The 72,089-nt window shown below is 41.1% G+C and overlaps 2 protein-coding genes across 4 annotated transcripts; one reads left to right on the top strand and one right to left on the bottom strand.

Annotated features, from left to right (window-relative positions):
* Nucleotides 1-12,285: 12,285 nt before the first annotated feature.
* LOC129703994 (zinc finger protein Pegasus-like) lies at nt 12,286-28,816 on the bottom strand. Of its 2 annotated transcripts, none has more exons than XM_055646778.1 (4): nt 28,576-28,816; nt 21,152-21,315; nt 15,354-15,536; nt 12,286-13,248 (listed from the first exon to the last, which is right to left on the bottom strand). In XM_055646778.1, exons 2-4 carry the CDS (start codon nt 21,282-21,284, stop codon nt 12,320-12,322), a joined length of 1,245 nt encoding a protein of 414 aa, XP_055502753.1. In that variant the 5' UTR covers nt 21,285-21,315; nt 28,576-28,816; the 3' UTR covers nt 12,286-12,319. The 2 variants fall into 2 exon arrangements, with proteins under 2 accessions (XP_055502753.1, XP_055502754.1); XM_055646779.1 differs by lacking the exon at nt 28,576-28,816 and adding an exon at nt 17,364-17,433.
* Nucleotides 28,817-28,870: 54 nt separating this feature from the next.
* acadsb (acyl-CoA dehydrogenase short/branched chain) lies at nt 28,871-59,010 on the top strand. 2 transcript variants are annotated; one of them, XM_055646777.1, is made up of 12 exons: nt 28,871-29,503; nt 38,347-38,515; nt 44,657-44,757; nt 47,118-47,324; nt 48,338-48,508; nt 50,242-50,367; nt 52,870-52,962; nt 53,784-53,873; nt 55,541-55,678; nt 56,092-56,191; nt 57,289-57,365; nt 57,651-59,010. In XM_055646777.1, exons 1-11 carry the CDS (start codon nt 29,480-29,482, stop codon nt 57,357-57,359), a joined length of 1,290 nt encoding a protein of 429 aa, XP_055502752.1. In that variant the 5' UTR covers nt 28,871-29,479; the 3' UTR covers nt 57,360-57,365; nt 57,651-59,010. The 2 variants fall into 2 exon arrangements, with proteins under 2 accessions (XP_055502752.1, XP_055502751.1); XM_055646776.1 differs by having other exon boundaries at nt 57,289-59,010.
* Nucleotides 59,011-72,089: the final 13,079 nt, after the last annotated feature.

Below are 72,089 nucleotides of genomic sequence, written 5' to 3'. Positions count from 1 at the left end.
CCAACACACATACCCCAACAAAAAATAACAAAAACTACATAAAAACATAGACAAAAAATAATAAAAACGCAGACGGGCTGCAGAGGCCGCTGCTGACGAGAGTCGCGCCGCCTACTGCCTATACGAAAGAGTGGGGAGTGAGAGTGGAAGGGGGAGGGGTAGGGACAGTCCATCTGTTCCCCATTCCCTATCACCCCCAATCCTCTTTCTCAAGTCCCACACACGGGATGACGCGCTTCGACACACGCTGCAGGGGTGGGGGGGAGGGGCTGGGGCTGCTGCAAAGGCATATGTAAATGGATCCATTCCGATTGGACATCTGTGAGCATTGGGCATTGTGACATCACACGATTGAACGTTCACCAACATGTTATGGGTGAGAGCCGTTTTATTTTGAAATTTTTGGGGGGGGGGGGGGGGGCAGAAAGAAGGATTTTATTAAAAATGTGTACATAAACACGACAAAATTTAATCAGGAGTGGATATTTGGAATGAAAAGTGAAATCTCTACCGAAATTTCTGCATGTGATGATGGCGTAGCAATGAATCAAAGGCTGGCAACCACAAGTCAGGCAGAAACACACACGAAACGCGCGCACACAGAGTTTTAGATAGATAGATAGATCTATCTATCTATCTATCTATCTATCTCAATCAATCTATCTATCAATCTACCAATCTATCTATAAAAGAGAAGTTTGAGTTCTGGACTTTGCTTTGAGGATGAATTCGTGGGACTCATTTAATAATATTCAAGATTGTGCCAGGATAGATGGATGGAAGGATTATGGGTATGTCTACCGATTTTTAGATTTGAACTATTACATTTTAACTTGAAGCAATTAAAAACTAGCTTACATGATATATAATTTACAAATGTTTAAATATCCTTAATTTCAGTCAGCATTATTTAATACATGTTTTGAACAGTTTTCTGCTCCCACTTTAATTTCAAGGCTCACTTCCAACATTTTATTTTCATCAAAGACACCACTGAAAAAGTTAATGGTCCTTGACAAAAAGCAATTCTGCTTTTGAAAGCATCAAGATCAGAATTTATGGTACAAGTGAGAGCTGACGACGATTTTCTGAGTGACAAATTTTCAAGACCAATCATTACAATCTTACAATCTTCATACATTTACCCACAATTTCATTGCTACCATCAAGTCACGATTCCTTTACTAACTATAGGCAAGTTATCCTGCAAAGGAATACTTGGATTTTACTTTAAAATAGGTACCCTGCCAGGGCTCTCACTTAACTTTTTTTCCCTGTTGCCAGCCAGGCAACCTAGGCAGATTTTTAGGCAAATGACAGTTTAGGTGGTCATTTAAGACGGCTTGCATGACGCGTGCAATAATGTGCTCGGACGAAGTGCATAGTTACCAGTCGGAATTATGCTCAATGAAGCATTCACATATTATTTCTGCTTCAAATAAAGTCACAAACTAAACATATTCACCAATCAAGACATGATATATACCACAATGACATGCAGCAAAATTACAATACAGTATCTCAACTCTTTTTACACGTTGCAATGAATGCAATTTCTATTATTTCTTTCCACTTCCAAACAAAAATGTGGTTGGATTATTCAACCCGTGTCAATAAATCCTGGACCATGGTAACATATATGCTTAACTCTGTACACTACAAACTGATGCAAGCATGTTCTCTGTGAAGGACCGAAAATTATCATGACATGGCCATAGCATGGGTCGTTATTGCTATTGGTACAGAAACACTCTTGCTTCCCACATAATGTATCCACAACAAAATATACAGGTTGCAAGGAAATATCAAAACTACGTTTTATGATAATAGCTGTTAAAACGGGGGATGTCAGTGGGGTTGAATGGGGGGGATCAGTACAGGATGAATGGGGTAGACAAAAATGCTGGAGAAACTCAGCAGATGAGGCAGCATCTATGGATCGAAGGAAATAGGCAACGTTTCGGGTCGAGACCCTTCTTCAGACTGATCCCCCCCATTCTTCTTGAATGGGCGGGATCAGTACAGGATATGGGTGGATCACTACAGGATGGATGGGGGATCGGAGGGTCTGCAGGATGAATGGAGGGAGGGTCAGTACCGGATGGATGGATGGGAGCAGGGCAGGATGAATGGGTGGAACAGTGCAGGATAAATGGGGGGTGGCAGGAGAATCAATGTGAGGTGGATAGGGAGATCAATGCAGGATGAATAGATGGATGGGCGGTAGATGGGTAGGGGAGCACAGGGGATGTCAGTGAGGACTGAATAGAGGCGGGAATGCGGATCAGTGTGGGATTGAGAGGAGGGGTCTCAGGATAAAGGGGGAGAGAGAGAGAGATACAGAGAGAGAGACACACACAGACAGAGGGAGACAGAGAGAGAGAGAGCGAGAAAGAGAGAGACAGACAGAGAGAGAGAGAGACAGAATGTTGACCAACATGCACATATGTACGCACACACTAATTGACATTAACACACTAAGAAATTAATGAATTGCTAAACTTGCTTTTATGTTGTACTGCTTACAGCTGCAAGAACGTGTAGCAATCAATGAAGGGCTGTAGGCCTATTGCGAGTTTATATACAGGGACATATCTATCCATGCACTGTATACTTGTATTTATACTTATACATTTTTAATATGTATGTCATGTTTTATACTTTGGCAATATAACAATGTTTTTTTATCATGCCAATAAAGTTTTAAAATTGAATTGAATTGGATTGACAGAGAGACAGCGAGAGAAACAGCGAGAGAGACACGAGAGAAACAGCGAGAGGTACTGGAAGAGAGAAGGTGGGTGACGGTGAGGGAAACATGGTATGCAAAGGTCCCCGGGTGTTGTACCTCTTGTGAACAGGTTCACCCACTTAGAAGCTGTCAGGACAGAAGACGTTATCACACTGAGCGGTGGACTGGCTTGCGAAGCAAAAAGAGCTGTTGAGCCTAAACCAAACAGGCCAACGTCAGGCAACGCCATTGTAGTTGGAGACTCCATTGTGAGAGGTACGGACATGGATTTCTGCAGGAACAGACGGGATTCGAGGATGGTGCGCTGCCTCCCTGGTGCCAGGATCCAGGATGTCACGGACAGAGTGCAGAAAATCCTCAAGGGCGAAGGTGAACAGCCGGAAGTGGTAGTGAATGTCGGCACGAACAATGTCGGAAAGAAGGGGATAAATATTCTGCAGCGTGACTTTAGAGAGCTTGGAAAAATGCTGAAAAGCAGGACCTCCAGGGTTGTAATCTCCGGTTTGCTTCCAGTTCCTCGTGCTGGCAAGAGCAGGAACATGGAGATACTGGACCTGAATGTGTGGCTGCGGAACTGGTGCAGGGGGCAGGGATTTAAATTCTCGGATCACTGGGATCTGTTTTGGAGTAAGGGGGAACTGTACAAAAGGGACAGATTGCATCTTAATAGGTGGGGAACCAGCATTCTGGCAGGCAGGTTTGCCACTGCTACATGGGTGGTTTTAAACTGAATATGGGGGGTGGGGTGTCAAATGGGATAGTCGAGGACGGAGTTAAAGGGAAAGAGAGTAAAGCGATGGTTAATGACCCCAGAATTAATGGGAATAGAAGCTCACAAAGGGATAGGAGAGTATGGCCAAGTGTAATAGGGATCAATGTGAAAGGTGAGAAACGTAAAGGAATTAAAAGTATTGTATATGAATGCGAAGTATAAGAAGTAAAGTAGTTGAGCTTGAGGCTGTTAGAGGTTGGTAGATATGACATTGTGGGGATTACTGAGACGTGGCTGCAGGAGGATCGGACCTGGGAACTTAATATTGAGGGTTATACATCCTATAGAAAGGACAGGCTGGCGGGCAGGTGGGCAGGGGGGGGGGGGGGGGGTAGCTCTGCTGGTGAGGGATGGAATTCAGTCCCTTGCGAGGGAAGACATAGGGACTGACGAGGTAGAGTCACTGTGGATTGAGTTGAGGAATTGTAAAGGCAAGAAGACACTAATTGGTGTTATCTACAGACCCCCAAATAGTAGCCTGGATGTAGGGTGTAAGTTGCAGCAGGAGTTAAAACTGGCATGTAACAAAGGTAATGCCGCTGTGGTGATGGGGGATTTCAATATGCAGGTGGACTTGGAAAATCAGGTTGGTTCAGGACCCCAAGAAATAGAGTTTGTAGAATGCCTCCGAGATGGATTCTTAGAGCAGCTTGTAATGGAGCCGACCAGAGAAAAGGCAATTCTGGATTTAGTGTTGTCCAATGAACCAGATATGATAAGAGAACTCGAGGTAAAGGAACCACTTGGAGGTAGTGATCATAATATGATTAGTTTTAATCTGCAATTTGAGAAGGAGAAGGTTAAATCGGAAGTGTCAGTGATGCAGTTGAACAAAAGGGACTATGAAGGCATGAGAGGGGAGCTGGCCAAGGTAGACTGGAAAGAGATCCTAGCAGGAATGACGGTGGAACAGCAATGGCATGGAATTTCTGGGCATTATCCAGAAGACGCAGTATCGTTTCATTCCAAAAAGGAAGAAAGATTATAAGGGGAGCAGGAGGCAACCGTGGCTAACAAGAGAAGCTAGGGATAGAATAAAACTAAAAGAAAAGATGTATAACACAGCAAAGAGTAACCGGAAGCCAGAGGATTGGGAAACTTTCATAGGACAACAGAAGGAAACAACAGGGGCAATACGGGCTGAAAAGATGAAGTATGAAGGGAAACTGGCCAGGAATATAAAGAAGTACAGTAAAAGCTTCTTTAGATATGTTAAGGGAAAAAGAGTAGCAAAGTCAAATGTGGGTCCCTTGAAGGCAGACACGGGTGAAATTATTATGGGCAACAAGGAAATGGCAGAAGAGTTGAATAGGTACTTCGGAACTGTCTACACTAAGGAAGACACAAACAATCTCCCAGATGTACTGGAGGACAGAGGATCTAAGGGGTAGAGGAACTGAAAGAAATTCTCATTAGGCGAGAAATAGTATTGGGTAGGCTAATGGGACTGAAGAATGATAAATCCCCTGGGCCTGATGGTCTGCATCCCAGGGCCCTCAGGGAGGTGGCTCTAGAAATAGTGGACACATTGGTGATCATTTTCCAATGTTCAATAGATTCAGGAACAGTTCCTGTGGATTGGAGGATAGCTAATGTTATCCCACTTTTCAAGAAAGGAGCGAGAGAGAAAACGGGGAATTACAGACCAGTTATCCTGACCGGTGGTGGGAAAGATGCTGGAGTCAATTATTAAAGAGGTAATAATGAGGCATTTGGATAGCAGTAAAAGGATTAGTCCAAGCCAACATGGATTTATGAAAGGGAAAACCATGCTCGACTAATCTTCTGGAATTTTTTGAGGATATGACATGTTCAAAGTAACATTAGCAAATTTGCAGATGACACAAAGCTGGATGGCAGTGTGAACTGTGAGGAGGATGCTATGAGAATGCAGGGCGACTTGGACAGGTTGGGCGAGTGGGCAGATGCATGGCAGATGAATAATGCAGATAAATGTGAGGTTATCCACTTTGGTATCAAAAACAGGAAGGCAGATTACTATCTAAATGGCGTCAAGTTGGGAAAAGGGGAAGTACAACGGGATCTGGGGGTCCTTGTACATCAGTCTATGAAAGTAAGCATGCAGGTACTGCAGGCAGTGAAGAAAGCGAATGGCATGTTGGCCTTTATAACAAGAGGAATCAAATATAGGAGCAAAGAGGTCCTTCTGCAGTTGTACAGAGCCCTAGTGAGACCACACCTGGAGTATTGTGTGCAGTTTTGGTCCCCAAATTTGAGGAAAGGCATTCTTGCTATTGAGGAAGTGCAGCGTAGGTTTACAAGGTTTATTCCCGGGATGGCAGGACTGTCATATGCTGAGAGAATGGAGCAGCTGGGCTTGTACACTCTGGAGTTTAGAAGGACAAGAGGGGATCTCATTGAAACATATAAGATTGTTAAGGGCTTGGACACTCTAGAGGCAGGAAACATGTTCCCGATGTTGGGGAATTCAGAACCAGGGGCCACAGTTTAAAAATAAGGAGTAAGCCATTTAGAACGGAGATGAGGAAACACGTTTTCTCACAGAGAGTGGCGAGTCTGTGGAATTCTCTGCCTCAGAGGGCGGTGGAGGCAAGTTCTTTGGATGCTTTCAAGAGAGAACTAGATAGGGCTCTTAAAGATAGCGTAGTCAGGGGACATGGGGAGAAGGCAGGAACGGGGTATTGATTGGGGATGATCAGCCATGATCACATTGAATGCCGGTGCTGGCTCGAAGGGCCAAATGGCCTACTCCTGCACCTATTGTCTGACCAGTCTGAAGGGTTTTGATCCAAAACGTCACCCACTCCTTCTCTCCAGAAATGCCGCCTGACCCGCTGAGTTACTCCAGCATCTGTGTGTCTGTCATCAATCCACGTTCGCCAGAGATGCTGTCTGACTCTTTCAGTTACTCCAGCATTTGTGTGTCAATCATCAATCCATCCATGTGCATCTCCAGAGATGCTGCCTGATCCGCTGAGTTACTCCATCATTTTTGTGTCTATCATCTATCCACGTTCTTCTCCGGAGATGCTGCCTGACCCTCTGAGTTACTCAGGCATATGTGTCTATCATCCGTCCATCCACGTTCTTCTCCAGAGATCCAGAACCAGGGGCCAGTCTTAGAATAAAGGGGAGGTCATTTAAGATTGAGGTGAGAAAAAACTTTTTCTCCCAGAGTGCTGTGAATTTATGGAATTCTCTGCCACAGAGGGCAGTGGAGGCCAAGTCACTGGATGGATTTAAGAGAGAGTTAGATAGAGCTCTAGGGGCTAGTGGAGTCAAGGGATATGGGGAGAAGGCAGGCAAGGGTTATTGATCGGGGACGATCAGCCATGATCACAATGAATGGCAGTGCTGGCTCGAAGGGCCGAATGGCTTCATCCTGCACCTATTTTCAATGACAAGTAAAATGGATGAAGGGGTGCCAGTGGATGTAGTGTATCTAGACTTTCAGAAAGCCTTTGATAAGGTTCCGCATGGGAGACTGGTGACTAAAATTAGAGCGCATGTGATTGGGTGTAGGGTGTTGACATGGATAGAAAATTGGTTGGCAGACCGGAAGCAAAGAGTAGGAGTGAACGGGTCCTTTTCAGAATGGCAGGCAATGGCGAGTGGAGTGCCGCAAGGCTCAGTGTTGGGGCCGCAACAGTTTACCATATATATTAATGATTTGGAAGAGGGAATTAGGAGCAACACTAGCAAGTTTGCGGATGACACAAAGCTGGGTAGCAGTGTGAACTGTGAAGATGGATGTTAGGAGGTTGCAGGGTGACCTGGACAGGCTGAGTTAGTGGGCAGATGCAGTATAATATAGATAAATGTGAGGTTATCCACTTTGGTGGCAAAAACAAGGGGGCAGATCATTATCTCAATGGGGTTAGGTTAGGTAAGGGGGAGGTGCAATGAGACCTGGGTGTCCTTGTACACCGGTCACTGAAAGTTGGCATAGGTACAGCAGGCAGTGAAGAAAGCTAATGGAATGTTGGCCTTCATAACAAGAGGATTTCAGTATAGGAGTAAAGAAGTTCTTCTGTAGTTGTATAGGGCTCTGGTGAGACCACATCTGGAGTATTGTGTACAATTTTGGTCTCCTAATTTGAGGAAGGACATCCTTGTGATTGAGGCAGTGCAGCGCAGGTTCACGAGATTGATCCCTGGGATGGCGGGATTGTCATATGAGGAAAGATTAAAAAGAGTAGGCTTGTATTCACTGGAGTTTAGAAGGATGAGGGGGTATCTTATAGAAGCATATAAAATTATAAAAGGACTGGACAAGCTAGATGCAGGAAAAATGTTCCCAATGTTGGGCGAGTCCAGAACCAGGGGCCACAGTCTTAGAATAAAGGGGAGGTCATTTAAGACTGAGGTGAGAAAAAATGTTTTCACCCAGAGAGTTGTGAATTTATGGAATTCCCTGCCACAGAGGGCAGTGGAGGCCAAGTCACTGGATGGATTTAAGAGAGAGTTAGCTAGAGCTCTATGGGCTAGTGGAATCAAGGGATATGGGGAGAAGGCAGGCACAGGTTATTGATAGGGGACGAACAACCATGATCATAATGAATGGCGGTGCTGGCTCGAAGGGCCGAATGGCCTCCTCCTGCACCTATTTTCCAGGTTTCGGGACAGGGGGGGCACACAGGGGGGGGGGCACATGGGGGGGGGGGGGCACACAGGGGGGGGAGAGAGGGGGAGAGAGAGGACAGAGGGGGAGAGAGAGAGACAGAGGGGAGAGAGAGAGACAGAGGCGGAGAGAGAGACAGAGGCGGAGAGAGAGAGACAGAGGCGGAGAGAGAGACAGAGGCGGAGAGAGAGACAGAGAGACAGAGCGGATGGATTTAAGAGAGAGTTAGCTAGAGCTCTATGGGCTAGTGGACTCAAGGGATATGGGGAGAAGGCAGGCACAGGTTATTGATAGGGGACGAACAACCATGATCACAATGAATGGCGGTGCTGGCTCGAAGGGCCGAATGGCCTCCTCCATGTATAATACAAATGTATAATACAAATATACATACATATACACACACATGCAAACACGTATACACACGTATATACACACATACATGCATATATATACATACATACACACACACGTATACACACACACACACGTATACACATCCACATATATATATACAAACATACGTATACATACATATACATGCACACACACGCACACACACACACACACACACACATACATATACACACACACACACATACACACACACACATATACATACACACACATATATATACATACACACATATATATATATACACACACACACACATATATACATACATATATACATATATATACACACACACATTATATATATTATATGATGTGTACTGGACTAGGTGGGACCACCTTTCCACCAATTCCAATATTGGTGGCCAGTGGGGGGGGCTTTCTGGAGCGCTAGTATGGGTGTTGTGGGCTGAAGGGACTGGTTTCCAGAGGGTTAGTATGGACATTGTGGGCCAAATGGATTCTTGGGCTGGCGACTCAGTCACTCAAGCATATTGTGCTGGCTGCTCACTCACGGCTGGTGGGCTGGCAGTTGACTCACGGCTATTCCTTGAAATTCCATTTCAAGCAGGATGCAAGGCCACTACATTCAAGTGCAGTTTCTTACCACTTCAAGCAGGGTGCAAGGCCACCAAGTTCAAGTGCAGTTTCATACCATTTCAAGCAGGGTGCAAGGCCACTAAAGACAGCGAGTCGTGACCTCTTCCTCCTCCATCTTGCAGAGACTGAGCCACGCCCACACTTCTGGGTTTTATAGTCCCGACCCACTCCCACCAGAAGGGTCATGGCTTTCATGGCAAGATTGACAGGAGAGAGGATCTCAACATTTTTTAAGCACTAATAACGCTTTTATTTTTCATCGATGGGAAAAATCCTCGGCACCTGATGAGCAGAGGGGGACTGAGTAAGATGGCCAAAAATCACAGCCGTACATGGCAGCGTTTTTTCTAAAATCAATATAGTACAAACAGGAAGTGGTCAAGATTAGACTTTTAATTATATAGATGGCAAGGCAACTTTAATTGGGCAAGGCAACTTTAATTGGGCAAGGCAACTTTAATTGGGCAAGGCAACTTTAATTGGGCAAGGCAACTTTAATTGGGCAAGGCAACTTTAATTGGGCAAGGCAACTTTAATTGGGCAAGGCAACTTTAATTGGGCAAGGCAACTTTAATTGGGCAAGGCATCTTTAGCATTTCCAAACCATAGGCAAGACAGCTTTAGCATTTCCAAACCAAAGGCAAGACAGCTTTAGCATTTCCAAACCAAAGGCAACACAGCTTCAGCATTTCCAAACTATATTTTCAAACCACATTAAGAGCACTGTGATTGACTGAGGCACTCAACATTTCTGGGTTTTATAGTCCCGCCGGAAGGGGCGTGGTCTTCAGGAGCGAGAATCTCAACATTTTTTAAACACTGATAACTCTTTTATTTTTCATCGATGGGAAAAATCCTCTTGTCCTGTGCAGCGGAGGGGGACTGAGTAAGATGCCCGAAAATCACAGCCGTAAGTGGCAGCGTTTTTTCTAAAATCAATATACCGAACAACAGGATGTGGTCAAGATCAGACTTTTAGTAATATAGATATATGATATATATATATTGTAGATATATATGGTACACAATAGTGCAAATGTTTTTGCAGAATCTTACTCGGCTTTTTCCCGTGGTCGTTAGTATAAGTTTCTTCAAATTTGATGTTATATTTCACGTTATTGATATTTAAAGTTTAAAAAAAGCCTACTTTGAAAATAATAACTGCCTGTGAGTGAGACCTTTCTAGACAATGCCATCTCACAGTTGTCCAATCACAATGGGATCTCATTTACACAAGCTGCCGTGACGATTCCGAAAACCGAAAATGACATCACAATGTGATCTCTGCTGCCACCACACAAGCTATGAGAGTGTTTTTACATTGCTTTAAAGAGAGGGACGTAGTGGGGGAGATTTAAAAGTTTTAAAGTGACATTTAAAAGTTGGATTTCTTCAAATCTGCACTGGCAGTTAGGTAGTTATAACGTCACTATGCCCTACCGGCTACAATATTTCTATCCCAGAACACCGAGTCCTTCAGAGCAAATGTCCTTCATGGAAAGAATCTGCCAGCCTAACCCAGCGTAGCAAAGTTTAATCATTACATTTGGATAACAAAAGATGGCCTTGTCGGTGGCACCTATATCACATTAAATAGTGCAATTGCATTTTTTTAAAGTTTAAAATGACCTGTACAGTTGGGTGCTATGGGTGACTGGTGGAATATCTCATTGGGGGAAAGGGTTGCGTTGGGGGAATGGGTGAGTGGTGGAATCTTACGTTAGGGAACGGGTTGCGTTGGGGACCAGGCCTCCCATGTGACAGAGACCTAACAGGTGAGTGGTGGAATCTTACGTTGGGGGACGGAATGTGTTGGGTGACCAGGCCTCCCATGGGGGCTATAGGCGAGTGGTGGATTATTGCATTGGGGGAAACGCGTTACGTTGGGAGAATGGGTGAATGGTGGAAACAGGTCGTGTTGGGGGAATGGATGAGTGGAGGATTATTGCGTTGGGGGACGGGGCCCAACTGGTCCTACTTGGTCTAGTAATAAATTAAAAGAACAGACATTTAAAACTAAAAAAAAAAAGAAATTAATTAAAATCCAGCTGGTCCAAGTTGTTCCTTTTCAGCGTAAAGCTGTAAAGTCATTGGTCCTTGGAAAAGGTGGTAACTTTCACGATTCAATCTAAACTGTGCCCACAAGTGTCAAGATATTAATCTTTGAGAGATAAATGATACAAAAATCAAAACTTAGGCAACCTGCAAAAAAGTCATAAAACCAAGAGCTAAAATACTTAAAAATAAGTGGTAATATTTAACGAGAAAGACCATCTTAACATTTTCCAGTGTTTTATATATGTTTCCAAAACAGGACGATAATATTAATAAAATTTCAAATATTTGCTGCAAATCATCATTACTAAAAACTCAAGAGATGCCTCCAATCTTTTTTGCAAGAACAATGTTAGAAACACTGCAACTGGGCTCAGCATCCACAAACTGATAGTGGAAATAGATTGGAAATATCCAATACACAAGAAAGCACACGTCGACAGGATCCATATTCTTTAGAATGGTTGCCCATGTATCCTCCACCCGGCAGCTGTCATGTTATGAACAACTTGAAGAATATTACATCAGGTGCCACTAACTTTAGGTTTGAATAACCTGGAGAAATGACAAATCCTATTCCATGCTTCTTTCCTTGGAGCGGGGTGGGCTAGGTCGTTTGTCCAAAACAACCCCACAGTTCCCAGTCTCAGCTCCTAGTACAGGGGGGTGGCCGGTAGACGGTTCACAGCCCAAGCTGCGCCCCCTCATCCGCAACCTGCAATATTGGTTTCCTACGGGGAGCGTGTTCCTCTGGAATTGGAACGGGGCTCGGGGCCTGCTGGGCTGTGGGTCTCTGGGATCTCCGTGGCTTGCAGTGGGCCTGGGGGACGGGTCCCGTTCGGTCCTGACGTCTCCGGTGACTGGCACTAGCTCCGACGTCATGTTTTTCATCAGCTTTCATGCAATATTTTCCAGTTTCATGCTTTAATGGTCCCTCGTGACAAGGTAGACCATGAAATGGCAACATTAGAAAAGCAAGGGGAGAAAAATTCACTGACATATAGTTTTAGGTTTTAAAATATAACTTAATTTGGTTCTTATTTTTATGCTGGATAAAGTTGCTTCCTTTCAAAATAAGATTGATCCTGATTAGTTTTTAAATGGTTTATTAACACAAATAAGATTAAATTTGCTTATGCTGACCTCTGGCAAAATGACAAGCAAAGTCATATTGATTTTTACATTTGCATCCACATATGTTACATTGAAAAGGATTCTCATAGCCATGGCACCCCATGTGAATGGTATATAGGATATTGTCAGCAAAATACATGTCACAGTGCTGGCAATGGTGCAATAACTGTGGATCCTGGACTTGAACTGGAAGAGTAGGGGTGCTAGGTTGGCTGTTTGTCATGCAAGGTGAGCTCATTTGAGCACTGCGCTCACTATTTGGTCCTGCAACAGGACTGAAGTTTCTCTGGTTATGCACTGGATGTCTATCAGGGCTAGCATTGGATGAACTTTGTGCCACACTCGAGACCACAGTGGTAATTGTTGGTGCTATACACTGTTGTATTACAAATGGTTTTTCATCCCTGCAGGTTGCCATATCAGAAGATGCTGGAGTTTGGACATCATGTGCAAGGCTGGAAAGCTGGCCAGCTAAGGCGGATAGCCGGTTTAATGGATTATCCACCATGTCCTGTACATCCTTTGATATGCCACTAATTTGTGCCTTTCCCAGAGCCTCATAAGATTCGGCTGATATACTGTGCGAAAACTCATCAAGATAATCTGTCTTCTGCATCAGCATTGGTGGAGGACTGAAATTAATCATTGGTCTTCTTCCATAACTCAGGGAGTAGCTGGACCTTTTCTGCAAGATTCCCATCATTCTTTTATTGGTCATTGAAGCCCTGCGTCCTTTCAGAGGAAGAAGTTTATGTCTGCGCCTACGATGATGAGACAAGTTACTTTGATCACTGCAACGGAATGGGCAGAGTTCACATTTGTATGGTTTTTCACCTCTATGTGAGCGCATGTGTGCTTCCAGATGACGCTCGTAAGCTGATGCAAACGGACATAAATGGCATCTGTGGGGCTTCTCACCTGCATTACAAAAGAACAATATAAATTAGAATATGACAGGGTCATCTTAAGCATGCTTTTCCTTAAACAAGTACTCAACTGTTGTACTACAGTTCATCTTACTGCACCATATATTGAATGCTTTAGAAATCAATGCTTGGACATATTCAACCAACATCCACTGCTCTGAGATGGTGTCCAAAGATTCACAGTTCTTTGAGGGAAGATATTTGTCTCATTACTAATTACTTTCATTCAAAGATGGTCATACCTAGTACTAGATTCTCCAGCCAAAGGAAAGACTGGTATTATTGACTAGAGATTGCCAGCTACCAACCTCATGTTATTTCTTTGAGCTTGGCATGGGTGTAAAGTTGCACCAGAAACTGTTGCAATTCCGGCATGTTGGCAGGACAGAGCTTCACTCCCGCTCATAAGCTGTAAAAACTGACAGTTATTAAATGTTTATGAATATCTTTGACATTCAAGCATTCAATAACGGACATTTAAAATAAGAATTGGCTCAAGCTCATTAGGCATGGGAATTTACATCACTTTGAGGTGTCCACCAGTACAGAGCAGGGGCAGTTGGCAGCAGGTCAAAAAATGCTGCCACAAGCTTAGGTCTACAGAAACGATGAAAACCAGGTCTTGAACACGGAAACATGCTACGGCCCAGCATTAATGCTGGTATTGGTAAAAAAATCCAGTCCTTGCTCTCAGAATGCATCTTGTCAACTCTTTAAGACTTACTTTTTGCATTAAAAAAAATGTTTTAATTCGAAAATATAAGGCTAATTAATTCCATCTCTTTAGGAGGGAGTCCATTTGCACGTGTTGCACTCTGTGAGGCAACATTTTTAAAGTTCAAATCTATACATATTGATTCACATATGAACCTCATGATATAGGAAAAAATATTTACTAGTTCCCCTTTGTTGTAAAGAATAATTATGATCTAAATACAAACACTCTGTCCTAAATACAAATACTCTGTACATTGACGGATTCATATACAAAGATGCTTGGATCCTTCATAATATCAATATTTTGAAATTTTAGTTTACCCAACAAATTTGATAACTTCACATTTCAATGTGCTGCTGCAGCTGCCACATTTCTGTTCACATCCTTTAGCTGCCACATTTCTGTTCACGCCTATTTGCATGTTGCAGCCTTCCCTTTGTCGTATTCTCACCTCTTCTTGTGTCAGCAGCAAACCTGTATGCATTATGCACTGACACCTCATCATTGATATAGATAATCAGCAACTCAAGACAAAGCACCAATCCTTTATTCCTTCAATTATTGCAGCCTATAAAGTTGAACACTATTTACTTATTGCCAGTCTTTTTCCTGCTTATGAAACAATCCTCAATTCAATATATTACAGCTAATCACAATCCATGAAAGATCACTGACCTTAAATATCAACTGTTTCTCTTTTCACAGATGCAGCCTGATCGGAGTATTTCCAACTATGTTTTCATTTCAGATTCCCAGTATCTATAGTTTTACTTTTCTTCTCCCTTACATTCTGCTAGCCACCTCGTAACAAGAATTTGTAAAATAGTATTTCCTTTAAAAAAGTAAACCAGTAATAATTTAAGTTCCCTGACAGGATTCTAGATTTTTCCCTATTGCCAGTCTCAGGTTGATAGTGCAGTGTTTCTCTGTCCACCTTTTTTTGTAAGACAAATGAACTTATGCTAGTGCTTTGCCAGTTGTCAGAGACCACCAGTCTATTTTGCACTTTTCAGATTTTCATTCACATGCAAATAAGTGATAAATGTCATATTAACAATTTAATAACATGGTTATTATGGTGTAAACAAAATATAAAATAGCTTTTTAATGTCTATGCTGATTTTGTGAATAGCTAAGAAACCATAAATACGTCTATTGAAATGTAGCTTTGGATGCTTTGTCTTCATGGTAAAATGTTCAGAGATATCACCTGTGAGGGAATACTTAATTCATTAATGGTAAAGAAAGTGGAGGGTGGTTATACCAAATTCATTTTGGGAGACTTGCTATTTCATCCATCTAATACTTCGATGGACTCAAACAATGCAACCCTGTTGTCACTTAAATTATATAAACTAGTTTATTGTACAGCCTAGTACCTGTATGCATTCTGGTGTGCTCCATCAGTCGTGCTATCCCTTTGCTAGCGTAGTTACAGTACTGACACTTCAACTTTCCATCAGCTGTTCTTTCTGGCCCTTCTCCTATCATCCCAGAGCCATCATCAAGGGAAACTTCCACAGATGCATGATGGATTCCATTTTGATGATTTTCTGTTCCAGCTGTCAATAAAAATACTAACTATTATAAAATGCGTAAACTTGTTTCATATCAGTAAAATCTTTAAGAAACGAATCACTGTATCACTAGACCACAACCTGCCCACCACCCTGTCGCATATGTTGCTGAATTCTGCTGATCCACCAAACTCAACTTGGTGTTTTATGCAGTCCAATTCCAAATGGACTGCATAATTGATTGGTTTGAATGACAACCGACCGGTGGCCCTCAACTCGGTAGTCATGAAATGCTTCGAGAGGCTGGTCAAGAACTACATCTGCGCCTTCCTCCCTCGCAACATGGACCCGCTACAGTTTGCATACCGTCCGAACAGATCCACGGATGATGCGGTCTCCCAGGGTCTGCACACCGCTCTCTCTCTTAACTTGACAGCCGGGGGGGGGGCTATGTGAGTATGCTGTTCATTGACTACAGTCCAGCCTTCAACACAATAGTCCCCACCAGACTTGCTGAGAAGCTGTTGGAACTGGGACTTAACACTCCCCTGTGTGCCTGGGTCCTGGACTTTCTCACCGCCAGGCCCCAGGTAGTCAAGATGGGAGGAAATACATCAAAGAACCTCACCCTGAGCACAGGATCCCCCACCCTCAGCGTTGTGTCCTCAGCCCCCTACTGAACTCCCTGTACACACATAACTGTGTGGCTAGGTTCAGCTACAACTCTATAATCAAGTTTGCTGATGACACTGTGGTGGTGGGCCTGATCACCGAAAATAATGCAAAGGCCTACCGGGAAGAGGTGGCTGATCTGGCGCTCTGGTGTCAGGACAACAGCCTCCTCCTGAATGTGAAAAAAACTAAGGAGCTGATCATGTACTTTAGGAAGGCACAGCGTCCGAGGACGTACACGCCACTGAAGATAAATGGGGATACTGTGAATAGGGCGAGCTGCTTTAAATACCTGGGAGTCCACATCACTGAGGATCTGACATGGACATCCCACGCTGCCGCACTGGTGAGTAGGGCAAGGCAGCGCCTTTACCACCTCAGGCAGCTGAGGAAATTCAGAGTCCCTCTGAAGATCCTCCAGTGCATCTACTCATCTACTCTCGAAGCATCTTGTCCATAAACATCACAATCTGGTTTGGGAACAGCTCTGCCCAGGACAAGAAGGCTCTGCAGAGAGTAGTGTGTTCGGTCGAACGCACTATGGGAACTACACTCGCCCCTCTGCAGGAACTATACATCAGAAGGTGCAGATCCAGAGCCAGCAACATTATGGGGGACCCCTTCCACCCCAGCAACAACTGTTCCAGCTGCTACGGCCAGTCAAATGCCTCCACTGTCATGCTGTCAAAACAGAGAGGATAATACGGAGTTTCTTCCCAGAGGCCATTAGGACTGTAAACTCTCATCTCACCAGGGACTAACTTACTGTACCAAACTATTGTTGTGTCTTTTTAGAATTGCGTTTTTTTTTTTCTCAGCAATATGTAATTACTGTTCTGTTCTATTCTGTTTTGTAGTTTTTTTGCACATTCCGCAGGCATTGCCACTTTTCATTTCACTGCACATCTCGTATGCATATGTGACAAATAAACTTGACTTGCCTTGACTTGTAAATGCCAAGGTTATGTGCAGCACTAGGACATTCTGCAAATGAATCAGATCTCACCCATGAAATATTTGAATGCTGGTTAGCAAAGTCATGTTCCATGCTTTGACAGTTGTCAAAGACTAAACTCTTTTGAATGTCAGAAATATCCTAAAAATATTTTTTTTAAAAGGTAAAATTTGAATTACTGTAACTTAAATGGAAAAACATCAAACTATCTCAATTAAAATTAATGTAAATGACCATTTACTTACCTTTCTTTCTCAAGACTATCCCTCTCCTTTCAGATGAATGGGCTCCCATTGTTTCCAAGCCATGTCTAACCTGGTGCAGGTTTAATAGCAGATTACCCAATGCTAGATTTTAACAGCTAGGAAATTATAGCAAGTTTATAATCAGTACTGATCTTCATGTGAAGTTCAATACTGAAGTGCAGCAGCCCACTCCTGGTAGTGCCTGGATAGCAAGTTTGGGACCTCAGCATTCATGTGAAAATCCCAAACTACCCATCAGTAACAGGGCAAATGCTGGCAGTTAGGTGAAGAATTGTTGGCATTTCCCCCAAATTTCTTAAGTAATAAATGTGAGTGCCTGATAGATATTATTTACATGTAAATACATGCACTCAAAATACATAAAAGTAAAGCAAAAGGAAATGCTGAAAATATATTTGGACTTTGGCAAATTGTGTGAAATATTTTGTGTATGTGCGGACACAGTGGTGCAGCGCCAGAGACCTGGGTTCGATCCTGACTGAGGGTGCTGTCTGTACGGACTTTGTACATTCACCCTGTGACAGCAGGATTTTCTCCGGGTGCTCCAGTTTTCTCCTAAACACCAAAGGCGTACAGGTTTGTAGATTAATTGGCTTTAGTAAAATTGTAAATTTGTCCCTAATGTTTAGGATAGTGCTAGTGCATGGGGTGATCACTGGTCAGAACAGATTAAATGGGCCAAATGACCTGCTTCCGCGCCTAAAGTCTAAAGTAAAGTCAGACAATCTGTTACTATAAAGTGGTGAGCCAAACGACAGCATAGATAACACAACTAATAGCTCTATCAATCCAAAAAAGGTCACAAGGCATATAAAGAAAAGACACACTATGGAGAGTCTAACTGGAAGTTAAAGATGATGTTCAGAAAAGTAAACTTGTTTTTTTTTTTTTTTTAAGACGTCCCACATATTTAACAGCCAATATAACCGCTGTATTATAGAAAATGCAGCAGCTCTGTAGTGAAACGTCTATAAACAGCTTAATCATTAAATTATATCATCAGAATATCATTTATCTCCATGACATTCATGTTATTACTGCTTAATTCCCTAATGGAGGCTGACAAACTTGATTTTAAAGGCAGAATTGCAGTCACTCTGACAAACACAATGAAGTAGCCAAGAAAAGAAGCCAATCGTGATGTAATTAGACAGGCAAGACTGGAACAAAGCTAGATAGATGAGGAAGGTGGAACTGACTGTACCAAAAGCTGTAGAAGAGACCAGATGGATAAAGAGAGGCACAACATAACAGTTGCAGAGTAATCTTTGCAGCCATTTGGGTTCTTTCAATTTTATTTTAATTTATGCATTCATACCATGTCAGTTGCCAGGTCAATATTTTGTATCTATTTCAAAATTTCCCCTAACTGCGTGGTTTTGCAAGGCCAATTCAGAGGGCAACGATGGCACATTCATGCACAGAAGTATTGATAGCAGATTTTGTTTCCCTGAAAAAGTTCTAAAGACTCCAGAAAGAACAATACAGAAAAAGAGAAACCATTGTAAATAATTCATTGGCAATAACTGGGTAGAAAAGAATGCAATAAGGCCATTATACAGTAGTTCCAATAAAGAAGATGATCTGGTCAACCATGTCACAGGCTACAAACGATCCAAAGAAGGATAGTTTACAAATAATATACCCTGTGAATGTTGCAATGCTGATATGGGCTAATTCAACATTGGCAGAATGGAAACAAGACACAGCAAATTCAAACGCAGGAGCACTGTAACAGATGGACCTAGATTTGAAAAGCAACAACATACTCTGAATGACTTTCTTGTCACTTCAATTAAGTTGAAATATGGGGGGGGGGGGGCAATCATTAAAACAACCACAACAAAATAAGGGCATTGCATTGAGCTGCCAATGACTGGGAGATTCACAAGGTTAACTACATAAATCTTTTGCAACATGTACTTATAGATAGTTGTTTTAACAAAATAAACTTCCTACCATTTCTGGATCAAGGTACTGAAACTGGTGGGTTGTAATAAGTATTAGGAACATCTGAAAAATGTTAATTTAACCACTGTAGAAATCCACACATGGATATTGCACAGGGATAGCTTGGTATATGCTTGCAGTTGGACAGAATTGCACCGTTCACTTTCTAATCTCACATATGGAGAACAATCATGAGTGAAATATTATGACAGTCAGATGTCATGGTATTCAACTCTGCCAGCATAATAGTTTTTATACTCTATAATAGTTTTTGAAAGTAGTTTTACAAAAAAATGTAATTTTGAAGGATTAGTAAATCTGTGAGTTCATTCCCTGCAATGCACCTCTGTGAAATTAATAAAAAGAAAATACTGTAATAGACAAGTTTCTTTTATAAATCACTACCAGACCACAAATTGATTTTACATGCCATATTTACAAAATATTCAAAATATCCTCTCAGCCGAGGGAAAGCTCCGAACCTTTGCATTTCATGAAATGGCTGATGCACTCATAAGCAATAATTCTAAAATGTATTTATTTTGGAGTGCATAATTAACATGTCTCAGTGTGATATTTTCAAAGCTAATATTAAATTGAATATAAACTGTGGGGAGTGCATAATAATAGATAAAACTGCTGGTAAGTTAACACCATTTATATATTGAGTAAAAGACAAACTGCTATAGGATCTCAACGGGTCGGACAGCATCTGCAGAGGGAGATGGGCAGATCATGTTTGGACTGGAACTCTTACAGACTGATGGAGTACAGGGGAGATGGCTGATATGGAGAGGTGAGGGAAGGAGTAGGATAAGGGCAAGCAAGTGATGAGGGGGGGGGTTTGATTTTGCAGTTCCATAACCTTCCTCCACCAGCTCATCTCCCATTCCCTCCCTAGTCCGGATCTCCTATTTCCCCCCACCGCTTCCCTTCCACCCACATCCCACCCTCTGGTTCTACATTTCACTCCCCGCTTTCCTTATCAGATGCCACCATTTGTTTTCTATCGACTTCTCCACTTTTCACCTCCAGCCTTGGTCACTATCTCCACTCAACTCTCCTCCAACCATCTCCCCCACCCATCTGGCAAGCAACCCCTTCTCATCTGAATTCATCTATTACTTGCTAGCTCTTGCCCCACCCCTTAACCTCTCTTTACTAGCTTTCCTTTGCCCCATCAGTCGGACAAAGCATCTCAACCTCTGTCCATTTCCCTCCACAAATGCTGCCTGATCTGCTGAGTCCCACCAGTAGTTTATTTTTAACTAAGATTTCAACATCTGGGGCCAGGACACCCCCGGCGAGCAGGTCCGACTGGTCCGCCGCGGTCAGACGATGGAGGACGACTCGCTCCACAGGGTGCCGTGGCCGGTGAAGAGCAAGTGGTCAAAGTATGGTGGTCGGGCCAGAGCCCCGAGATCAAGTTAGGGGGAGGTCGAGTCGGAGCTCCCTCGGACGCGGTCGGGTCATTCCTCGAAGACGAGCAGAGGTGGACGGGCAACGCTGGTGAGAACAAATGGGGACCCGGCATGGAGAGCTGCTGAAACAAAGGGGGATCCGGCATGGGAGCGGCCGAGAACAAAGGGGGACCCAGCTTGGGGGAACCCCGAGAACAAAGGGGGACCTGGTGGTGGGGGAGGGGGGGATGAAGAAGGATGAATACTTATTATAACTTTGTCACCGTCTTTGTGTACTTTGTATGCAAAAACAAAGCATTTCACTGCACCTAGCTGGGTACACGTGACAATAAAGTATCATTATTTGCAGCCCCTTTTGTCACCATTTATATGTTAGTAAATTAAGCAATTTCTTACCAGGCTGAAGTAATTCTGGTTCCTTTTCATTGCAAACGGAACCCGAAATCATGTTTACATGCTGTGTTTGTTGAGTGAGATACTCCTGGAAATCCTTGACGAAGTCTACAGAATCATTTCTTTTTTCTCGCATATTCTTGATTTAGATTGAAGCACTTCAGTTCCTAAAGAAAAAAGTGCAATATTTTTTTCATATTCGCAAACTATTACACAGTGTCTGACATTATTAGGGTTAGGATTATTCAGAAAAATATTTCATTTGATCGGCTTGTCCACAATAAGTTTCTCAAATTCTTGAGCATTTTCTGACTACCACTCACTTTCCTATACTAGAATTGAACCAAATGTTGAGAATTCATCTGCAGATTGTAAAATCCTAGCCCTTGACTTGCTGTTATTTCTAGAACTAACATTATAGTTATGCTATATTGTTAATGTCCAGCTGGGATAATATGAGAAAATACAAGAAATTCTCATGCCATACCCCAATGTGAGCATTTCCAGCACACACAACCTTCTAGATATAACACCTTTGGATACAGCATCAGTCCAGGCAACCAGTCAGGAGCTGGAGAGTTGGTTGAGAGCGGTGGACCGGTCGGGGTTTCCCGGCAAGTTCAAGGCATGGATTTACCAACATGGTATGCTGCTAAGGATACTCTGGCCACTGCTAGTCTACGAAATCCCAACCTCCATCGTAGAGAGATTGGAGAGGAAAGTCAGCAATTTCTTCAGGAGGTGGCTGGGACTGCCCAGGAGTCTTAGCAGCATCGCCCTTTACGGAAATAACACCAAGCTCCAGCTGCCCCTGAAGTCCCTGGAGGAGGAGTTTAAGGTGAATCGGGCCAGAGAGGTGATGCTGAGCAGGGACTCCAGCGACCCCAAGGTGGCTCAGGCAGGGTTGGAGGTGAAAATTGGGAGGAAGTGGAGAGCCGGCGAAGCCGTGCTGCAAGCGGAGTCTCGGATACGCCAGAGTCCTGGTGGGAACAGTGACTCGGGGAAGAGCTGGTCTGGGAACCTTCCCAACTCCCCAGTTTGACAAGGCCTAGGGGAAGGAGAGGTGCAGGCTGGTCCAGGAGGAAGTGAGGGCAGTGGTGGAGGAGGAGAGGTCGACCAGAGTGGTTGGCTTGAGGCAGCTGGTGGCCTGGACAAGGTGGGAGCAGGCCATGGACCGAAGAGTCACATGGTCTGAGCTCTGGCAGGCTGAACCACAATATATGTAGTTCCCGGTCCAGGCAGTGTACGATGTTTGCCCAGCCCATCGAACCTCTTCATCTGTGGCAAAGCGGAATCTCCGGATTGCCCGCAATGCTCAGGCAAGGGTACGTTGGAACACATCCTGAGCTGCTGCCCAAAGGCTCTTGGGCAGGGCCGGTACACCTAGCGTCATGACCAGGTTCTTAAACCTATTACAAAAACCATCAGCATAGGAATCAGCAGCTGCAGATGAGAACGCCCCACCACCCAGATGATCACCTTCGTGAAGGCCGGAGTGCAGCTGCCAAGAACCACAGCAGCCAGGAATCCTGGCGACACACAGGACTGGCAGCTTTCTGTAGACCTGGTGAAACAGCTGAAGTTCCCGCAGCACATTATCATGACCACCCTGAGGCCAGACATCCTCCTGGTCTCAGAGGCGACCAAAAACATCGTCTTGTTGGAACTGACAGTGCCGTGGGAGGACCATCTGGAGGAGGCCCACGAGAGTTAGAAGACCAAGTACAAAGAGCTGGTCATAGAATGCCGTAAGCAGGGCTGGAAGGCAAGGTGTACGCCCATCGAAGTTGGCTGCAAAGGTTTTGCAGGGCAATCGCTCTACAAAGCCTTGAGCGCACTGGGTATCAACGGAATGGAGAGGAGAAGAGCCATCAAGAACACCACAGAGGCAGCAGAGAAAGCCTCGAGATGGCTCTGGATCAGGAGAGTAAGTCCATGGGGAGGAGCAAATGCCACCTGAACACAAGTCGTGGTTTGATCAACCACAGCTGGGTCGCCTGGGTGAGGGTGTCTGATGTTGAAAGACCCAAAACACCCAACGACCCCAGGTAACACCACTGATGATGTGTTCAGGAGCATGAAGAGATGTATTTTTATCAATGGATAATGTTTTCGGGGACAGGAAGATATCCATTAATAAGCTATTTTGAAAAATGTAGAAAGTGCTTATTGGAAGTACTCCAAACATTTTCTCCAGTGCATTTATAAAAAAAAATTTTAGCTATACTTTGAATAGATGTGTTGCTTTTCTATCACTCCGATGCCTCTACTAAAGTACACCAACGCCTCTACTCCCTCAGAATGTTTAGGACATTCGGTATGTCCCCAACAATTCTCACCAACTTCTACAGATGTGCCGTAGAAAGCAATTTATCGGGATGCATCACAGCATGGTTTGGGAACATCTCCATCCAAGCCGGCAAGAAATTGCAGAGTATTGTGGACGCAGTCCAGACCATCACACAAGCCAACCTTCCATGGACTCCACATACACTTCACGCTGCCTCTGCAAGGCTACCAGCATAGTCAAGGAAGAGACTCATCCCGGCCACTCCCTCTTGTCCCCTCTCCCACCAGGCAAAAGGTATAGAAGCAAAAGGCACACCTCCAGTTCAGGTACAGTTTCTTCCCAGCTGTTATCAGGCAACTGAACCATTCTATTAACAACTAGATAGCGGTCCCGAGCTACTATCTACCTCATTTGAGATCCTTGGACTATCTTTAATTGGACTTTACCTTCACTAAACATTATTCCCTATATCATGGGAATACAGTCGATGGCTTGATTGTATTCATATATTGTCTTTCTGCTGTCTGGTTTCACTGTACCTCGGTATACGTGACAATAAACTAAACTACCAGCTCGAAACAGAAATTATTATGCCCTAAGATAAAGATAAGACAATGTAATTACATCTCATGAAAGCAAAAGATTTTGCAAAATAAATTTTTACCACTTTCAACTACATTGAAAAAAAAATCTACAATAATATACATTACTAAAATGCAGTGCAGTGCTATGATTTCTTCTGGGAGATCAGCCTAAGAATTATAACATAATAATGAATGAAGATATCACTAATCTGTTTTTATTTCAGAGTAATTTTGTTTACTAAATATAGAGAAGGCTATAATTGAAAGAGAGAATACTCTCAAAGATGACAGCATGGGGAATATTACTCTACCATTATTATCAACTCCACACCCATCATTACTTTCAACCCATCCATTTGACGAAATGTTCACATTAAAAACATTGAAAAGCTAAGCTAGGATTTGCGCAATTTAAGAAATAAAGCTTTGCTCTCCACTACCTTATTTATGGAAGCTAGCCATTATATCATCCGAATATGCTTCAACTCTGAACTCATTTACTATCTGTCAAGATAATTTCTTGCACAGGGCTAAAGCATATGGAGATGGAATAATATACTGACATGGATTAAAATTTGGTTATTGGACAGAAAGCAGAGTGAAATTTTAAAGATCTTTAGTGGTTGTGTCCCAGAAATTCAAGATTTGAATCTGCAATTAGGCCAATGGGGTCAAATGTAATATTGCCAAATGTCCTAATGATACAAACTATTGAGGATTATGAGGGAGGATGTAAGGTGGTTTCAAGGGGATATAGCTTTAAACGAACTGAATGAGTGGCCAAGAACATGACAGATACAACATTATGGAAAAATGTGAATTGTCAACTTTGATGTAAAAAACAGCAAAACAGAGAAGTCATTGAAAGCCAAGATGACAACAAGCATCAGGTAACCAGCAGCTGGTTGGTATGTCGACCTTCATTATAAAAGTATTTGAGTACAGGAGTAAAGATGTCATCCTGGTGAGATCACACCACCATGCACTGATTTGGTATCCTTTTAAAAACAAGATAGACTTTCAATAAAGGAAGCACAGCAAAATTCCCTATTGGTTTAAGGATTGTCATATGAGGAAAGCTCATGTACACTGGGTATGTATTCACTACAATTAAGAGGAATGAAAGAAGAACTCATTGAAACTTCATCAGAGCTTGACCATCTGGACACAAATTTCTCTTGCTGAGGGGTTTAGAACCAGGAATCATGATCTTAAAATAGGAGGCAGGCTAAAGTGGAATTTCACACAGAATGGTGAATCCTTAGAATTCCCCACCCCAGAGCCATTTAGTTCATTGAAAATAAAGATCCATTGCAATAGATTTCTGGATATTAAAGGAATCAAGCAGTATGAGGGTAGTGCAGGCAAGGGGCATTAAAGTAGAAGTTCAGCCACAATATTCCACCACAGAATAGCCTTGAAAGGCCAAATGGCTTGTCCCATTCGTTTTTCATGTATATCTCTGCCCTTATTTGGTTACTAAATTCTTACACTGCTGCCGTCTCCAATTTGTTCCCAAAATCATCCTCACCATCCATTGTAACCCTAACAAATTTGGTTTCTACATCAGACCATTTTCTCAGCATTATCATATCTACTAAAGAATCTCCATCCTCAACTTGTGTCTATTTCCTTGTCAAAAAACAAAATGCACTCTTCTCAGATTTCCAGCTCATCCGCTATTCCCAGATCCACAGAATCTGGTTTTGCCTTTGCAGCATTTTCATTATCACAAATAATTTATCTTCAAAGTTATCCATTGACATACTGTCATGTGATACCTTTTATAATTCATACATTAAGGTTATCTTCATTTTTTTTTTTAAATTGCTGTTTTTTTCCCTTTTTCCTTCCGCCCACAATATTTAATATGTAAAAGAATATGTGATTCTGTTCCATTCTGTTTGTAGTTTGTTTGGTTGTTTGTTTGTTTGTCTTTTTGCACAAAGTCCGCGAGCATTGCCACTTTTCATTTCACTGCACATCTCCTATGTGTATGTGACGAATAAACTTGACTTGACTTGATTTTTAAACTTCTTAATTCCAATAATTTAATAGTCTGTCGTTGCTAAACCGGCCCAAGGTAGAAAAGGGGTGAAGGCAAAAAGTGTTCCAGAACTATTTTCTTTTTAAAAGCTCTCTCTGAAAATTTGTTTTAATGAAACCAATATTCATCTCCCTCTCTTGCAATGGATTCAGTAGCGATTGGTAACCTTGACTGTGGTTACATGGGCAAAACACAAAGTGCTGGAGGAACTCAGTGGTCAGTTTTTAGTGGAGGAAAGGGACAAGTGACTTTTCACCCAAAACAATCTGTCCAGTCCCTCCACAGATGTTTCATCACCCACTGAGTTCCTCCAGCACTTTGTTCGAGTGGTATTAAATGTTAGGTGTTAATTGGACGTTGCCCAAGCGATGCGTGATGTGCAGACCAATACTTGAATTGCTCTGCCAGAGGAGAATGAATTGCCTCTGTTGAGATCAAGACTGAGACCAGCCTAGAGTTCACACCACCCCAATCATCTAACATTGTAAACAATATTTCCATTGAATGCTTTATAGATACATTTACTAATAATACAGGTTTTCTACATTCAAGGCAGTCAAACAGTTAAACTATTATCTAAATGGTGGCCGATTGGGAAAGGGGGAGATGCAGCGAGACCTGGGTGTCATGGTACACCAGTCATTGAAGGTAGGCATGCAGGTGCAGCAGGCAGTAAAGAAAGCAAATGGTATGTTAGCTTTCATTGCAAAAGGATTTGAGTATAGGAGCAGGGAGGTTCTACTGCAGTTGTACAGGGTCTTGGTGAGACCACACCTGGAGTATTGCGTACAGTTTTGGTCTCCAAATCTGAGGAAGGACATTATTGCCATAGAGGGAGTGCAGAGACGGTTCACCAGACTGATTCCTGGGATGTCAGGACTGTCTTATGAAGAAAGACTGGGTAGACTTGGTTTATACTCTCTAGAATTTAGGAGATTGAGAGGGGATCTTATAGAAACTTACAAAAAATTCTTAAGGGGTTGGACAGGCTAGATGCAGGAAGATTTCTTCCCGATGTTAGGGAAGTCCAGGACAAGGGGGTCACAGCTTAAGGATACGGGGGAAATCCTTTAAAACCGAGATGAGAAGAACTTTTTTCACACAGAGAGTGGTGGAATCTCTGGAACTATCTGCCACAGAGGGTAGTTGAGGCCAGTTCATTGGCTATCTTTAGGAGGGAGTTAGATGTGGCCCTTGTGGCTAAGGGGATCAGGGGGTATGGAGAGAAAGGCAGGTACGGGATACCGAGTTGGATGATCAGCCATGATCATATTGAATCATGCAGGCTCGAAGGGCCGAATGGCCTACTCCTGCACCTAATTTCTATGTTTCTAAACTGCACTGGGAGAGAGATTTGTTTTTAAAACAGCCCGCAGTCAGGAAGATAGAGCCAAAATGCGGCGCAACTCAGCGGGACAGGTAGCATCTTTGGAGAGAAGGAATGGGTGACGTTTCGGGTTGAGATCTTTCTTCAGACTGAGAGTCAGAGGAAAGGGAAACGAGAGATATAAACAGAGAGATATAGAACAAATGAATTGAAAGATGTGCAAAAAAGTAACGATGATCAAGGCAACGGTCCATTATTAGCTATCGGCCAGGTGAAGCCCGCAGTCAGGTTTGGTTTTTCGTGTAGGAAGGACCTGCAGCTGCAGGTTTACACCGAAGATAGACAAAAAATGCTGCAGTAACTCAGCGGGACAAGCAGCATCTCTTGGAAAGACGGAATGGGTGGCTTTTCGGGTCGAAACCCCTCTGGCCTCTCTCGCCTGACTGTCTGAAGTGAGGTCTCGACCCGAAACGTCACCCATTCCTTCTCTCCAGAGATGCTGCCCAAAGATCCTAGAGTCCTCTAGGATCTTTGATGCTGCCTGTCCCGCTGAGCAGCATTGCGTGTCTGTCTTCGGTGGTGTGAACCACCATCTACAGTTTCTTCCACATTGCATTCCTTACACATTCCGCAATCAGGAAGGTACACAAAAATGCTGGAGAAACTCAGCGGGTGCAGCAGCATCTATGGAGCGAAGGCACATCAGGAAAGTTTGGTTTTATAAATGGCTTCTCTGGTCACTCCATGAAGCCGGCCTTAACCGACGGTCCGCCCATCTCTCCGAACCAGGGCCAAACCGGTGCCAACGCAAGGGCAGCACCTCCTGCCATAGATGGCCAAACGCGTCAATCGTTTACGCATCCAGTTGCGGTCGGCCGCGTTATTTTGAAATGCAGCCCGACAAAAACAATCACAATATATATATATGGGTTCAAGAAGGGTGGCGATTCGGGATCGGACAACTCATCAGCGGTGGTTCCCTCAGCCGGCGACCCCCTTCCCCCGTTGCCGACGTTGCGTTTTCCAGCCGCACACAGTGGCTTTTCCAGCCCCGTCCGTTACGCCGTTTACTTTCAAACCGGGGGCCGCGAGGGGGCGGAGAGGGAGGGAGAGACCGCAGACCACAGGCCTGCAAGACCAAGGGGCGAATAGAGAAAGCTTCCCCTTCCGCCGTCATACCTTCAGCCTCAGTTATATTCCATTCGACAGCGGTTGTAAACAACCAAACATGTCGGTTTCGCTGGCGTTCGGGCGGGGGGAGACAGCGCCGGGAGAGGCGGCAGACAGGTCGGCCGGTCAGAGACGGATAGTGATGGTGACCGGGAATGGGAAGCCGCCCGCTCGCGTTGTTTGTATTTCGGTCCAGAAGGAGATGGAACAAAAGCCCCGGCGTCGATGTCACAGTTCAGCCGGGTACAGTACAGGCGGCGGATGGAAGTGACATCAGCGGGCGGGACGACAACCTGCTGCTCCTCCTCCTACACCAGGGCACAGGCCGCGGCGCAACGCCTCCTCCTACAACGGGCCGGGACGACAACAACCAAAGATCTTATAGCAGACAACAACATCTCTTTCTTTAACTGGGCACAGGTCGCGGCGCAACGCCTCCTCCTACAACGGACCGGGACGATAACAACTACTCTTTCTTTAACTGGGCACAGGTCGCGGCGCAACGCCTCCTCCTACAACGGGCCGGGACGACAACAACAACTCATCGTTCTTTAATTGGGCACAGGCCGCGGCGCAACCTCTCCTTATTCTCCTACAAGCGGCTGGGACGACAGCAACACCCACTCCTCCGCCAACCGGGCGCAGGCCGCGGCGCTCCTGCTGTTCTCAGCAGCCAGCAAAGGAAGAAGCCCCAATCTCCATCTGTATGGGAATCTTTTGAATCCACGCTGAATTTACCTTGTCCAACGTTACATTCGGTGGTGGTAACCGAAATGCCAGCTTCCGAATAGCTCAATATATTATTTTTGGGCAAGGTGTTGCAACATTTAGCCAAGGACAACGGGGAATAACCTTGCTCTCTCCTATTTGCCCACTATCTGCTCACCCTGTGCCAGCTATTACAAAGGACAGGATGGCCGGTTACCTTTTCTCTAAGGTGAGCAGTGCGTCGGTCGTTCATTCACAGAGAGTTGCCGTCTGATAGTACAAGTCCGAGGTGTTTTGTAAACAGGATTATTTGGTTCCTCGAATGTTAAAGGCGAGTATTGCATCTGTCGGCTGTGCAAATAACTAAAAGCAAAAATGAAATACTGCAGATAACGAACATATGAAATGAAAACGGCACAGGTCGGGTAGGAGATATAGGACGAGTTTCGCATTTTAAGGAATGCTTTTGAAGGAGCAAAGAAAGCTGGGAAGGAAACTCCAAGGCATCGACAGTTGGTCTGAAGAAGGGTCTCCACCCGAAACATCACCCGGCTGCCTCACCAGCTGAGTTACTCCAGAACGGTGTCATAGAAACATAGAAAAATAGGTACAGGTGTAGGCTCTTCGAGCCAGCACCGCCATTCAGTATATAGGGTGATTTCAACACGCACTTTCAGCAAACATTTGCCGTGGTTGCTCGCTGAATTTCATTTGCTCAAAAAAGTAAGTTAATAATCCCTTACTTTTGATGAAATTCAGCGAGCAAACGCGATATTTCCTGATATTTTGGATCTTTAAATCTCCACGGCAAATGTCTGCTGTTCACTTCCACTGTTTTCCACCTTCAGTTCCCTCTTGTATTTACCTTACTTTCTATCTTTTTTTTGCCTGAAAATTTAGGTCGCTGTGCTTCACGGTCACCACGACTAGCACAGAAAATTTCAGCTCAAAATTCGGCCGTGCTTTTCACGGGTGTGAAAGTGCGTGTTTCCCCATTCACTAACATGTACCGAAGTGACATATGTCCTCCAGTTAAATTTTTCGGTCACGTGAGGGAGGATCTACGCTCATTTGACATTTGGTGAAATCACCCTATAATCATGGTTGATCATCGACCCGTTTCTGCTTTTACCCCATATCCCTTGCTTCCTTTAGCCCTAAGAGCTAAATCTAACTCTCTTGAACACTGTCTTTTTTGTAAACCAACAGCTGCAACTCCTGGTGTCTACTATTAATGATTATTAATTTATTGTGTGTTTGGTTTTTTTTGCATTATCTGTGTTTACAAGATTGTTAAGCTGCAGCCTTTTTTTAAATGGTTCTATTGTTTGTACATATGACAAGTAATACTCTTTATTCTTGCATTGAGCAATAGATAGCTGTCAATTATGCGGCATTGAAAGAATGAACAAAACCCAGTGAAAGAATGAAGGAAGTACTAGAGAAGGGTAAAGATAGGCTTAGAGTTAGTAGATTGTGTGAGAGGGGGTAACTGGTAGAATCTGAGATCTCAGGTTCATGATTGAGAAATGCATGTTACAGCAACTACAGGAAAAGGTGGATCATTAAGTGTGACTTGTTATGGTGAATATACTATCCTCATCAACATGAATATCCTTGATATCATGATAAAGTCTGAAGCTCACATTGTTAGAAGCTCAATCGTTCTAGAAACGATTTTTCCGGAAGGATTGCTTGATTCATGAGGGCAGGAGCCAGGATAATAGTTGTGATGACGAGGTTGAAGGAATTTATGTAGGAGTTCTTCCTCTTTTCTTTCATAACCATAACTTCAATATACTAAGAAATATATCATGATCACTGCAAGAAATTTCATGATCACTGCAAGATCATTTGAGTAAGAACCTTTGGTAGTTCATCCTTGAATGACTATACTATCTCAACAAATGTCTCTATTTGTGATTTGCTCAAGATGACTTTCTTATAATAAAGCAAACGTTGTTAATTATCACCAGATAATTTATATAAAAAGAGGGACTTTCAAACATGTCTATAACATTTCCAGAATTTCTGACTACAATGCTGTGTAACTTGGGTGTGATAAAATGTTCTGTATTTCTTTTCTAACATAGAAATCTGTCTTAGTCAATTGTCAGCATTTTCAAAGGTGACCTTGAGCTTCCTGTCGCCTGTTAATATAATTCTCAACCTAAACCCAATCTGATTTTTCTTTTGTCTCCCTTGTGTCCAAAATAAGTTTGAGAAATAGCACCTAATCTTCTGTCCAGACTTGTTCCAGTCCTTGGGACTAAATATTGAATTCAGCAATGTCAGATAACAGAATGTTCACGCTGATGTCAAAGCTATTCCATTCTGATGAAAAGGAATTGACCTGAAATTAAAGGGCCTGTCCCACTTGGCGATTTTTTCGGCGACTGCTGGCATCAGTTTTTCCAAGTGTCGCAAAAATTGTTTTGTCGCCACTGGATTTTGAAATGTTCTAAATCTTTTGGCGACACTGATATGACGCCGGCAGTTGCCAACAAAATCACCAAGTGATTTAATTTCAGGCCCCTAAGTATGTTGTTTTCTTCAGAGATTCTGCCATGACATGTTGAGTGTCTCCAGCATTTTCTGTTTTTATTTCACCATTCCTTCTAATTTTTCCTAATCTAGTTGAGGGAAAAGTACTATACAGAAACATCAACTAAACAGAAACTTATCGTGGCAATATAGAAAGACCGACAAGTTAAATAGGTGACCCAAGAAGATCTCTTCCATAGTTATGCGGTGCTCAAACCATCTTGTAATGCAAGTATAAAAAAAAAACCCTCTCGAATCAGCAGATTATTTTAGGTCATCGCACTGGCATACTTGGTTATGTCAAGTTACATAATTAAATTAATTCATCTAGACAAAAGGAATCATTGATATTTTCTAGACAAATAATATTTGGACAACTGTGCAAGATTCACCAAAGTGTAAGATGCTTGCCATGTCTGCTGCAGCATCAGATTAAATTGTTCTTGATGCTTGGATGGTTTGGAAAACTTATTGTTGGGCATATACGTTACTGATCACTTGAGAGCAAATCAAGCAGTTTTAAAAAAAATTGTATCAATCCTTAATGTGATTGTCCTTAAAACCATTCAGTGGCAAAAAGTGCTATTAATTGTTTGTGCTATTTCTGCACTGTCTATCCAAACCATGTGTATGTATAAATGTGTATGAAGGAACTGCAGATGCTGGTTTACACTGAAGATCGATGATAGGGTTCATTTCTTAAAAAAGACAACACACAATAAGTTAAGTAAACCAACACAAGCTTTACTGATCATTAGCAGGCAAGAGTGCCAGGGATATAAAGTCAAGTATGCAACAGATACTTAACCCCCTGGGCTACTGCTCTAATGAATGAAAATATACAACATATTTTTATAATATTTTGGAAACGTAGTCACATGTTTATACAGAGTGGCAGCAATGACGTTTAATACAATTCAATCGCAGCTCTACCTATTCAAAAAATTCTTGTCACTGATACAATACACTTGTCATCTTGTGGTTCTATCAATCACAAACTGTTGATCATAAACATTGAAACAGGAACTTAGTCAAAAATCACCACATTTACACTTCTATCTCAACAATCTTCGATGTCAGCTACAAACCAGAAGGCATCTGTTTACAGAAGCTACCACCTTCCCAGGAAATACATCCTCTCTCACTATTGTAAATGGTATTCTACTTGGAGCATAACAGGATTCACTATCAGAGCAGCTTGAATGCTGTCCTCCAATTTCCTGATTCCCACATCTTTTCAACTTCAGCTTATTTCAGAACCCAAAACAGTCAAGCTATACTCAAGCTAATATTTTACTTAATCAATTCTAATTATAAAATATTTTATTATTGACTAGAATATTATCATAAACACAATGTTGGAGTAACTCAGCAGGACAGACAGCATCTCTGGAAAGAAGGAATGGGTGATGTTTTGGGTCAAGATCCTTCTTGAGGCTTTGTAAATCTTTAACTTCAAAGTTTAGAACAATAAATAATGCTATTGAATGTCTGAATTGCAAAAGGGCACCCTGAGTATTTGCCCTAGCAATTGTTAAAGCACTGGAGGAATAAAAATCAATTTTGGATACAAAAATACATCTAATCCTGCCTGTGTACACATTCAGTTATTTCTCTGTGTGTTTGCCTAATGAGTTCATAGATTCATGAGTGTTGTGTTTTGATTTCAAACACATTTAATTAGTTAACCCACATCTCTAATATATAATGTTAATTGTTTAAAAGTATTACTTCTTTTTTTAATGTCTTACACATAAAATCATTTTATGGGATTGGTTTTATTTCTTATCTCATTGTAAAATATCTGATTTTTCAGAACTTTGTGTGGTACTATAAAACTTTAGTGTCCTTTCTGTATGTACATAATAGAGGAAATTGCCATGCCAATCACTTTACAGAAATTATTCAGAAACTTCCCTTATTTAATCTACATTTTATGTCAAAGGAATTTTCTTCTCGAGTGAGACAACCTTTTAATCTTAAAGTTATTTAATGAAGGTTGATTGATTACAATGAAAAAGTTAACAGTCCGAGTTATACAGAAATCTGTTTGAAGCAGTCCAGTCCAGACCAGCATGCATCAGGTCTTTGGCACATTTATTGAATGAAATTCAATAGCACATTTATTGAATGAAAAGTAACATTCACCCAGAGAGTGGTGAATTTGTGGAATTCTCTGCCACAGAAGGCAGTAGAGGCCAATTCACTGGATGAATTTAAAAGAGAGTTAGATGGAGCTCCAGGGGCTAGCGGAATTAAGGGATATGGGGAGAAGGCAGGCATTGGTTACTGATTGTGGATGATCAGCCATGATTACAATGAATGGCGGTGCAGGCTCGAAGGGCCAAATGGCCTCCTCCTGCACCTATTTCGATGTTTCTTTGCCACACAATTGGGAAGTGCTATTTTGTTGACTGTTGGCGTTCAATGGCACGATGAATGTTGAGTTCCCATTCTGTAGTTCCCTCAAAATTATAATGATTAGGGTAAATAGGTGACTGATGATCAGAGTGGACATGGTGGGCTGAGGGCCTGTTTTCATACACTTTATATAGCTGGTAACACTGTCCATAAGTCCATCAATGTCCTCTCCATGGGGGACTACAGAGTGTGTTCCAGTCTGTGACCTCAAAACAGCGCTATAGAGCGCCACAGGCCTCCTGTGACCACCTCCTCACTGACCTTGTGGTCTGTTGGGAACAGCTTTTCTCACCACACACCATGCAGTTTTAGTGCGAGGTCAAATAGAGTCTGCTCAAGGATCCTTCCATCAGAAAGTTTACCATAAGGGACAAAACGTGTGGTGCATTCTGAATGAGTGGAATGTTCTCTGCCAAATAGGGACAATGCATTGTTCACACGACCAGGAACAGATAGAATCTCTGCACACAGTGATAATTTGTGTTTCGAAGCTCTGTACACTGCCTGATGCAGTCATTCTCAAAATTGGACACCAGGATGAGGGTTGCATTAAGTATATTCACCCCCTTTCTCCCCCTCCTTCTCTGCAAATCTGCCCTAATGCTGCAACTTTAAGAATAAACCAGAATCTGGTTACTCTACAGAGCATAGCTCATATCTTAAAGGGCCTCTCGCACTTGGCTGTCATTTACACGTCAGGCCGGTAGTGACGGTCGTGTGCATTTTCATGCGTCAGCACAGCCGTCTGGAGCGCGTGACATCATTTGAATACCCGGTTTATGATGTTTATGATATATGTGGTGATTTTCTAAAATATTCCAGTTTCTTGAGTGGTGCTAGCAATTGGAAAACTGCAAATGTAATGCCCCTATTCAAAAAAAAGAGGTGAATGAAAAGTAGCAAGCTGCAGACCAAATTAATCTGTAGAAAGGAACTGCAGATGCTGGTTTAAATTGAAGATAGACGCAAAATGCAGGAGTAACTCGGCGGGACAGGCAGCACCTCTGGAGAGAAGGAATGGATAATGTTTCGGGTCGAGACTCATCTTCAGTCTGAAGCAGGGAGCAGTAGTCCAGTGTAAGAGATGGTATGAGTACACTAGTTCTCAAATTGTCCTCTCATCGACCACCTCCCGCAGTGTATGTGGAAGGGTTATTGTTCCTACATTAGCCTCCTGAGAACTGGAAACGTTATTCTCAATTCCAAGGGAGTAGTGAGTTGATATTTTAAAAAAAAGACATATACACTAGAAAGGCAGAAAATATTGAGATTATTCAATTTGCTAGAAAAAAATCGAAAAGTAGAATATTATTTAAATGATCTGAAACTAATAAATGTTAGTGTTCAGGGACAATCACGTGTTTGAGTATGAGAAATGCAGTTAATAAACAGGTACAGCTTGTAACAAAGAGAATGCTGGCCCTTATTGCAAAGGGAATATGTTTTGCTGCAGCACTACAGTTAAAACTGTCCAATCTGAGAGAATTGTGAATCTTTAAAATACTCTACCTGTAAATTATGGGTGAGGACATATTTTAATATGTACAGATTTAAATAGATGGCCATTTCGACAATATTAGATGTCCGTTAAGGAAATGGTGTTGGGTAGACTGATGGGACCGACGGCTGATAAAACCTCAGGGCCTGATGGTCTGCATCCCAGGGTACTTAAGGAGGTGGCTCCAGAAACCATGGCCGCATTGGTGGTCATTTTCCAATGTTCTATAGATTCAGGATCAGTTCCTGTGGATTGGAGGGTAGCTAATGTTATCCCACTTTTTAAGAAAGGAGGGAGAGAGAAAACATGGAATTATAGACCAATTAGCCTGACACCGGTGGTGGGGAAGATGCTGGAGTCAATTATAAAAGATGGAATAGCGGCACATGTGGATAGCAACAGGATCGGTCCCAGTCAGCATGGATTTACGAAGGGGAAGTCATGCTTGACTAATCTTTTGGAATTTGTTGAGGATGTAACTAGGAAAATGGACAAGGGAGAGCCAGAGGATGTAGTGTACCTGGACTTTCAGAAAGCATTTGAAAAGGTTCCACATAGGAGATTAGTGGGCAAAACTAGAGCAAATGGTATTGGGGGTAGGATACTGACATGGATAGAAAATTAGTTGGCAGACAGGAAACAAAGAGTAGGGATTAACGGGTCCCTTTCAGAATGGCAGGCAGTGACTAGTGGGGTACCGCAAGGCTCGGTGCTGGGACCGCAGCTATTTACAAAATACATTAATGATTTAGATGAAGGGATTAAAAGTAGCATTAGAAAATTTGCAGATGACACAAAGCTGGGTGGCAGTGTGAACTGAGGAGGATGCTATGAGGATTCCGGGTGACAGGTAGGATGAGTGTGCAGATGCATTTTAATGTGGATAAATGTGAGGTTATCCACTTTAGTGGCAAGAACAGGCAGATTATTATCTGAATGGTATCATGATAGGAAAAGGGGAAATACAATGAGATCTGGGTGTCCTTGGACATCAGTCACTGAAAGTAAGCATGCAGGTACAGCAGGCAGTGAAGAAAACTAATGGCATGTTGGCCTTCATAACAAGAATAGTTGAGTGTAGGAGCAAAGAGGTCCTTCTGCAGTTGTACAGAGCCATAGTGAGACCACACCTGGAGTATGTGTGCAGTTTTGGTCTCCAAATTTGAAGAAGGACATTCTTGCTATTGAGGGAGTATAGCGCAAGTTCATCAGGTTTATTTTTCCGGGATGGCTGGACTGTCATATGTTGAAAGAATGGAGTGACTGGGCTTGTATACACTGGAATTTAGAAAGATGAGAGGGGATCTTTTTGAAACCTAAGATTATTAAGGGATTGGACACACTAGAGGCAGGAAACATGTTCCTGGTGTTGGGGGAGTGCAGAACCAGGGGCCACAGTTTAAGAACAAGGAGTAGGCCATTTAGAACGGAGATGAGGAAAAACGTTTTCACCCAGAGAGTTGTGAATCTGTGGAATTCTCTGCCTCAAAAGGAAGTGGAGGCCGATTCTCTGGGTGCTTTCAAGAGAGAGTTAGATAGAGCTATTAACGATAGCGGAGTCAAGGGATATGGGGAGAAGGCAGGAACGGGGTACTGATTGTGGGTGATCAGCCATGATCACAGTGAGTGGTGGTGCTGGCTCGAAGGGGCGAATGGCCTATTGCATCCATTGTCTAATGCCTATAGAGGCTGCCCAGAGGCTAAATATTGGCTGATCAAATAGAATGGGATGAGCAGGCCTGAATAGCCAAATGGCCAATTTTGCTCCTTTTCCCCCACCCCCCCTCAGAAATGTGATTCACCATCTTTATCCTTTATATTTCAAATGTGTATTCATTAAACAAGTTCTGACTTTGGATGATCAAAGCAAATACTGTTCATAATAACAATTTAATATTAAATTATTTGTGCTGTCAGTGTCATCAATTGAGGTGGGGTAATTAAAAATATTCTTTGCGTAGAGAGGCACTCAAGGTTGTATACTTAATAGAGTGCGTAAAGTACAGATCATTGCAAGATTAAATAACGGAATTGATCGATTAAGAATAAATTGGGCAATTACTTTTAGGATCTAGTCATTGACATATAGGATCGAATGGGAGAAGGTCCTAGTTAAGCAATTTCCCTGACATTTTTGGGGAAGTTGTTTCAAAGCTGAGGAAAATGTTGTATTTCTAGAAACCAATTGCATTTTCAGGTGACGTATGAATTGAAGCGTAGAGAAGGAAACATTCCTTGTTAGGTGGGGAAACTAGTGATTTAAGTGTCAAGATATCTGTGGTAGGAATGGTGTGATTACTAATTTGTATCAATAACAAATTGCTGAAACAATGACAATTGATCAAACCTAAAAAAAATATACTGATAAAATATAAAAATAAATTACCATGAGTCTACAAGAATGAGGCTTGAATCTAGGACTCTACCTAAATGGCATCATAATTGCTATTACTGCAAATAACATTGATTTCAAATATAAAAAAGAGTAGGGAAGGAATTTAAAGTTGTCAAGCTATTTTTAGTATGCATTCCTGATTAAAGTTGCTACAGATGAGTAATGATTTTTTTTTTTTTTACTTTACTATTCTAATTGCATAAATGGCCAAAAGCTGGGAAGAGTTATTGTCAGACCCTGGCATTCAGCATTTCCGGGGGTTCACCGAAGACCTTCAAGATCTTTCAGTATAGAAATTGCCTTGGATAATACAACAGCTAAAGGCAGCTTTTATGCACCACTACAGACGTTCACAGAAGAAGAGACAATGATGAAAGAAACAGGTTTGAATTTTTGATATTGTTCTCTAGCCAATTTACTACTTTATTGTTAGATTCTAGTTCTTTTCTTACTTTCAAACTTTAGCAATGACTTCTATTTCTCTATTTTTTTTAAGTTTAAAAAATAAAAATAACCTCAATTGATCAATATTGTAAGATTGACTATCGTACCATGAAAATTAGTTGGTAAGTTTAATTAATTTTATTCCTTTTGCTGAGTTATGGAAACTAAATAAGTCAATTGGAATGGTTTCATTTATGGAAGCTGGATTTCAACTATCTTTTAATAAACGTTGTATGTAACTTTCACTTTGAAATTAATTGAAAAGAAAATGGTATGTGGTGTTCAGTTAATCACTGACTTGTTTTTGCCTTAATTATTTCCTTTTGAAATTTAAATTATATTCATCTCTAATATCATAATAATAAAATTATTTTTATTATTCTTAATTATCTTTCCAGTGGATAGAACTCCATATGTCTGCAACTTGACAGTCTTGTGCATGGTTGCCTTAGATGTCTGCTCCAAGAAATGGAATCATAAAATTGTAATTTTAGAATCTGCCTCCTTTTTGTGAGTTTAGAGATAATGCGCTAAGTTGTTCTAGGATGGAAGAGGGAAATGATCCGTCATCGCTTACCTGGTCATTATTGTTGACATTGATGATTGCGGATGCACAACATTAGCACAAAATATGATGAGAATTGTTCTGACATTTAAATTACTTTAAAATAACAAATTAAAATTTATCAGGTGGATAAGTCGGGAGGTCATGTTGCAGTTGTACAAGACGTTTAATGAGACTGCATATAGAGTATTGTGTACTGGCCTACATGAAGTCCAGATACGACCTTGGCAAGGCCATCAAAAAGGCCAAAAGGGACTTCTGCTCCAAACTGGAGGATGAGACAGATGTTCAGCAGCTGTGGCGGGGCCTGAATGCAATCACCTCCTACAAGGCGAAACCAGGAGGCAGCTCGAATGTCGGTGAAACATCACTCTCTGACGAGCTCAATGCGTTTTACGCAGGCTTTGACAGGGAGAATACTGATGTGCCTTCCCGATCCCCCATTCGCTGTGATGGCATTTCAGTCTCAGTCTCAGAGGCCGACGTCAGGAAAACCTTCAGAGGGGTGAACCCCCAAAAAGCACCTGATCCTGATGGTATACCCGGTCGTGTTCTAAAAACCTGTGCGGACCAACTGGCGGGAGTTTTTACGGACATTTTCAACCTCTCACTTCTGAGGTCTGAGGTTCCCACCTGCTTTAAAAGGGCATCAATTATACCGGTGCCCAAGAAGAGTAAGGTGACGTGCCTCAATGACTATCGACCAGTGGCACTAACGCCGGTGGTGATGAAGTGCTTTGAGAGGCTGATCATGGAGCAAATCAACTCCTACCTCAACCAAAACCTGGACCCACTGCAGTTCGCTTACCGCCACAACAGATCAACGGTGGATGCGATCTCGCTGGCCCTCCACTCCGCACTGGACCACTTGGACAACAAAAACTCATATGTCAGGCTGTTATTCATCGATTACAGCTCGGCATTCAACACAATCATCCCATCCAAACTGGTTACCAAACTCACAGAACTGGGTCTCTGCGCATCCCTCTGCAACTGGATCCTCGACTTCCTCACATCCACAGACCACAGTCTGTTCTTATTGGTGGAAATGTGTCAGCCTCGATAACAATCAGCACGGGAGCACCTCAAGGCTGCGTGCTCAGCCCCCTGCTGTACTCACTCTATACCCATGACTGCGTAGCCAACCACAGTGCGAACTTCATCATCAAGTTCGCTGACGACACCACTGTTGTGGGACGTATCACTGATGGGGATGAGTCAGAGTACAGAAGAGAGATTGAGCAACTGTCCATATGGTGCAGCGCAATAACCTGGCCCTCAACACCAGCAAAACCAAGGAACTGATTGTGGACTTTGGAAGGAGTAGGAGGGGGGCCCACAGCCCCATTTATATCAACGGGTCGATGGTTGAAAGGGCAAGAACTTCAAATTCCTGGGCGTGCACATCTCTGAAGATCTTTCCTGGTCCGAGAACACTAACGCAATTATCAAAAAAGCTCATCAGCGCCTCTACTTCCTGAGAAGATTACGGAGAATCGGTTTGTCAAGGAAGACTGTCTCTAACTTCTACAGGTGCACAGTGGAGAGCATGCTGACCAGTTGCATCATGGCTTGGTTTGGCCATTTGAGCGCCTGGAGAGGAAAAGACTACAAAAAGTAGTAAACACTGCCCAGTTCATCATCGGCTCTGACATTCCTTCCATCGAGGGGATTTATCGCAGTCGCTGCCTCAAAAAGGCTGGCAGTATCATCAAAGATCCACACCATCCTGGCCACATACTCATCTCCCTGCTACCTTCAGGTAGAAGGTACAGGAGCCTGAAGACTGCAACAACCAGGTTCAGGAATAGCTACTCCCCCACAGCCATCAGGCTATTAAACCCGGCTCGGACAAAACTCTGATTATTAATAACCACTTTCTGCTATTTGCACTTTATCAGTTTATTTATTCATGTGTGTATATATTTATATCATGGTATATGGACACATTTATCTGTTTTGTAGTAAATGCCTACTATTCTCTGTGTGCTTAAGCAAAGCAAGAATTCCATTGTCCTATACAGGGACACATGACAATAAATTCACTTGAACTTGAACTTGTGTTCAGTTCTTGGCACCATATTATAGGAAAGATATTGTCAAGCTTGAAAGGGTTCAGAGAAGATTTACGAGGATGTTGCCAGGACTAAAAGGTCTGAGCTATACAGAGAGGTTGAGTAGGCTGGGTCTCGATTCCTTGGAGCGCAGGAGGATGAGGGGTGATTTTAAAACCATGAGAAGGATAAATCAGGTAGATCATGGAATCTCTTGCCCAACGTAGGGGAATTGAGGACCAGAGGGCATAGGTTCAAGGTGAAGGGGAAAAGATTTGATAGGAATCTAAGGGGTAACCTTTTCACACAAAGGGTGGTGGGTGTATGAAACAAGCTGCCAGAGGAGGTAGTTGAGGCTGGGACTATCCCAACATTTAAGAAACAGTTGGACAGGTACATGGATAGGACAAGTTTGGAGGGATGTGGACCAAATGCAGGCAGGTGGGACTAGTGTAGCTGGGACATGTTGGCCGGTGTGGGTAAGTTGTGCTGACGGGCGTGTTTCCACACTGTAATCACTCTATGACTCTAAGTAAAGTCATTTGCAGAGTCAGACTGCAGAGTGTGATAGGAGAGTGTATTTTCATGTGGATAAAACTCCTATAACATTTCTTGTGGGCCAAGAGAAGCAAAAATGTATAAATGCCCAAAGAAAATCTTTAACCTCCCTCATGCAAAAATGAGGATTTTATAGTCCCTTCATCCCAAAAATATGAACTTGCTTTGCAATCTACTTGCCCTGCTGTCAAATATACTCCATCTTTCAGAGCTGCTTTACCCCTTCTCCATTCCCTCCTCATGAATATTAGGGTCAGTGTTTCATTGTTATGCTCTTTTTCTTCAAGAAACTGATTATTATTTAAATTATTGTTCATACAAATAAATTCATCCTTAAGTCATACAATAAATATAGATAATTCAATTCAATTCAATTCAATTCAATTCAACTTTAATGTCATCGCACAAATACAAGTATCAGTACAACGAAATGCAGTTTTGCGTCAGACCGTAGTAGTTGTAAATAAAGAGAAAAAAACAAGAAAAAAATAGAAAGAGAGAAGATACAGAATAATCAGGAAATACAGAATGATTAAACAAAGGGGGACGGAGGGACCAGAGAAGTCTATCGTCGGGACTCCGAGTTCAGCAGTGTGATTTGTTGTTAAATTGTTCTTTCATCCTGTGGTACGTGCATGATTGATGGGGGAGAAAACAGTCCATGGTTGGGGTGTGACATGTGACCTTTTTGGAATCACCTTGCAATTGTGTCACCACCCGTTGTCTGTTTGAAAGACTTTGTTTTCAATTACCCGATGCTGCGCATTATTAGTACTATGTGGGAACCCTCTTCAGCAATTACCACCAATTTCTCCAAAAACAATCTTAAATCTGTCTTGTTGCTTCTGTGCATTTCTTCCATTCTGTTCACATGTCTAGTAAGAAACATTCATGGGGAGCAATCAGAAATAAATTGGGTAATAAGAAATGTTAGAACTTGAGATTAAAACTGCATTCGGGTAGAAATTAGTAGCAAAAAGTAAAGGGAGACGTGTGGAAAAATGGGACAATGTTGAGGCTGTAATGCAATTAAATTTTAAAACCATGAAGATTTGGTCTGTAACTATGCTAGTGTTTCAAAGCGGTTCAATGCTATAATGGGTGTATATCTTAATGCTGCCAGAATCTTAATTATTTCTTATTACTGCGAGTTTCTAAAGTTTGAATGACATTTATTTCTTTTTGTTGGAAGGAGTATAGTAACTTGGTGAAAGAAGGTTGATACTGGGTAAATCAAATGCAGAGTCTGAAATAGACGGGTCCTGGAAGATAAGATAGTTTAGTTTATTGTTGAGTATTCTGAAGTACAGTGAAAATTATTTGTGTGTCTGCTATCCAGTCAAAGAAAAGACTATGCATGAATGCAATCAAGCTGTCCTCGGTACACAGATAAAGGTTGAAGGGTATAGTATTTAGTGCAAGATATAACATTGACTTCCGATAAAGTCCGAGTAAATATAATACAAAGGTCTCCACGAAGTCGATGGGAGGTCAGTACCGCATTCTAACTGATGTGAGAACCGTTTATTTGCTTGATAACTGCTGGGGGAAAAACTGTTCCTTAATCGGGATGTATGTGTTTTTAAACTTCTGTATCTCTTGCCTGATGGGAGAGAGGAACAGAGGGAGTGACCAGGGTGAGATTTGTCTTTGATTATGCCAGCGGCTTTGCTGAGTGTAGATGGAATCAACGGAAGGTAGGCTGGTTTTTGTGATGGTTTGGGCTACGTATCAACTCTGCAATTTTCAGTTCTCTGCAGGGCTCAGGTGATTTAAAAAAAAATAAAATAAAATAAAAAAAATCAGTTGGATCACACTAAGGTAAGATGCATGTCTTACTTGATTTATTAAAGGCTTTATTGGGAATTAACAAAATTTGGTTGGCAAAGGGGAATGTGTATATTCTCAAGGAATAGACCACATGGAATAGCAGATTTCTTTGACCAACTGCAAGTGTGCAGATGCCAGTAAGTAATTTAAATCATTATAACTAACCTGTGATTATCACGCATTAGCCCTATCACAAAATCTAGATGAGTACACTTAAATAAACCTCAATTCTAATCTAATAATGACAAAAATTAGAGCCTTATGTTAATGATGAGGATTAACTAGAGCAAATAATTATGTTCCATTACATGTTTGATCATCTCATATAAAATGCACCGTAATATCTGTCATTGAGATGAAGTCAAACAATATGGTATTTTTAAGAAGAGAATCTCGATAGTGTTGTTCTGCATGTTCAAAAATATTTGAGACAATTTTAAAGCTTTAAAATCCTTTCTATCAGACTGGGAATGGTTGATTCTCTTCTAAATATGTAAAATTATCTTATTCTGTCATTGCATTTTAAGATGAAGGTTATAGCAGGTGGAGTTTTGGGGGTGAGATGATTATCTTGTTAAGACCAGACTATTCAAAATTGACACTGAAATTCTATTCTGTGGTCAAGTATATTTGAAGGTATTCTTCGCATTGCATTCCCAGTTCATTTGGCGAAGTTGACTGAATGGATAGGTCTGATGGGCTTTGCCTTTTATTTTATTGAATCCTCTTAGTAATATCTGTAAGAAGAGAGGAGAGGAATTAAAAATCTGCTTCAGTGGTAAGAAAGGTTGCTTACCTACGGTATTAGTTGGACTATATTTATTTTGTGGTTGATGTGTTGTATGAACTTCAGAATACATGATACCAACACTGTAGTGGAGTAGAAAAATGTCATTGCTTCTGGTAGCATCCATCACTGAGTAGATAAGAACATCAAAGGAAAATGGAAGATATAAATTCCTAACTGTAAACTATGAAAAATACTGTATACTTTATTTCAGAATTTTTACTTTTTCAGTGGGTTGAAGTATCATTTTTTTTCTTACTGTCAACTTCAAATTTTTTTTTTTTAGTTGCCAAGTTTGCTCAGGAGCGAATAGCACCACTGGTCCACAAAATGGATGAGCAGTCTCAAATGGATGAATCTATCATTTCAGGACTGTTTGAACAAGGGGTTGGTAATATTTTACTGGAGAAGCCTTGTATTTTGTTACTTAAAAAAACGACAAAATCCTGAGATTAACCATATGCTTCTGATGATCGTACTTGAACTTGTATTCAATGCTTTGCACATAATTTGGTAAATTATTACGTTGAATTCTGTTCAATTAGCTGGAATAGTAGTAAATTATAAGTCTCCCAAATCGCTTTCTGAGATATTGGGTTTTATCTGGTCTGGTCTGATACACGGATCTGCCAACCCTTACCTCATTTACCAAACATCTAAAAACATGGTTACTGCAAAATCAAAACTGCAATCATAATCTACCTTAACATTATCCTATGGTACTCTTTTATTGTTACTTTTTTACTTTATTGTTTGTTTTGTTTTTGACTTCTGTTTTGTCTCTTCTCTTATTGATTGATTGTGTTGTGATGTGTTTACCTTGTTTACCAGAGGGTCTAAAGATGGAAATTAGCTACTGGCTACAATCTTGCGTATTACATGTGAATGTTTATTAATATGCACTGTCCCCTAAATAAATAAAATTACAAATTACAATTACAATTACATGTACTCTGATGGTTTTATAATTTGACATTTGCTTGCACTATACTTGTTTCTTACGTGACCAAACTACTGTTTTCTTATAGATTCTGCTATAATTAGGTATGTACCTGATCAAGATGCTTAATTGAATCAGTGGTGGGTGGGAGATGATGAACAATTCTTTAAACACAAAACAAAACTTCTTTCATAGTCTAACACAATATGCATTAATTAACGCTGACCAGTTGAGGATCTCATAAGGAATAAGTAAGCAACTCTTAAATGTCATATGCAAATTAATGGAACACAGAGTCACGGGTACAGACCTCTGGCCTAAAAAGTCCATTATGACCATCAGCACCCTATTTACACTCTTCTTATATTAATCCCTTTTTGTTTAATACTAACATCTTCACAATTAATGCAGAGGAGTCTTGTTCCAAAAAGTTTTTGTGTTGGGGAACTAGACATAATATTATTTTTACAGCAGGTCTTTAGATTGGTCTGGGGCAAAATTCAGATTTGCTGATGGATGCTCCACATTTTATGCATATGAAACATTCTTAATATAGTTTCATGTCAATATTCAATTGGAGTTAATTGGGTTAAAACTGCCTGATTGTCATGTGAATTTAAGGCATAAAATATGAATCATCTACTTTAAACAGTTGTTAAAGTCTGTAGATTTGCTGAATTTTGAAAATAAATATTTTTCATGGGGCAGACAATGTTTTAATATACATTTCCCATAACCTGCTGTGAAAATCGTATTGACAGAGGCTTGGAAAACCAGTCAATATGAGTCTTTTGGCAAAGGCTGCTGCAGTATAAGCAATGAAGGAGAGGGTATCTAACGTTGTTGGCCTATCTAGTCTATAGTAAGTAACAGTGAGCACTGTTAACCTCAATTGTTATAATTACAAAAGTTGTTGGAATTAGGAAGGGAATTATTGAGCAAATACAGGGTACATGACTTAAGTAAATGAAAAAAAACTTTTAACATGATTTATAAATGTGTTGACTTATTTTTGCTAAGTTGGTGATCCCCTCACGTTTGAAAGCGGTTTTAAATTTTGTTTTGGAATTCATCCTAACCATTTCTTGAACTACAGAATAGTACAGCACAGGAACAGGCCCTTCAGCCCACGTTATCTGTGCCGAACATGGTGCCAAATTTCCTAATCTCCTCTGCCTGTACCTGATCCATATTCCTCCATTTCCCATCTGTCCCTTCAATCTCTATCTCTCTCCATATTTTATTCCACTGCTGAAAATAAGATGTTAAGACCCTACCGAAAGTTTGGGGAGCCATGAAAGATTCCACTAACACATTTCTGAAACAAGCACATTTTTTCATTCACCTCATTTGCTGTTTCTGGATTATAGCTTGTCCAATTGAGCAGTCACAATTATTCCATTGCACCAATGACTGCAAAGAATAATTTGCTATATTAGTAAGCACTGGTTATGATCCGAGAGAAGGAACTATTTTTATTAATCCTATTTCTTTGTTCATGCTTGTTGCAAATTGTTATAATTTGCTGTTAGGGCATCAATTAGATTTCCCTCCAAACAACCCAGTTCTTAAAATATTTTGCTGGTAACTTTAATGCCTAATTTTAAGCCATCTGTTCCATGTGTCTAAACCATTAGTAGATGTATTATCGACAATAAACAATAGATGCAGGAGTAGGCCCTTCGAGCCTTCTAGATTGCAAATCACTTTAACAATAATGTAATATTTATTATGTTTCTATGTTGTTATTTTTACGAATGTTGCACAGTTATATAGAAAATATTTTGTGGTTCTCCTTCATTTTTAGTTGATGGGAATTGAAATTCCGGAAAAATATGGTGGATCAGAATCAACCTTCTTTTCGTCTCTGCTTGTCATTGAAGAGTTGGCTAAAGTGGACCCATCGGTGGCAGTCGTTTGTGATATACAGAACACTTTAATCAACACACTATTGATGAAATGTGGAACAGAAGAACAAAAAAGAAAATATCTACCTCGACTTGCTAAAGATATGGTGAGTTGTGAATGGAATTTGTCGAATATAAAGAATTCTACCTGAAGAATCAGAACATTTGAAAGGTTAGATTATTAACATTAAATTCCCAGAACTATGGTAAAGTTTTCAGTTGTCTAAAATCCTGTAAACCACTGCTGTAAGTTGCTACAAAAATACTTTGCAATTTCCCCTTGTCTCCTAGTACCTTTTCTAGTATATGTTTACCCAAGAAAGGCTGGTGGCCAGAATAATTAATTCTGAGGAAAATTTCAACAACTATCCATTGAAGAATATTTGCTGCTATTATTCTTCACACCAGAACAACATTTGCCAGAATAAAATATATTTTCATCGGTGTGATAAATATGCAGTGTGACATTACTTTATGGGGAAATTGGCAGTTGGCTATCGGCAATGGCTTGAATATTATTATTTTTTAAACTTTACTCATTCCATATACAAACATTGAAAACCTGAAATTGTAGTTCAATCATTGGGGTGCACCAGATAGACTGCAGAAGGCCAGCCTTTGCAAAATTTTCTTTGACAAAAATGTGCCATCCTGCACTCCTTTCCCTTTGGATAGATTTGGAAGATTAGCAGTCGGTGGCCCAAAAATTATTAACATTGGGAGAAATTTTGGAATTTCACTAATTGATAAATGGTTCAGAATCGGCACTGGGAATACATTGGTGGGCAGTTGATAGGAACTTGCCTTCTCAAAGTGTGGAAATTGGGGGGAGGGTGGAATTGATGTAGTGTTGGGAGATTGCTGCCAAGGATAATTACCAGGCAGGCATGGAAACGATGTCATTGCATGTGCTGTGGCAATGATAGGCTCGCAAGTTTGACTGATCTCAGCAAGTGCCTGAGTAACTTGTATGTTATGGAGATATATTAAACATTTGTTTAACTTGTCCTTTGCCTTTGCCATTTGTGTAAGATAACAGTGGTAACAAATAATTAGTTTGCAACTTTGTTATTCACATGACATCAAGTAACCTTTGATAACTGCTCTTTAAAATCTTTAGGTTGGCAGTTTCTGTCTTTCAGAAGTTGATTCTGGAAGTGATGCGTTCTCTTTGAAGACTACTGCAGTGAAACATAAAGATTATTATGTCATCAATGGTTCCAAGATGTGGATTAGTAATGCTGATTATGCTGGAATATTTCTAGTCATGGCAAACGCAAACCCCTCATCTGTAAGTATCAAAGCAATTTTTTACTGTGAAGTGTTTGCATTGAATGTATAATTTTGTTTTTGAAACAAAATACTAAATTAACTATTCAGTTTCCTTCACTAGAAGTGTTTTTTGTATAAATCCTACATATTCCAAACCCAACTCCAACTGCTTTAAACTACTTTAAATTCCACTACCCTGCCCTCGCTGTAAAGTCCAGGATGCCTGGAGAAATATTTTTGTCTTTGGTCAATTTGGCTTTCTTTGAAGTTTTCTATTCTGAGCACGTGTGTCTTTTCATTCTCTCATCGCCCTATGTGGTTTCTTTAAGAAAAGTGTGTGCACAAATAATGTTTTCAGTACATTGGAACACTGTTATAAAATTAAATGTTAGCAATTTTAGGTTAGTGAAGATTAATTTTTCTTCATAACTGGGTACAAAGGTTGTGGAAAACACCAGTAGGGTGTATCATTGTAATAAAAACCATGACAGCATTTTCAAATAGGTTATAAAAGCAGTTGAGGGACAGGATAAAATGAATTGGAAATGAGTATGCAAGGGATTTGACTAATTACGCATATGGGATATACATTCTGGCATGAATGTTGCTGATTGAACTAAAAACTTTGTTTTCTAATTTATCCTACTGTATCGGATTTACGCCACAATGTATAGTTGTGTTTCCCATCAACACAACAGATTAGTTAAATAATTTGCATCCAATACAAATAAAAAAACAACAGAATAGCCATGTCTATTCCTCCAGATGGTAAAGTCTCTTAACATAGTGTCTTATGCCCCTGTCCCACTTAGGAAACCTGAACGGAAACCTCTGGAAACTTTGCGCCCATACTTCCCATGATCTTGTGCTCTTCAATAAGGACACTCCTCAACCTCCTACACTCTAAAGAAAAAGTCCCAACCTGTCCCTTCTTGTCCTTGCTTAATTTAGCTTAGTTTACAGCGCAGAAACAGGCCCTTCAGTCCACCGAATCAGTGCCGACCAGCCATCCCCATACCCTAATACTATGCTACATGCTAGAGACAGTTTTATAATTTTTACTGAAGCCAATTAATTACAAACCTGTACATCTTTAGAATGTGGGAGGATACCAGAGTACCAGGAGAAAACCCACGCGGTCACGGGGAGAATGTACTAACTCCGTACAGACAGTACCCGTAGTCAGGATCAAACCTGGGTCTCTGGCGCTGTAAAGCAGAAACTCTACCTTTGTGCCACCGTGCCATCCTTCTTCACCTTTACCTTGCTTTTCCTGAATTTTAAAGTACTCATTTTCTTAGACAGATCTGGCTACATATTTCATTTTTCAACCATTCTTAATGTGCTTGTTTGGCTTTGGTTGGTTTGATTCTATGCTACATCAAATTGAAACTAATCACTGTGGGCTGCTGCTTTGCTTGAGAAAATTGGCAGACACCATTAACAATTAATTCTGTGATGGCTACTCTATTCTGGTTGAACAGAACCAGGAAATTACCATCAAAGTTCATCCAACAAAGTTGGAACGTTCACCTTGAAGTTCTGAACTTGCTGGGACCAATGAGGGGTGAAATTCCAACAGTTGGCCATGGAGTGGCTGGGATTTTTCAGTAATTTACAGCTCATTAAGTAAATTGAAATCCAGGTGAACATTATTAAAACCTGAATGTTAATAAAGCAAAAGTGCTGCAAATTGATGGATGGAATGAACTGTAGCAACTGAAGGTGACAAGCTATCTGTTTCGTTTCCAGGGCTATAGAGGAATCACCTGCTTCATAGTAGATAAAGATACTGAAGGTCTCCATGTGGGGAAGAAAGAAAATAAACTTGGGATTCGAGCATCTTCCACCTGTCCTGTTAATTTTGAGAATGTCAAGGTATTTTGAATGATATTTAACACTCATTGTCGAGTTTTGGATAAGAAATGTTGGCTACAAATATTTTAATTGATTTCTATATTTGCTGAAGGGATAGGTTGACCTGTACCCAGAAGCGATATAATGATCACCATTCATCTATTTTGTCCAAATGGCCAACTTCCTATGGGAGCCGACACTGAACCTCATCATGGAATAAAATAGCAACGCCAAATCGTATATATTAATCTGACATCAGTGTATTGACTTTGCAATGAGAACTACATCATTGCACTTGTACGGAAGTGTCTTGAATAATTTCACCATTTCTTCCCTCAACAAGTGTTCACATGCCAAATGTAGCACCACCAATTATTCAGCAGAGAAATCGATCCTCATCCTTCCAAGTAAGCTGTTGGTGAACTTGAATGTCTTATGATTTGACATGGAAATAGCTATTGATAGCCTTGTATCTCAAGGTGATATCATCCGTACATGCTGCCCTTCCATGATTAACCCTTACCTCGATGGCAGTTGCTAACCGGGCCAGTGACTGAAGACCACATTATCAAAATGGGAAACTTGAGATAATTGTAACAATTTACAGAGATCATGTTGTAAATGAGGAATGACACGTTAAACCAGAATTAGTAGCAAGGGGACAGATTATACAGCAGAATTTTTTATTTTTTTTTAAGGATGAAATTGAGGCCTGTCTGATGGAATATTTGACAAGTAGTTTCCAGTACTCCATGGATGAAGAGGGAAAGTCTTGGTGACATTCACTTCTTATCAGAATGTGGCATCCACTTCTGCTGTACAAGGTCATGTGCAGACCATATACAAATGAACAAAAGACCAAAGAGAAATCTCCAGGGCATGACAGAACATTTTAGCAATTTGCCAAAGGGTGATCTGGATTCAAGCTGGTTGGTTGGAGATTCTTTCCATTTTCTTCCAAGCTCCAGAAAACCCAATCTACAAGCAATGCATTGTAAAACAAATCTCTCAAATTTAAAAAAAATGCTTCTCCAATTAGTCCTTGGTGCTGATTCACGGAATTGTCTCCTGAAATAATATTGCGGTTTGCATGTTATTCTCTCGCAGGTTTATTAAACGGCCGTGGAATGTGCTTGCATTACTGATTGAGTAGAATCTCCACACCTCTGTATATTGTTCTATGGTTTTTGTCCCATAGTACAACCCCTGCAAAATGTCATTGTATGTTTAAGGTGACAACAAATGAAATGTGAAAACTGGGGACAGTTTTTGGTGGCAGGACATGTTTAGTGGGATCAGAGCATCGTTGCAAATATAATTTATTCATGGTGTGCCAACATTTGCCTTAACTGAAGGGTGGAACAGATTCTTCAATTAATTGCCTTGTAAAATATTGAGATAATAATAGAGATCATTTCAAGCAGCTTTGCCAAGGTACTCATTTTGATAGGAATGGTCCGCAATTCATTTTGGTGTTTACTGAGACTGCTATGGAAAGACCCATGCAGAATTCACTGTTGGACCAAGGGCTATAGAATGTGCAAGTATATAGGGGAGGTCAGGCCATATATTTAGTTCTTCCTTTCCCCAGTTGCTGCTTTTCCTCACTGGGATGAAAGGGACAGCCAGAGGCTCCATTTGAATTAATGGGTAATGAGCATCCATAGTCCATTACTCCCTATTCCAACATACGATGTTAAGTAAGTGGGAAAGAAGAGGAAACATGCTTTTTTACACAGCAAACTGTACGCAAGCCTTCCCTGTACTCTAGTCACCAGATTGAAAGTGCGAAATATCATTTGTAATGGTTATTTTAGCAGTCCTTGCTTTATTGTATCTAGATACAGTGAAATGCTTTGTTTTGCACACAATCCATTGAAATTGTACTATACAAAAGCAGAATCATATATATGTAAAAGTGTGCAGCAATTGAGTAGATTTCTTGTGAGGCAGTTCACAATGAGTCGCCATGTTTCTAGTCGAGATCCTTCTTCAGACTCTGTCTCGACCAGAAACGTCACCCATTCCTTCTCTCCAGAGATGCTGCCTGTCCTGCTGAGTTACTCCAGCATTTTGTGTCTATCATTGGTTTAAACCAGCATCTGCAGTTCCTTCCTACATACCATGTTTCTGGTGCTATCTTGTAGCTTTAAACTTAAAGTATCAAGTTCGTATGAATATCGAGTCGTACAAAACTTGATATTCCTTCTCTTTGGTTTCTACTTTGTATTCATGGGTTTAGGTGTCAAGCCCAACAAATTTCCAATAAACTGTGCTACAATTGGGCATATTGTCACAAAGCCCTTGTCTATATTATTACCTTGTGCAAGAGAAGAAATTCTGCCCATGTCATGGTCTGTGAATTCAACTCCCATAATGCATATTCACTTCCAATCTGTCATCAAACAACACTTCCATCCTGTATCATTTTCACATATATTTGCAATGCTGTAGAAATTGAAATATTATATTAGATTTTAATTTTCTTTCCCTTCTTGATAGAATCCTCTTTTTGTGTTGTAGGTTCCAGAGAGTAATATTTTAGGTGAACTGGGTCATGGATACAAGTATGCAATTGGAATGCTGAATGGAGGCAGGATTGGAATTGCTGGACAGGTATGTGAACATTGCATTCAATGTATGCTTTCTTGGTCGGGAAAGTAGACAAGACAAGACAAGCGAGTTTCTGTCATGTGTCCCAGATAGGACAATGAAATTCGTGCTTGCTGCAGCACAACAGAATATTTTAAGGCATCTGGATGTTGCAGATTTCAGGCTCCTGTATCTTCTACCTGATGGCAGCAGAGAGATGAGTGTGTGACCAGGGTGGTGTGGGTCCTTGATGATGCTTTTTGAGGCAGCGCTTGCGATAGATCTCCTCCATGGTAGGGAGGTCAGAGCCGATGATGAACTGGGCAGTGTTTACAACTTTTTGCAGCCTTTTCCGCTCCTGGACGCTCAGGTTGCCGTACCAAGCCACGATGCAACCGGTCAGCATGCTCTACTGTGCACCTGTAAAAGTTCGAGAGAGTCCTCCTTGACATACCGACTAGTATTCCTAGAAAAGCTGTATTAGGGTTACACTTATGAAATACTGTGGGAACAAAGCTGTAATAGAGGATGGGCAATCTACCATATGAATGGAAAAATAAATTCTTGTATTGCCGTGCATGTTCTGCCAGTCAATAGATTGAGTGGCTGGGGAACTCCCAAGGTCAATTCAGTCTTTGCACTGTGTTGGTTGGGTGATCTTGGTTGAGGTGTTAATTGGCCTCATCATATTGGGGGGAAAAAGCTGACAAATTCCATTATTTTTGTAGAAACATACTCAATTAGTATTTCTTTTTTGAACATCATAGAGTTTTAAAAAACAAAAAACAAGTAATCTTGTCGTTTTTTTTAAGCATCGATATATATTTTCAATTTTGTTTTTGCAGATGCTTGGATTGGCACAGGGCTGCTTTGATAGCACCATTCCTTACTTGAAGCAGCGAATGCAGTTTGGCAAAAGAATATATGATTTCCAGGTATAGTTATCAAAATTTGCGTTCATATTTCTCTGATTTACCTTCGCTGTAATGACGTTCCAAGTGTCTTTCAATTCTCCCTTTTCTGAAAGCAGTTCCTAAATTTTATCCTGTTTCCATGATAAAGCTGAAGTACGTCATGCGTCGTGAAGTAGAACATTGCTTTAATAGAGTAGAAAATTACTCTTTGTGAAGAGTTGCCTTTGACCTAATGTGACAATTTAACCTTCAGAGATTGCCATCCATTAGGTCTTTCTAAATGAGAATGCTAAATTAATATTGATGATGGTTAATTTTAAACGGAGGTGAGGTGAGCAGATTAAGGATTGTTGGTAAAAGAAATAAACTGAGTTGAGAGTTTGTTTAAATTAAAAAAATTTAAAGTTAGGATCAGAGGTTACATTTTAAGATCTGAGGCTGTATCTGTGTTGGATATTATTTTAAAAGTAAAGAGTACCTTCTGAAACAAAATGCAGGGATTAAAGAAGGTGAATAGCTAAAACCATCTCCAGGGCAGTTAGAGATGTACAGTTAATACTAGCTTCTGCAGCAACTCCTACATCCAGAATTGATTAGAAGAAGTCCAATTTCCTCTCTTTCCATCTGATGTCGATACGCTAAAATCCTCCAAGGAAGAGCTGAATCTTTTTTCTGCTGTGAATGGTGATCATCCTTTGCAAAAGTTAAATAGTAGCTGGAATACTCTTGGATAAACACTGACCAGAGATGAAGTTTTCTCTCTTCTCTTTCCTAACCTGGCCTGGATTTCCCTTTCTTCTCGCAGGGAGTTGCATGGTTGTGGTTGCATTTGAAAATATGATGTTTATATGATGTCAGAGTTATGTGGATGGACTAAAGGGACTTGTATTGCTCATATGTTTAGTTCAAATATTTATTAACAACATTGTTAGCAAATGAATTGAAGATATGGCACAACTGACTATCAGCAATGTCTATAATACAAAAAGCAATATGAGGTTATTCAGTAAGCAGACTATTCCAAAATCTAAAGAACTGTAGCAGCTTGTACCGATTTTTAAAAAGGCATGGATTCTCCCGGAGGTTGCGGTTGTGGAGGGGGAGGAAATGAACCGTGAAGAATAGTTGTGTATAACCTATAGGCTTGCAATCAATCTAAATCACTTGTCGCATTGTGGTCAATGGGCATAGTTGGCTAGCTATGATCAGTTATGTATAAGCTGTGCTTGCCTTGGCTCATTTAGTTTTCACTCTTGCCTCTCAAGTAACAAGATTCTGGGGACAAGCTACACTCTGGAGACTTGAGGGTAACATTCTAAATTGATGTTGCAATATGAAAACTGGTTTTATCTACATCTTTTGTTATTGCATTAAATACTTCCACTTTATTAAGGTTAAGGTTCCAGCAGTCTAATTGCATGGAGCTAACACAATTGTTTAGCCTGTTCATTTGGGTCCCAGATTCACAATAGACACTTCTGTTTTCCATGTTCCACTGCTATACTGAATACTTCTCTGCGGACTGCGACATCTGGGCCATTCAATTCTACAAAAATAGTTTGCAACAGCTTGGTTAATAGGCTGAGTTATTAGCTGGTGTAACTCAGAATAATGAAAGTTAGTGATTTTTGTAAAGTTAATTCAACATTACTTTAAAATGGATATTATGCTTGTCTATTGTGGTACAGGGCATGCAACACCAGGTCTCACAGATTGCCACCCAGTTGGAAGCTGCACGGTTGCTTACATACAACGCTGCCCGACTGAAGGAAGCTGGGAGATCCTTTATTAAAGAAGCATGTATGGCAAAATATTACACTTCTGAGGTAAACTGAAACAGTCAATGGCCAAAGAACTGATGGGTTAGGAAAGGTCAAAGCTTATCTGATCATTTTAATATAAATATAAAACGTGATATTTCCTTCTGTGGTATTTAAAGTGTAAAATTTAGACATCTAAAATTACTTCACAACTTTTGGTCTTTTAGAGATGCTGGAAAGGATTGCTGATTCCCCATTTGGGCCATTAAGAAAGAAAACCAAAAGGCCATCACATTGCTATCATTCTATAGTATTTACAGAGCACCATCAGCAGTGGGGCTGATCGGAGCCAGCTTCCCCATCTTAAATGTTATAGTGATAAACATGTTAAACAATTATAATGTTGGATGTAATGGATGGAGAGTTGCATATAATGTGTATGTGATTTGTAATGAGACTACTTATTTGTTTTTTTATAGGTAGCAGCCATTACTTCTGCAAAATGTATTGAATGGATGGGAGGAGTTGGCTTTACAAAAGATTATCCCATAGAAAAATACTATCGAGATTGTAAAATAGGTAAGACAAACAGCTTTGCGTATTTACATGATTAATCAAAGTTTAATTGTATAGTGACATATAAAGTGGTAAATCATTTTCTCTACTCTTAATCGCTGCATAAAATCTCTTTTTGAGGAAAGTATTTAGTGTATTGCGTTTGGTGCCTATGATATAATCTCCAACATGGAGGACAGGCCAAGCACTGTTTGGGTGACGGCAGTATATCAATGCTCAGTTGTATGGGGAACTCTAGTTGCCTGCTACTTTAGTTCTTCACCCCAATCCCACACCTACATCCTCTTGCGTTGGCTCTTGTGTTATTCCAGAAAAGACCAGCAAAAGCTTGAGAATCAGCTTTACATCTGCTTGGTGCATTAGAGCCTTTTTTTTTTTTTTTTTTTGGGGGGGGTGGGGGTTTGGTGCTCGAAACCATTATTTTACTATTTCAATGTTTGTTTTTCATATAATACAGTATTCTTAATAATATATAAATGACTGAATATATAAGAATTTAAGAAGTCTTTAAAAGAAAAAATCCCCAGCTTTGCAGAAGACGCCACAGTCCCTAAGCCACTTCCTGTTAAAAGGTGTGAGGATATTCTTGGAGACAGAATATTTAATATGCTGCCTATTCCATACTTGATGTTGATTCCTCACCAACTCCTGCATAGTGTGGGGGTCCACTAGCCCAGCCCACATCATCTGGCCAGACAGAATCTATGGATGGCAAGTACAGACCGCTGATCTGGTCATGCTAGACTTGGCCCATAATCATCATGGTTTTGCTATGTCCGTATAAAACTAAGATAAGGTGCAATAATCCAACACAAAAAGAGACAAAGTGCTAGAGTAACTTAGCAGAACAGGCAGCATCTCTGGAGAATGTGGATAGACAATGTTTTGTTCGGGTCTCGTCTCAAAAGGTCACCTATCCATGTTCTTGAGAGATGCTGCCTGACCTGCTGAATTACTCCAGCATTGTCCTTTTTTGTAAACCAGCATCTGCAGTTCCTTGTGGCTACATTGATCTAATATTAACTTATTTTTTGTTAGTTCAAAATTTTGAATTTTCTCTTCATTTACAATTTGTAATTTTACTTCCTGTCCTTTTCCAGGTTCAATATATGAAGGAACCTCAAATATTCAACTGAACACAATTGCAAAATTGATAGATCAAGAATATTAATGTTGCGGCATAACATCAACAGCTACATTGATCCCAATGTAATGTAATACAGACACAAAACAGTTACTGTAGATCAACAAACTGTTTTCAAATAGTTGCCTTCCATCTTATATACTTTACAATAAAGCTTCAGGTGGCATAATCATATGCCATTTAACGTAGACAAAAATGCTGGAGAAAGGTGAGGCAGTATCTATGGAGCGAAGCAAATAGGCAACGTTTCGGGTCGAAACCCTTCTTCAGCCTATTTCCGTTGCTCCATAGATGCTGCCTCACCCGCTGAGCTTCTCCAGCATTTTTGTCTACCTTCGATTTTCCAGCATCTGCAGTTCCTTCTTAAACATCATTTAGTTGGGTTGAGCATATTTTTGCAATCCTCGCATTGTTTTATGTGGCAGTAACTTTAAATCTTGTTCTTGTATGTTTATAAAATAATTATTCTGCAATATATCTTTGGTAAACATTGTGAATTCTAGTATATCTGTACTGATGAAACACAACTTGTAAAACCAGCATTTAGAATTATTGGAAAAGCAGTAATTTATTGTGTCATCCATGTTTAACTATTCCCAAAATGAAATTATTTTTGTGGTTATTTGTTTCTAACATCCTTGGCAAATTGAAACTGATTGCAGTCTTCATTTTATGGTTTTCCATCTGTGTGTTAAACTTGTCAGTACTTTTCATAGAGTGATTCAGTGTGGAAACATGCCCTTCGGCACAGCTTGCCCACACCAGCCAGCATGTCCCAGCTACACTAGTCCCACTTGCCTGTGTTTTTGGCCATATCCCTCCAAACCTGTCCTATCCTTGAATCTGTCTAACAGTTTCTAAATGTTTTGGATAGTCCCTGCCTCAACTACCTCCTCTGCCAGCTTGTTCCATATACCCACCTCCCTTTATGTGAAAAAGTTACCCTTCAGATTCTTGTTCAATCTTTTCCCCTTCATCTTAAACCTATGTCCTCTGGTCCTCGATTCACCTACTATGGACAAGAGACTGTGCATCTGCCTGATCTATTCCTCTCATAATTGTATACACCTCTATAAGATCGCCCATCATCCTCCTGCACTCCCAGTCCACTTAACCTCTCCCTAGAGCTCAGACCCTCTAAGCCTGGCAGCATCCGCGTAAATCTTCTTGTACGCTTTCCAGTTTGACAACATCTATCCTATAACATGGTGCCCAGAACTGAACACAATACTTTAAATAAGGCCTCACCAACATCTTATACAACTGCAACATGACCTCCCAACTCGTATTCAATACTCTGACTGATAAATTTATTATTCCTAATAAATAATAAAATAAACGCACATTTTTGGGTTCAATTAAATGATTTTTTTTTTGCTAATTGGATCGGTAACCAGAGGTTAGTGATTCAAAATAATTGGCAAAAAGAACTGAGTGAATTAATGCAAAATATTTTCATGCAATGTTGTTATCTGGAATATATTGCCGGAGTGTGATGGAATCAGATTACCTATAACCTTTCAACAGATTTAGTTTTTGCAGTGAACTAATTTTCAGGCATCTTGATTAAAACATTGGAATGTGAAATTAATCTGAATAGCTCTGTCAAAAAGTGAGCAGAGATACGATACGCTGTTCTATAAGATCTTGTGCTGATAAATTAAACTCCTTAATACTGGTTTTTGTCATTCTGGGTTGTTGTTGTTGTTGTTGTTTGATTGAAGGATACAACATTATCAAGAATGAGATGGTCCATTTCAGTCAGTACTGCCTAACCTGAAACTAAGAAGGACTTCTACCATTACTTGAAAAAGTCATGGTTTTCTACCCCAAAGTCTGACTTGAATGGCAGGGTGGGGAGGAAAGTGACTTCTCTAGCAAGGATGATCAACGAAGAATGAGTAGGAAAGACTCCATCAGAGTCCTTCTCTTGGCAAAATGTGAGGAGCAAGGCCTCGTCAAAAGTTTCATCAAAGGGATAAACACAAGATGTTATCACAGCATCTCTGTTGCTAGCACTGGCAGGGGCACATGTTAGGTTATGTCATTTTCATGGCAAGGGGTTACAAAGATGTTTTGCATCATCTTTGCTTTGACAGGTAACAATAACTGAATAAATATCAGTCATCTAATGCAGTGGGTCACAACCTTTTTTAGCTCATGGCCCCCTTGGGATCTTTTAATTTTGCTGTGGCCCCCCCCTGACATTATTAGCGGGAAAAAAGTACTTCAATATTATAATGCCTTCCATAAAAATATCAGTGTCTATTAATTGCACATATATTCGCTTTTATTCTATTCCACAAACATTTCAATTACATAGATTTAAATTTATTAGAACTGAAATTTAGGAGGCAACTGTGCTCTGTGGCCCCCTTCATTGAACCTGTGGCCCCCTAAATCCCAATTTTTTTTCTGTGGCTCCCCTGAAATTTGCCATGGCCCCAGGTTGGGAATCACTGATCTAATGTTATAATCTATCAACCTAGCCACAAAATATGAATATCAACATAAATATTGTTGCAGCAAGATCAATGTTGAGGCTCACGAGGAACGCAGAAAGCCAATGCTTCTCAGACACTATCTGATTGAAAACATATCAACTCGTGTAATAACTTTATAAAATATTGATTGGGCCGTACCTTGATCATTGTGTGTAGTTCTGGACATAATTGCACTGGAAGAAAATGTGGAAGAGATTCACCAGAATGTTGCCTGCATTGGAGCATTTTGGTGTTGCACAATGCTGATTTACTGATTATATGGTTATGATCCAGTGAATATAGTCAAGAACATTATTTTGCTATGGAATTAGCAACAATGTGCACTATTCAAGCAAGCACTGTTTTCTCATCCCATCTGCTGTTTCTGGCAACAGTGAATGCAACAGTTTTCAATAGCCCTTGACACTACTCGGCTGCAACTATAGTACAAAGACAAATCTGCAAAAATAATCCAGGAAACAAACAGTTTCCACCCATTCCTTCTGCATAGCCTTGGCAACAGTCAATGTAAGTGTATCTTCTCTGTTTATAGTTCTTGACACCATTCTCAACTCCAGTCCAAAGATGTTCTGGCCATCAATGGCTAAATCTATTTATTTTATACACATGATCAAATAATGTCCAGTCATATGACCAGTGTTTCTTATCACATGACTGTTCACTTTAGCAACCCTTTGATCAAGCTGTTAACCATATTCTTGACACTTTAACCACTACCATATTAATGTTTGTTTTAACATTATTCACCGCACATGACAATGTTTTGATAAACTAAGTACAGTGCATAATATCCATACTTGTTAAACTGATTAAGAAGTTCTTGCTCTCTTCCACATCATATGGCACATTTATAAGGACATATTGGGTAGACCAGGTTTGATTGGTGACAATGTTGCTGATCGATAGAGGGAATCTGAAGGGAATTTAATTTCATTTAAAAGATGGTTAGAGTCTGCCAAAAGTTTTGGTGGAGGCAGATACTCTCTGAAGGAATAAGAAAAATGTATCTAGACAAATTTAAGAAGTATCTAAAACAAATACTACAATTGCCCATGGCATAAAAGGTATATAAATGGGATTGGTGTTGATGGGCAGCATGGACATAGTGGGCCGAAGCCTGTTTCTGTGCTGTACGATTGTATGACCCTGTGACTCCCAGTCTACAGGAGCCACAGAATATTCACAGCTTATGGCTGCCCTGAAATCTGCTGTAACTGGACCCGTAAAGAGGCTCTCAGCTTCTCTAACATTAAGAACCAGGACTTGCTTAATAAGAATGACAAGGAGATTGAAGAGCTGGTTAACCATAAACATGAGGCATTCTAAGTGAAAATAAGCAGCTCTATGGGCACCAGAATACTGAGGTCCAACAGAAACCTGGGACTTAAAGAACAGATGGTGGATGGCGAAATCTCAATGGTTCAGCAATGCACCAATGCATAGGTTTGTCTGCTTTAAAAGAGATTTATCTTCTAAACCACCAAAGGTTCCATTCCACTGAGAGCCAAGATTGAAGTTGAAATCATCAGGGAATCCTTCAACCACGACTCTGTCTTTGACAATAGTCTCCTAGACTGCCTTTCTCAGCAATTTGTTCGGGCCGCCCCTGATTGAAAAGATGCTGAGAGACCATAACCCACCTCGAATATAATAAGTCCTCAAGAGCAAATGTTATCCATTCTAAAATCCTAAAACACGATGATGAAGAGATTGTCAATAGGAGGGGAGCTCAGAGATGCTGTAATGATGACCATTTTCAAGAAGGAAGTCATCTTCTATAGTGACAACTAAAGTGGGAGCTCTCTGCTGTGGGCCACAGAGAACGTTACTGCCTGGATCCCCACAATCACCTCCAGGAGGTTTATCAAATATTCTGGAAGACTTGAAGGAAATATACAAAAGAGGGAACATCAATGACATGATCAGATCTGGGACCAGTTGTGGTGAAAAATGGGACCCTGTTCCTATGTGAGGAGAAAATCTGTTGCCCTTAAATTGAACCTTGCTGGTCCTCTGTGTAATATCTGGGTTTGAACTGTGAGACTGTTGCTACAATGTATTTGTGGAGGTGTTTAAGGTAGGTAAAAAAAGCCTTAAAAGCCTATAATTGGGTTAATTGGTCCAGGCATATTGACCAGAGGAGAAGGGACAACAATATGACAATGCAATTTAAGAAATCACCAGCTGAGGTTTGATTGAAAGTTCATTTAGTAGAGAATGGATGCTGGGATGTCTGGCAGCAAGCACCAGAACAGTTGAATCTGGAGGTAACAGAGCATGAATTGAGGACTGAGATAAGGGCAAAGGGCATTCAGTATGACAGAAGAGGAAATAGTTCATGATAATGGAGAGAGATTACGTCAGAACCTAAGCCTGGGGCATCATTAATAGCCTTAATGCAGCCTCATCTTGACATAAGAAGAGGTTAGAAGCAGTAACCAGGGAATGGAGAAACAAAGAACCAAGTTGTGCCATATCTTCCATCTCTGATTGCAGACCTCCCAGTTCAGGCCCAACCAGGATTTCAGGTACCTACAATTAATCCACCACTTCTTGTAACAGTTCTCCTTCCATGCCCTGTGTCCTACATTCTCCACCATGTGCCAGCACCAGCCGACCCTCGCTCTGACTATCCCACAGCTCCTGGCTTCACTCACACAAACCTGCAATTGACCACAAATTTACTTTATGTGCTTCCAGATCAGTCTGAAGAAGGATTCCCAACCCAAAATGTCACCTATCCATGTTCACCAGAAATGTGGCCTGACCTGCTGAGTTACTCAAGCACTGTGTATTAACCAACATGTTATGGAAACCAGGGAATGGAAACAAGGAAATGTTTAATGACTTTGGACCTCCTCAAATTTAATTTGAGAAAATGTTTACCCATTTAATATTGAATATGGACATCTTTCCTCACTGTCATCTTGGGGAAGGGTGATAGGAAGAAAGATGTAATGATGGAGTTGGGAGAGTTGGTGACTCATGTGAAATTTGTTCTTGGTTTGAATGATGTCAAAGAAAAACATACCGATGAGAAATAGGACGGTGTCAATAATAAATACAGATGCATTGGTGAAGGAGTGAGAAGAGTGGAGATTGCAGGAAACGTTATGGCTCCAACTGATTGGGAATAGAACTGTTTGGGCTGTCCCACTTGGCTGACCAACAGGTGAAAGGAGTCAAGGAACCATGTCTAAGGTTGCACTCTAGTGAAGAAGGAAGAGGAGAATATGCTGCAGTCACCATCATGAATGAAATCATTTGCAACTTTGATACGAATCATTTCAGTTCGAGGCATGATTGGAATACTGATTGGAAAGGTTGAAATGTGAACGTTTTTGGAAAGATGTGCATGGAGTGCTTGAGGTTAAGAGAAAATGTACAAAGGAGTATCATTTACTGTCATTTGTATTATTACTACAGGTACTTATTTAAAATTACATTTTCATAATGTAATAATGTAATAATTAGGATAATCAAATATTGCCCTCCCACATCTATTTTTGGGCATATGACTAAACTCACAGTTGCCCTAAACTGGCTCCGAAATCTGGTCCTCAAGGAATTTTGCCATATTACAAACTTCTATCATGGTTTTATGATTAATTACACTAATACCTGCTTTGTTCAGGGGGAACAAAGCTTAAACTAAATCCTGTTGAATCGTGAGGAACTGAAATTATATGCAAATTTAACAAAGATTAATTCTGCAAACTGCAGGACTAAAACTCACCTTGTTTCAAGAACTAGTAACTAGGTAGAACTAGGTAGATGCAATAATTAGTTCTTCGATGGAGTGCAAGACTTCAAATGATAATCCCAAAGTTGTCGTAAGTGCCATATGTTGGGCCAATATAGGTGAACAGCTGAGAAAGTTAAATGAATCAAGGAGATGTAAAAGATTGACTTTAAATTCCTTGGACATTGATGTACCATTCAGATTAGCTCCAAATAGTTAATATATTTCACACTTCTCTCTGGTTGGCGATTTTCACTTCCACCCTCCAATAACTTTTGACTTCACTATCCTTGCAAGCTTATGCCTCATCTCCAAATTGCCATTCCTCTCAAGTTCTTGAATGTTATTGTCTCCTAATTCCATGCACATCTTTCCAAAAAGGTCACATTTCAACCTTTCCAATCAGTATTCCAATCATGTCTCAGACTGTAATGATTCTTATCAAAGTTGCAAATGAGTTCATTCATGATGGTGACTGCAGCATATTCTCCTCTTTTTTTGGAGTTTTTTCTCATCAGTTTTTTGGAGCCTGAGGTAATTAATGAGATCAATGTGTGAACTGTAGAATTTCACAGATGGGGTAGGTGGGGTAGGAAGTGCATGAGTTAACAGATTGTAAGGTAGTGGACTCCTTCTGCTGTTTATGCTGAGCTTCTTTGTACAGACTGAACGCCACCACAAATTCTCCTTCTTCACCTTGAGTAGTTATGGGTCAGGGATCCACAGGTATCAGAGGAGATGTTGCACATTCTTTGCACACTTCCTGATAACCTCTTCCTGTGAGAGAATAGAGTGGCTGCTTTGGAATCCTGGTGTTAGACATTCGTGCAATGTGATCTTCCCAAAGTTCCCAACTGAGCCTTATGCATAATGGTTGATGGACTGATCAAATTGCACTCAAGCTCAAATTTGCTCAGTATTTGTAGTCAGCTCTGTGATGGTTTGGACCAGGAATGGTTCTCACAATGATCTAGCACTCCATTTGGCAAGAATTTTCATTTTCCCAAAGGGTGTTGTCAATTCAGGAACTGAGCTTGCAGCCATATTAAGGAATTCTTGGAGATATGAAGCCAGAGAACATTATTTTTTAAATTTAATTCATGCAGCTAAATAAAGGTGGTAATATTTAAATGTATATGAAGGAACTGCAGATGCTGGTTTAAACCGAAGATAGACACAAAAAGCTGGAGTAGCTCAGCAGGACAGGCAGCATCTCTGGAGAGAAGGAATGGGTGACGTTTCGGGTCGAGACCCTTCTTCAGGCAACAGTCTGAAGAAGGGTCTCGACCCGAAATGTCACCCATTCCTTCTCTCCAGAGATGCCGCCTGTCCCCTGAATTACTCCAGTTTTTTGTGTCTATCTTTGGCAACATTTAAATGAATATTATACAAAAAATCTTTTACATTTTAAATCCCATCAATTTGGAATATTCGTTTAAGGAAATGACAATACACATACATCAAAATTATATATTTTTAGGATAGGTGGTTTGCTAAACAGTAAATATTGTTCCACATGCCAATTAGTGGCAAAACACATGAATTGGTTTATTTTCTAATGGGACTATTTCATTAAAAAACTATTTAATTAAAAAATTCATGTCAACTTCTGATTTCAGCTGGATGCAATATGATTCCTGTAAACACATCTCATGAAGATGTGTTGGATCATTTACGCAATAACCTATGGGTTCCCACTTTAAGCTATACATGCATAAAATTCTGAAGTTGCTACAACTAATGCAGCTTGTGCTAACTCTGACTCCAGTTGAGCACTAGATGGCACTGTTAACTGCATTTTGGAAAAGTAAACCACAACAGCAAATGAATACAGCTCAGACATCTGATTCAACTAATTTCTTTACAACCAGTAGTGACAAGATTGTTAGTTGTGGCTCATCTCAGTACCTTTTCCCGCTCCTTTCCTTGCTATCATCACATCACTACTGATTCAGAATTAAATGGACGTTCGTTTTGGTAGGAGATGAGGAGACAGTTCTTTAGTCAGAAGGTGGTGAATCTGTGGAATTCTTTGCCACAGAAGGCTGTGGAGGCCAAGTCAGTGGATATTTTTAAGGCAGAGGTAGATAGATTCTTGTTGAGTATGGGTGTCAGAGGTGATGGGGAGAAGGCAGGAGAATGGAGTTAGGAGGGAGAGATAGATTAGCCATGATTGAATGGCGGAGTAGACTTGATGGAACAAATTGCCTAATTCTACTCGTTCCTTATGACCTTATGATTCCACTCCAATTCACAGCTATTAATTCAATCAGACACCTGTAACACATCCTAACCATGCACCACTCAAGAATAAACTCACAAAACTATTATAATCAGCTCAGCTTTCATTGTCGTTGACCATGTTGTGAATTTACTAGGTGCAGCAACCCTGTCCGCAGGCTTGCCCATGGTTCATTTCACCAAACCTCTCCTCCCTCATTCAAAATACAACTTTCCCTTTGGGCTTTTGAGTTATCATGGTTGACCGGATTTCTATCCAGGATGTCCATTCATTCCTCAGTATGTGCCTCACCGTGAACAACTCGGCAATATTGTCTATCTCTTCCCTGCCAAACCAATATGATCGTTGTGTATCTCTTGTCATCACATTTGCTTTTAATTCTCTAGCTATACTCAACCTCCCTTTAAAACCATTGGTCACACTATCCATCTTCAACACCTCTCCTGTGTTTCTTTACAGGTAGGATTGCTTTTGCTCAAGCTTCATTTCAAGTCAAACCAGTCAAATCCAAAGCCCTTCAGAAATAATTTGTTAACTGATCCCCTTTTACTTACCTCCAAGTAGTCCAATAATTAACCGAGACCTCACCCCCCCACCCCCCCCCCACTCCATTACTTTTCCACCATTTATAAAGCATTTATCAATAGCCTGATGGACTACTTTCCATTTGTCTGGAGGAACGCAGGTGCAATAACAGCTCTGAAGAAGCGCCACAGAATCTTGGATAAAGCAGCCTCCTTAATTGTCCCCCCATCCAGCACACTAAACATCCCAGGCACATAGTGCATCGACAAACTGCACTACAGTTACTCATCCATACCACTCCAACATCACTTACCAAACCTGCAACCTCTACCACAAAGAAAGCCAGGGGCAGCAGGTGGATGGGAACACCGTCACTTGCACATTCCCGCCAAGTTGTGCAGCATCATCATTGTTCCTTCATTGCCTTTAGTTCTAAATCATGGAACTCTCCAGCCAGCGGCATCGTGTGAGTACTTTCACCACAATTACCTCAGTGATTCAAGAATCATGTGAATATGAAGAATCTAGACTGCTTCAAGGTGCTTCTGGAACAAAAAACAGATTAGGGACATTTAGGACAAGGGCAATAACATCCGACCTTACCTGTGATTAGCAGATCCTGAAAATGAAAATATAAAATATTTACTTTCAGCTGAGTACCAATTGATACTGATCTTGAATTAATGTTATGCAGCCTTACAATATTATGATATTGAATCAAAAAATCTGGCAGAATTTTTAAAAAGTAGCAATAAATTATGAAATTGCATTTTGGCTTCAGCCAAGATTGTTACACAAGTGCATTGAGTTTGATTAAATAATCTCATGCACACTCGGAACCTGAATGATTTTCTGACGGTATCTTTCTATTCGTTGGTGCTACAGACGTATTGATACTGTCTGATTCAGAGATTGTACCATAGAGTCGGAACCTTTGGCTCAGGAAAACAATTCTTAAAAATCAATCATTTAACTTTTATCAAAACAACCCACATTAAAGAAGTTCAAGATTGATGAGAGAAGTGATAGATGTTGTAGATTGATGAGAGCAGTGTGATGTGCATTGTCTACCTGAACTTTAGTAAGGCCTTTGACAATGTTCCACTGTAGGCTGATTTGACTGTTAGATCACATAGAATCAAGTGAGAGCTGGGAAATTGGATGGAAAATTATCTTGAAGGTTAGAAACAGAGGGTGGTGGTAGAGGGTTGTTTTTCAGACAGAAGGCGTGGTGTAACGTGTTGTACTGACTGCAGAGATCAGTGCTGGGTCCACTGTTGCTTTTTATTTATGTTAATGATTTGAACGTGAATTTAGGTGATGGTCATAAGGTCATAAGGTCATAAGTGATAGGAGCAGAATTAGGCCATTTGGCCCATCTAGTCTACTCTGCCATCCCATTGTGGCTGACCTATCTCTCCCTCCTAACCTCATTCTCCAGCCTTCTCCCCATAACCCCTGACACCTGTACTAATCAAGAATCTATTTATCTCTGCCATAAAAATATAAATTGACGGCCTCCACAGCCTTATGTGGCAAAGAATTCCACAGATTTACCACCATCTGACTAAAGAAATTCCTTCTCATCTCCTTCCTAGAGGAAGGTCCTTTAATTCTGAGACTATGACCTCTAGTCCCACACTCTCCCACTGGTGGAAACATCCTCTCTGCATTTCAATGAGGTCCCCCCTCATCGTTCTAAACTCCAGAGTACAGGCCCAGTGCCAACAAACGCTCATCATAAGTTAACCCACTCATTCCTGGGATCATTCGTGAGTACCTCTTCTGAACCCTCTCCAGAGCCAGCACATCCTTCCTCAAATATGGTGCTCAAAATTGCTCACAAATACTCTAAATGTGTCCTGACCAGTGCCTTATAGAGCCTCAGCATTGCATCCATTTTTGTATTTTACCCCTCTTGAAATAAATGTTGGCATTTCGTTTGCCTCCTTTACTATCGACTCGACGTGTTCACTTTTTGGGCATCTTACACCAGCACTCCCAAGTCCCTTTGCACCTCCGATTTCAGGATTCTCTCCCCATTTAGAAAATAGTCTATGCGTTTATTCCTACTATCAAAATGCACGACTCCACACTTCGCTACACTATATTCCATCTGCCACTTCTCTGCCCACTCTCCCAACCTGTCCAAGTCCTTCTGCAGAGACCATGCTTTCTCTACACTACCTGCCCTGATGCAGTTAATAAGTTTTTGGATGGCACTAAATTGGTGGTATAATGAACAGTGAAGAAGGTTTTCAATGATTGCAAAAGGATCTTGATTAACTGGGTCAATGAACTTTGGAGAGAGTGTAGGAGGTTTACCAGCATGCTGCCTGGATTACATCTTATTAATTATAAGGACAGGTTGGACATACATAAGGGCCTGTCCCACTTATGTGTCCTTGGCACACAAATTACGCAACCTCGTGGTCGCGTTGAACCGCGACGGTCCCGTCAAGAGCACGCGCGACTTCGTTCGACCGCACAGCCGTCTGGAGCATGTGACGTCATTTGAAGATGGGCGCAAAATGCCGGAATAACTCAGCGGGACCAGCAGCATCTCCGGAGAGAAGGAATGGGTGATGTTTCGGGTCGAAACCCTTCTTCAGACTGAAAGAAGGGTCTTGACCCGAAACTTCACCCATTCCTTCTCTCCAGAGATGCTGCCGGTCCCGCTGAGTTACTCTGGCATTTTGTGTCTATCTTCAATTTTCTTGGTCCCCCTCTGGAAGTAGAAGTGGGGCGGATCCAGACCGCAACGGCCGTGAGCCCCAGGCTGAGCTCGGCGATCGCTTGCCTGCTTCTGCTGCTGTTAGAGGTGAGACGTTCTGTCTCACTTTGGCCGTCAGTGCCGCGACAGGCCGTTGGCGCGCAAAGATTTTGTTCGCGATAAAAATTTCAGAGCCTCGCACGATGTCGCGCACAACTACATACCCTTCCGCGTTTCTCAGTGGGACCGGCTCTGCGCGGCCATACGATGCCCGTGCGCCTCAACGTGACCACGAGGTTGCGTAATTTGCGTACAAAGAACACGTAAGTGGGACAGGCCCTTTACATTGTTTTCTCTGGAACGACAGAGGTTGAGGGGAGACCTGATGGATGTATATATAATTATGAAAGGCATAGATAAGGTAGACAGTCAGAAATGTATTCCCACAGTGGAAATGTCAAAGACAAGAGGGCATGACTTTATGGACAGAGGGTAAATGTTTAAAGGAGATGTGCGATGTAGTTTGTTTTATACAGAGAATGGTGAGTACCTGGAACGCGTTGTCAGGATTTATGGTGGAAGCAGGTACAACAGTGGTGTTTAAGAGGCTTTCTGATAGGCACATGGAATGGAGGAACATGGATCACCTGCAAGCAGAGGATATTAATTTAACTTGGCATCATGTTCGGCACAGACATTGAGGGTCAAAGAACCTGTTCCTGTGCTGTATATTTCTGTGATCCATGAATCGAAGCTGGAAGAATAAGAATAGAATGACAAGATGCAATAGTGAAAGAAAAAAATAAAAGCCACAGTAAATCAGAAATTTATATTAAAATGTGGAATGAATTAAAAGTGTTTTTTTAATCAATTTATGACAATAGACAATAAAACAATAGACAATAGGTGCAGGAGTAGGCCATTTGGCCCTTCGAGCCAGCATCACCATTCAATATGATCATGGCTAATCATCCACAAACAATACCCGTTCCTGCCTTCTCACCATATCCCCTGACTCCGCTATCTTTAAGAGCTCTGTCTATCCATGAAGTGGATGAGAAATTTAGCTTGAAAAGGTCAATTTGGACCATTTCAAGCTCAATTTCTCTTACAATTATTTCTCTAATAAATGTTCTACTGGATAAAATGAAGTAAATTAGCTGCTTTTCCATGATCTCATGGTAACCTGTTCCTACTTGTCCTCATCTGCTTGTAGTCTATAAATTAGAGGACCATATCATATGCCACTGCCTAGCTGGTTGGGACAACATTCATCTGGCCCTCCCTAGTGTGAACAGAGAATCACAAGCAATAGTTTCCTTTCCCTCTTCCATACCATTCCCATCACTGGCCTTGGTCACCATCTGCAATTCAAGCGCTGTCCCACTTGGGCCACCTAATCCGCGAGTTCTGGCAAGTTTGCCCTCGACTCATACTCGCAGCATGGTCGACACGAGGTCGTAGGAGGTCTTCGTAACTCTCCTTCATGCTCGAGAGTGGTCTCCGCGTAATCGAGTCCTCAGCTAGGTCGCAGCGTTTTTTCAATATGTTAAAAAATGCCTGCGAGTAAAAAAAGGTCGCCATGGAAAGAATCAATATTTTTTTTGCTCGTAGGTTTAGTCATAGTAGGTAGGCATGTTAGTCGTAGGTAATCGACGGTAGTCGAAGGTAGTCGTAGATAGTCTTCATCATAGTCGAAGGGAGGTCGAAGGAGATCAAAGGAGGTGGTCTTCACTCTCCACTATTCGGTGTCCAATTTTCCCGGTTAGTCATAGCTAGTCGTAGCTAGTCGAAGCTGGTCTTCTACATAGTCGAAGTAGGTCGAAGCTGGTCTTCAATATAGTCGAAGGAGGTCTTCAACATTTTCAAACTCTTCTAAACTCGCCAATTAGGTCGCCCAAGTGGGACAGCCCCTTTAATCTATGTGTTTAGAAGAGTGTTATATATGATCCTGAGACGAGGTTCAAATCAAATATATGTTTCCTCATTCACAAGGCCTATTTCCACTTCCATTCCATCACCCAGCCCCATACCTGCTTATCTTTAGCTGATAGTCCCAAGTGACCTGTTTAAGAAAGAACTGCAGATGCTGGTAAAATCAAAGGTAGACACAAAATGCTGGAAAAACTCAGCAGGTGAGGCAGCATCTATGGAGAGAAGGAATTGGTGACGTTTCGGGACAAGACCCTTCTTCAGTCTGAAGAAGGGTCTCGACCCGAAACATCGCCAATTCTTTCAGAATATTGTGTCTACCTAGTCCCAAGTAACCTTTTGTTTTCTCTAGATAACTATTCCTATGCTTTTCCTGCTAGCGTCTCTCACATTACCGTCCACAAACCTAACTTTATCCACATCACTGCTGTCCCGATCTAACTCATGCACAAGGCCATTTACCAACACCTTAAATACTTGTTGGCATACACCAGGTCCTGTCGATTAATATTCTCACCTCTGCTTTTACATCACTCCATAATCTCATCCATCCCTTTCTCTTCCAACCTCACAATCTCTTGAAACATTTGCACTTCTCCAACTCTTCTTAGGCAGTTCCTCAAGGTCAAAGATAACTTGCTTGCTCTCTGGTTTTCTGGATTCTCAAGTCATTGATGATACTAATATGGGAACTGCAGGCTTCTCCACAGCTGGGCCAAGGACTGCCTGATAGGGTGGAAGGGTGGATAGTTTGTGCAGACGTATCTCTTCCACCATTTAAAGCAGGGTTCTTATGCACGCCCAAAACGTGTCTTAAGATGATAAAATGTTTTCCTCTCTCCGCTCTCAGTAGTCATGGGCAAGAGGCTCCCAAGAGTTAGTGGAGATGTTGCAGATAATCACAGAGGTTTTTAGCACATTATTGGATCAGTGTCTCCATCTACCCTGGTAATCTCAAGGATCCTGGCAGCCCACAAGGCAATGGAATTTGAGCCATTCCATCTATATTCTCTCCTCGGGCTTCACATCTCATGTTGCTACTATCCATATCTCCTTCTCTCACACTTTTGTGTTCTGTTCATCTCTGGCCTTTGTCTAA

Source organism: Leucoraja erinacea, chromosome 15 (assembly GCF_028641065.1).
Source record: "Leucoraja erinacea ecotype New England chromosome 15, Leri_hhj_1, whole genome shotgun sequence".
In the NCBI taxonomy this organism is placed as follows: domain Eukaryota; kingdom Metazoa; phylum Chordata; class Chondrichthyes; order Rajiformes; family Rajidae; genus Leucoraja; species Leucoraja erinaceus.
The sequence above is the reverse complement of the archived record's forward strand: the minus strand, read 5'-3'. Positions and strand labels throughout refer to the sequence as shown.

Bases quoted from the DNA above. Each gene is read 5' to 3' on its own strand.
- LOC129703994 (XM_055646778.1), bottom strand. From the start codon at position 21,284: ATGCGAGAAAAAAGAAATGATTCTGTAGACTTCGTCAAGGATTTCCAG. The intron at 15,537-21,151 runs GTAAGAAATTGC...TTTTATTGACAG, and splicing joins ACCAGAATTACTTCAGCCTG to CTGGAACAGAAAATCATCAA. The intron at 13,249-15,353 runs GTACTAGGCTGT...TTTGTAATGCAG, and splicing joins GCACACCAGAATGCATACAG to GTGAGAAGCCCCACAGATGC.
- acadsb (XM_055646777.1), top strand. From the start codon at position 29,480: ATGGCCGGTTACCTTTTCTCTAAG. The intron at 55,679-56,091 runs GTAAACTGAAAC...GTTTTTTTATAG, and splicing joins CAAAATATTACACTTCTGAG to GTAGCAGCCATTACTTCTGC. The intron at 56,192-57,288 runs GTAAGACAAACA...GTCCTTTTCCAG, and splicing joins CTATCGAGATTGTAAAATAG to GTTCAATATATGAAGGAACC.